Here is a 72,089-nt window from a genome sequence, read left to right as displayed (position 1 = left end):
AATATATCCTATACACATGCATAGCTATCACATATTACAGCCTAGGCAGAAATTATCTGTTGTTATAGAGGGTAAATAAATTCTGCATAAAAACGTAAATTCATTGAATGCGACCAGTCACGTGGTGGCTTATAGGCCATGCAACGACGGGAGGCGCTAGAAACACTGCGCGAAATGTTAAAGTAGATGGGGTGAGGGGCGTTGAGTGATAGTTACCTTACATATACGATAATATAATGTTCTATATAAGTGCTGAACTCCAAGGGAAAGTCTTACAAACTTGATTTGTTTCCTTAATTATTCATTTATTTAGTTCATTGTTTGTTTTTTTACGTCATTTCCTTTGAGGTAAACTCCATATTTTATTTCACTGGGTCAGTCGATTCCTAAGCAGTTTTACTCTTGGCTAACAACCATCCAGGCAGATTGATATCCAGACAAGCAGTTTCGGCTGCGGTTTAAAGTCGGTCGGTTTATTAGGTACTGGTAAGATGCGGTCGTTTCTCCGGGACGTATAAAACTGACGGCCATCACATAACATGATAATTTTTTAAAGTACCTAAAACACCGTTGATATAAATATGTAAATAAATAAATACTGATCAGAATTACAAAATAGTGTTCCTCTCCGGCCGTACGTGGGGAGGTCTGGAAGCTAGCTGCGGATGTTCGTGGGTTTTCCCGTGGCTCTGCCTGGTTTTCTTCCACCATAATGCTGGCTGCCGTCGTATAAGTGCAATATTCTTGAGTACGGCGTAAAACCCCAATCAAGTAAATAAATAAGTAAATACAAAATAGTGGTGAAAGTGCACGTCCCTAAATCTGTTAATTTTGTCAGAAAGTCTGTTGTCTGAGTGGTGCTGGAATATATTCTGTTGTTATCATATATGGTACTTTGCTATATTCAAAACATTAATATGATAGTGTCATGCAATCTTTGAGTTGCAATAATAGAATGTGTGTACTATATTTAACAGAATAATCTGCCACAATAAAAGGATGCGTTTTAACATCACTCAGATAACTTTCTCTTGAATTTAACAGAATTTTTTTTGTTGAGCGTACTTCTTCTGTGTTTCTGCGAGATGTCGTCATGTGTACATATTCTGTTTCTATATTCAATACGTTCGTAAATATTTCGCGTTTTGTAAACACAAAACCCAGTTCCCAGTAAAGTTGGTTATTGTCCCTAGTTGTCATTGTCGTAATGGTTCAGACATAATTCGTATCACAAGGATGTAGCTAAAGTTACTTACATGTAGTTACTTCATCCCTATTCCCCTATTCCCGATCTTCTGATTTCATTCTGAGACAATAAATTAGCATGAAAATCCCTCTTAATCCAAATCTGAAAAACAACCCCACTAACCCAGTACATTGTGAATATCCATGGGGATTCAAGGGACATAACTCTGAGGACGCACCATCGTTTGTGCATAAACGAAGAGCATTTAATAGCAAGGGTACACAACAACATTTCAGCACGAGTTTTTGTTATCGTTCTTTTCATTCAAAACTTTACATTCTTTACATTCAAAACTGGAAATGATGATTTTCGACACTAAAGCTTTGAAACATATTTAGTAGCGAGCTGTGAGCTTCCATGGGCACGGTTTCCTTCCACCGTAATGGTGGACGTCGTCGTATAAGTGAATAATTATTTTATTTTATTTTTTTTTTGGATTGGTGTTTTACGCCGTACTCAAGAATATTTCACTTATACGACGGCGGCCAGCATTATGGTGGGCGGAAACCGGGCAGAGCCCGGGGATAACCCACGACCATCCGCAGGTTGCTGCCAGACCTTCTCACTTATGGCCGGAGAGGAAGCCAGCATGAGCTGGACTTGATCTCACAGCGACCGCATTGGTGAGAGACTCCTGGGTCATTACGCTGCGCTAGCGCGCTAACCAACTGAGCCAGAATAATTATTGAGTACGGTATAAAATACGAATCAAATAAATAAATAAATGAATAAATGAATAAATGTATAAATATATGAATATATAATTATTTATTATAGACTGAACAATCTAGATCACAAATTTAATGAAGAAAAGAAAAAAAGAAGCACAGGTTAACCTATATAAATAAATAAATAAATTGTAGCGACAAAGGTCCCGTTCCAGAGACCGATGGTGCGCTACACTGATCAGGGGCTGAACTGAGTGTAACTGTTATAGTATGTTTTTTAACCAGAGAGATAAAGAGACAGACCTACTGACAGAGTGAAAAAGAGAGTGGATAGGACCGTGAGACAAAGGAACATAAAAAGAGACAGTGAGACAAAGGATCATACAGACATTCAGAGAGATAAAGGAACAAAAAAAGAGATAAACTAACATACAGACATACAGAAAGACAAAGAAACATGCAGATAGACAGAAAGACAAAGGAAGATGCAGATAGACAGTGAGACAAAGGAACATGCAGATCGACAGTGAGACAAAGAAACATACAGATAGACAGTAAAACGAAGGAACATCTAGACATAGAATGAAACAAAGGAACATACAGACAGACAGACAAAGGAACGAGTAATGAGCCTTTTGGTACTGCTGAAGAGCCTAACAGCCACACAGTACCGAGCGGCAGTCGGGCAGTTTCCTGGTTACCACACAGTATCGTTCAGTAGCCGGACAGTGTCCTGGCTACCACACAGTATCGTTCAGCAGCCGGACAGTGTCCTGGCTACCACACAGTATCGTGCAGCAGCCGGACAGTGTCCTGGCTACCACACAGGGCTACCGAGCAGCAGCCGGGCAGTGTCCTGGTTACCACACAGAACCGTGCAGCAGGCGTACAGTGTCGTGGCTACCACAGAGTATCGTGCAACAGCCGGACAGTGTCCTGGTTACCACACAGAACCGTGCAGCAGCCGCACAGTGTCCTGGTTACCACACAGTACCGTGCAGCAGCAAGGACAGTGTCCTGTTTACAACACTGTACGTTGAAGCAGCCGGGTAGTGTCCCGTTTACAACACAGTACCGTACAGCAGCCTTACAGTGTCCTGGTTACCATACAGTACCGTGCAGCAGCCGTACCATGGAAATCCTGTTCGGAGCTTGTAGGAGCTATTTTTACAAAGCTAGTTTACAAATGTGCGTCATTGAGGGTGGACATTTCTTGCTGGAACCATTAAGTATCCACACAGTTTTGCTGTGAACAAATTGCCCCCTATAAGTGTCACAATGTCATAAAAGTGATACATTGTCAAAGGAGAAATCAAAAAGAAGCCATACCCGCATAACGGATCAGTTTAATATTTACCGACAATTTATCATTCGCTTGAGTTTCGGCCATGTTTTATTCATCTTTACTCAATAAATTTGTTATCAGGCCTTCAACTTTCACAGGTCAGAATTAAATAAATGCATCCGATAACGCCTTCATTTATATTTACAAGAGCGATGATCTCATTTTTTTGCTATCCACAAAATATTTTACCCTTTTCTAAAATGAATTCACGCAGCACCTAAGACGCCAAAGTTATTGGCTTCAGTTTTTTTATCATTTGTCTGTCAATACCCGATGCGAACACCAGCTCTTCAGATAATGAATGCGGTAGCGACGATGTTATATACGATATTACCTGGGGAATAAAATGGAGAGTAGTTAAATATATTTAGTTGACAATAACTTGATCTATTACCCATAAAGTTTAAACATTTCATCATTTTTGGGAGCGGGTTTGGCAGACAGGAGCAGTGAATTTAGAGGTTCCCTCGTTCCCACAGATCCTGTGGCCATGCAGTTATCGTGTGGGTAAGCGATCGACCATACTCTTGTAGATGTTTACTCACTTCATTTATCTTCCACCGATACTGCACGTGCAGAACGCACGTAGGAAAGTCCGTCAGTTACTTGCCAAAGGTCGGTCCTATACCCTGAATACTCCGGTTTCTACATCTACAAAATCCACCGCTGTCAAATATAAAATGAAAACTTTACGGCGTTAAGTAACAATAATATTGATTGATATTTGAAAGTCATTGATGTCAGAGGTGTACCAGCCCACACACGAAGTCACATGCTTTTTGCCTTTTTTCAGTGTGGACATTACACCTGTGGAAGTATAAAAGTAATGACTATTTTCCCATGCTCTCAGAGGGATAAATGTTGGGCAAAAAAATGCATAAATCTTACATCCACATGAAACCATACAATCACTAATTTTATCACAATATTGCGAAAAAGCCTTTTTGTTTTCAAATGTCTGAGTGCCACAGTTTTTGGTAAATGCTTTCTGGTATTTTTTTAATGCACCAAAGAATGATGTATTTACTTTTTTTATACAGTTTTGCAAAATTATTGATTTGTACATATAAACCTCAAAATATTTAAACTTTCTTTTGTCTTGAATGACGATAGGATGAAATATGATGGTTTAAGTTATGAATTCAGCCAACGGTGCATTTTTTTTGTAAACCAATAATGCCATAACCAGTATAAATAAATGCCCCCAGCACCATACTGCATTGTACGGAAAACGTTTCCCGCCTAAAAAAGTCCAAGCTATGTAGTCTATTGGTAATTCCTACCGTAATTTATTTTCTTATTTATTTGATTGGTGTTTTAGGCGCTACTCAAGAATCTTTCACTTATACGACGGCGGCCAGCATTATGGTGGGAGGAAACCGGGCAGAGCAAAGGGAAAACCCACGATCATCCGCAGGTTGCTGGTGACCTTCCCACATACGGCCGGAGAGGAAGCCAGCATGAGCTTGACGCAGAATTGGACTTATTGCTCCTGATGGCCAGAGTTCTGTGATAAGTTTTAAACATAAGATTCGCTTTTGTTTCGTGGCATTGTTTTCACCTCTATATAAGTCTGTTGCAGACCGTGTAATTTTTTGGCAACTTTTAGGGAGCTATTTCCCAGTAGATCGATAATCGCTGTTTTAGCCATTCCGCTTGTGATTTTGACGTAGGGACTATGTTTCTCTGCTTCATAATGATATCCTGCGCTCGTAGTTATATTCCTGGATAGAGTCACCACATTATACATGTAGTTAACCCAGGGAAATGACCCAATCAGTATGAGATTTTAGAGAAGACAATAATCGTGCCAGTGGCAAGCTATTAAATGGAAACTATCACAACCGTTTTATAAGCCAACTTCACATTTTCGCACATTTTAAACGCATAAACGTATAACTCGTAGTATAATGCTTGAAAAAGGTTTCGGGACGAAGTAGAAGCCGTGGATGTTTTTCAATTATAGACCTACATTCACTTTATTTCTTAATTTATTTATTTGATTGGTGTTTCACTCTGTACTCAAGAATATTTCACTTCTACAACGGCGGGCAGCATTTTGGTGGGAGGAAACCCAGGACCATCCGCAGGTTGCTGCCAGACCTCCCCACGTACGGCAGAGAAAACATGATTAGAGAATTTGTAGATGTGTCAAGGTGAAATAAGATTTGTCAAAGCGAGGCAGATTTGTCAAAGCGAGGCAGATTTCTCAAATGGAGGCAGATTTGTCAAAGTGAGCCATCTGGGTTTTGAACAATTTCTTGTAATAATCGTGTTGGCGATCAAGGAAAAGTAATGGCGTAATGAATCTCTATAAATACTGCGCTGCTGACGGAATTCTATTATGCATCAGGATGTATCTTAGGCTGTTTTACCACGCCTACATCTGCATGAAGGCCACGTTACATGTACATGTCACATGTTTTCAAGTGCGGCGTAAAATTCAGTTCAAATGACAAACTATTCCTGTTTTAAATGTTGATTTGAAATAACAATCTACTACTTACTAGGATTTGGAAGCCGATATAGGATCTATAACCACCTCGCTACGTAGACGTTTGTAATACAAGGGCGATGTAGTGAGTTGGGGTTAGGTCCTCTGTCGGCTTCCATGTATGTATATGACACACACAAAAACAAAAGATAACACGGGCCCCCAGAACCCAATGCGCTACTTATTCAAACCCTAAAGGCATATTTCATCTAAAACAGGCAACCTCAAAAACCAGTCATGAGCTAAAATATAGTACGAAAAAATACAGGTTATCAGACAGAAGAATGACAGTATTTCGATTTTTTCTCCAACTCTCTCAGATAGTGATGTTTCCGCGTAGAGCATGATCGTAAAATTTCTCCCTTAAGATGCAATTTTTGCCGTTTTACCGATCTGCAGTGTTGATGGGAGTCTCCCTAGAGACTTTACACCCATCTCCCACTGCCTCGATGTCAAAGCTATGTGATCTTTTTGGCGCGTCGTTCTTTTCTCCTATCTGACATCAGATATGGATGACAGTGAGTAATACGATTATTGGTCACAATGCCCCTAGGTTCATTTCCTTAGGGGACTGTTTAAAACGACGGCCATCGATTTCTGAGGCTCATTGTCATGGAAGAGTTAAAACAGTGTCGTCATCCAGACTGGGCTGTATTCCTGTGTTTGTTGATGGGTACTCTAACAATAACGCTTTCTTCTTGGTTTAATTCCCAATATGGACTATTTTTGAAGCAGGGTAAAAGACAAGCGAGACCATCTTCGAATGTAAACGTCAAATTAAGTATCGAGCTTCACAGATTTTTTTTTTCGTGCACTAATAACGAATCTCTTCTTATATTCAAATTAAGCATCGTTTTGATTACAGGGATGTGATTAAAGAATTCAGTGAATCAGCATATAATCTATTCATCAATAAATGTATAGTTTAATCCCATCCAACCACAGCCAACATCAATCTCCAACAGCAGCTCCAGAATGAAGGAAAAATAAACGTTAAATATTATCATCCATGTAAAAAGTTCGGCGTGATATCCTGCAGTTTATCATTTGATTGAACATTTGTCATGTTTTATTCATCGGTTATCTGCAAATTTGTTATCCGTCGTCTTACTTTTACAAATGGCCGATAAATTAGTGCCTCCACTAACGCCTGGCGCACTTCAGCAAAGATGTAGTGAGATAATTTCTTAAAAGTCAATCACGGATTTGTCTGATATTTCAAGTGGGTGTTGAATTTAAGAGCAGGATGCTGTCCACTTGAGTGTTAAAACAAAACGTCCATTAATCATGGTATCACCTGATAACAACAAGCCATCTCTCTGACGAGACAGACATTTTGACCAAGTCGCCGTCTGATGAGACGAACACTCTGATCACACCACTTGCTGACGACACGGACACTCTAACCATGCCGCCCACTGACGAGGCGGACATCCTGACCACGCTGACGTCTGACGAGACAAACACTCTTACCACAGCGCTGACGAGACAAACGTTTCGACCAAGTCGGCCGCTGATGAGACGAACGTTTTGAGCAAGCCTCCAGCTGACAAGACAAACGGTCCAACAACACTGCCCGCTGACGAGCGAACGTTTTGACCAAGTCGGCTGCTGACAAGACAGGCGCTCTAACCACGCTGCCTGCTGATGAGACGAACGTTTTGAGCAAGCCTCTAGCTGACAAGACATACGCTCTAACAACGCAGCCCACTGACGAGCGAACGTGTTGACCAAGTCGGCCGCTGACAAGACAGACGCTCTAACCACGCTGCCCGCTGACGAGACGGGCAATATGACCACGGCGCCTGCTGACGAGACATACGCTTTTATGTTCCAGAAAAGCTGATATCTCAGTACGCAGTTTTAAATCTTGACCTGACACGACACAGGAATACAAAAAAGAGGTATTTATGATAACACTGGGTAACAGCGTAGTCTTGGGTAAGGCATATTATGATTGTTGGGAGAATATCACGTTGTCGCCGTATGTAGGAAGGTCTGGCTGCAACCTGCAGATGGGTTTCCACCGGGCTCCACCGGGTGTCGGTTTCATCCCACCATAATGCTACCAACGTCGTATAAGCGAATATTCTTGACTACGGCGTAAAACATCAATGGCATAAATAAAAAAAATTACGTTGCTGTTTACATTTGCAATTGGGGAGTTTTGAGTTTGCACTCTTTTATCGCTAAAGGTAAAATAACGCTATACTATACCAGTGACCTGCCAGAAATGTTAGGAAACTATATTTGGATTAGATACCATATAAAATAGGCACTTGCAAACGGCTTCCGAAAATGTTATTTAGAATAAACGAAAAATGTAGAGAATTAAAGAATAGAGACTTTGTGAAATTAAAAAGTTCCTGGGGAAAAGCCGTGTCCGTGGTACATTTGCAGCTGTAATTGCTGGAGAAAATCAGCCTAGGACACATTTACAGTTCTAATTATCCTTGACGCTGCCAGAGTAAATCAGCCTAGAACACATTTACAGTTGTAAAAGTCCTTGACGCTGCCAGAGTAAATCATCCTAGAACACATTTGCAGTTGTTATTGTCCTTGACGCTGCCGGAGTACATTAGCATAGAACACATTTACAGTCGTAAATATCCTTGTCGCTGCAACAGTAAATCAGTCTAGAACACATTTACAGTTGTAATTGTCCTTGAAGGTGCTAGAGCAAATCAGCCTAGAACACATTTACAGTTGTAGTTGTCCTTGAAGTTGCCAGAGTAAATCGGTCTTGGACACATTTACAGTTTGTAATTATCCTTAACACTGTCAGAGTAAATCATACTAAGACACATTTACAGTTGTAATTGTCTTTCTTGCTGCTTCAGTAAATCAGCCTAAGACACATTTGCAGTCGTAAATATCCTTGTCGCTGCTACAGTAAATCAACCTTGAACACATTTACAGTTGTAATTATCCTTGACGATGCCAGAGCAAGTCAGCCTAGAACACATTTACAGTTGTAATTGTCTTTAACGCTGCTAGAGTAAATCAGCCTAGAACACATTTATAGTTGTAATTGTCCTTGCCGCTGCCAGAGTAAATCAGCCTAAAACACATTAACAGTTATAAATATCCTTGTCACTGCTACTGTAACTCAGCCTAGGACACATTTACAGTTGTAATTGTCCTTGACACTGCCAGAGTAAATCAGCCTAGAACACATTAACAGTTATAAATATCCTTGTCACAGCTACAGTAACTCAGCCTAGGGCACATTTACAGTTGTAATTGTCCTTGACGCTGCCAGAGTAAATCAATCTAGGACACATTTACAGTTGTAATTGTCCTTGCCGCTGCCAGAGTAAATCAGCCTAAAACACATTAACAGTTATAAATATTCTTGTCACAGCTACAGTAACTCAGCCTAGGGCACATTTACAGTTGTAATTGTCCTTGACGCTGCCAGAGTAAATCAGTCTAGGACACATTTACAGTTGTAGTTGTCCCTGATCCTTGATCCTTGTCCTTGATCATAATTGCTTTACGATCCTGGAGGTAGACTGACATTCACTCTGATTAGCGGATCAAACGCGCATATCTGATTTTCTGGACAAAATGGACCGGGTATAAAGTAGCTTTCAACACCATTTCACTCATAACAGGCTAACCTACACTCTTTCAATGGGTGACCGAAGGCCAACATCAAGATATTGCTCATGTTGAATGCTGTATGTCATTTTTGGGTTTAGTTAGGTAAAAGTTTTTTATGCAAGTTTCTTAAAAACATTTTAGATCATGCGTATGTTTCTTGGTCAAGCATAAACAAGAAATTAAATGTGAAGATGTAAACTTTATTCAGTAAAAGAAAATACTTCTCAGCCTTCATGCCAAAATAATATATTGACATGCTTTCGACTGAAATCATGATTTCCCCAGGTTCATCGTCGAGCTGCATACAAAACGCATTACAGGCAAAAGAGTCTGATTGCACCAGGCTTCCATAGATTTGAGCGTCCTCGTGCTATAGATTGCGGAATGATAGGCTGGCGGAGGGGGATAATACGGCGGATTGCTAGGACATAAAATTACCGTCACCATAGGCCTCGGGTACCCATATCACTGCCATCTCCATTTGGCCTTCAAAACGTTGCTATATAATCAGGTATTAGATTCGATCCCATAGATATGCAGTCAACATTGGCACACACAACATAATGCGATGAGGGCTGGAAGGTTATATCCTGGATTATACATGCTAGAGTGATGGAACCCAGCCATTTGTGGAAATCCTACAAGTTTATAGATTTACCTCAGTTGTCGCTCATTACAGTCTAAGCTTTGACATTCTGCACCATTTCCTTTGTATATACAAGTAAAACACCTATCTGGTCTGCCAGCAACCTTCGGAAGGCTAAGGGTTTTACCCCGGGTTCTGCGCAATTTCTGACAACAATAATGGTGACCACAGACGTATTAGTGAAATATTCTTGAATAAATAAATTAAATACGAAAAGTCGAAAATTTACATTTTGTGAAGCTTGTGAGATCTCTGTGTCAAAAAAGGAATAAATAATTATCTAACTGAAAACGACGGCGTAATGACCCAGGAGTCTCTCACCAATGCGGTCGCTGTGAGTTCAAGTCCATCTCATGCTGGCTTCCTCTCCGGCCGTAAGTGGGAAGGTCCCTCAGCAACCTGCGGATGGTCGTGGGTTTCCCCCGGGCTCTCTTACCACCATAATGCTGGCCGCCGTTGTATAAGTGCTGGCCGCCGTTGTATAAGTGAAATATTCTTGAGTACGGCGTAAAACATCAATCAAATAAATGAATAAATAAGAAAACGACGGGTTTAGGTTGAATCTTTGCTTGATTTTTCAGTAGATCGTCTTTCGAAAAAGATAATTCTTCTCTTGTTTTAAAGTCCACGTTTTAAAACCCTCAAGTGGAAATGTTTCTGTAAACAGCTCTCAGTGCCACATCCAATGATGACGTATTCGGGATTTGTTTTTATCTCTCTATCCACCTTAATAACAATGTGAAACCTCAGGATAAATATTTATTTATTTATTTATTTGATTGGTGTTTTAGGCCGCACTCAAGAATATTTCACTTATACGACTGCGGCCAGCATTATGGTGGGTGGAAACCGGGCAGAGCCCGGGGGAAACCCACGACTATCCTCACGTTGCTGGCAGACCTTCCCACTTACGGTCGTAATCTTTATTGATACCGTTCTGTTTATTTATTTATCGATTGGTGTTTTACGCCGCACTCAAGAATATTTCACTTATACGACGGCGGCCAGCATTATGGTGGAAGGAAACCGGGCAGAGCACGGGGAAACCCACGACCATCCGCAGGTTGCTGAAAGACCGATATTTTGGCTGAACATTGCAAAGAGATTTATTTGTTTATTTATTTGATTGGTGTTTTAAGGCTGTACTCAAGTATATTTCACTTATACGATGGCAGGCAGCATTATGGTGGGAGGAAACCGGGCCAGGATAAATAAGAATAATAGTTGTTACACTGTGATCAAACTGTAGCGTCTTCTTTAACCTGATTAATGAGTGAATAATGCATTGATGGACATAGTTTCATTGATTGATGGCGTTAGTATGGACATTGCTAATCCTCTAGAGGCTTTTATTTAAGTTTAAGCTGTAATGTTATACTGGTTACTTTTGAATTTCGAACGAATTAACTGTGGTCTTGGCAATATGAGATAAGCTCGGGCTCCTCATTCATGTTTGGATGGACTCCAAATCTGACCCACAGACAGCTTGGATTCCACGGGTAGATGTTATACACGGACTTTCTGTAGGACAGCAACTAGTCCAAACGTAATTCGATTTTTTTTTTGCAACCTGCCGTCGGCTGATAGAATTATTACATGCTTCATAACCGGACGTTGAAGCCGAGCTGACAAGACCACTATCTCTTCTTTCCTCTGTTCGCTTTACTGAACTTTGACTCGAATCAGCAGCGTGTAAAATGAGGAATACGTCGTTTTGGACAACGACGTCCCCAGCGAGCCCAAGGGCTGTGAAGCTATCTGACAGTGATCGCTTTAGAATAGCCCTGTCAATAACCCGTGGATATTTCTTGCTTAGAGATTGCTATATAGGAGAGTGAAGCGAGAAGAGGGTCGGCGCTCGGGTCCTCGGGGATTTAACGAGTTTATCCCAGGCATAACAGCACGAGGAGAAAGGCTCGTATTGTCTCTATTTCATACACACAGAGCCGCGGGACATTGTAACCAGCAGTAACTGGACACTCAAGTCATTAGCCAATATTCACCAGGTCGTCATTAAGGATTCATTGCCGCGATATGACTGTAATACTGCCGATTTGACCGCACGCCTTAATCATTCACTCATCACGGATTGATGTGGTTACTGCTCAGTTGTATTCACACAGGCCGGTATACCAACCAACGTTATTAATGTTGATGAAGGCATCCAATCGGAACATAACTATGAAGTGAAACACAGGCAATGTTACAGACACTAATATGGGGTATCTCTTTAAGAGTTTCTCTTATGATGTATTCAACGGCCAGGAGTTATCCGCTAACAGTACAAAAATCTGAGGATATATTTACTGGCCAACAAATTTGATCAATTTTGATCACTGTGACCAACGTTAGCTTGTGTTACTTAAAGTGTTCCCCATCCAGTTCAACAAAAAAACAATGACCAGCAAACAAAACGTTGTGTCTCATGGAAATGTGGATTGGCCAGCGGTATTAGTAGTGGTAGTGGTCAACATTTCCCAACGCAATTATTTCGTGCCTACATTGTGCTAGGGGTGGCAGGATGCTACCCAAACAGCATGTATCGAACAGGTATATATACATGGATGAACGCCACCATCTGCAGTAATTTATTTCTGTACCGAGTAAGTGTTTTCATCGCCATCAGTACTTCAAGACCGCTGTAAGTTTCCCCTTCCAGCTTTTTGTCTAGTAATTGCTTTAGTAATCCTACTTTCTGGGTAAGCCCTTTGATAGGCTTGTTGTCTGGCGACCTCTTTGAAAAGGATGTTGGCTGATAGCTTTTTGGTTATCTTATTGTCCAGTAACCGGGTTGCTAAGCCTGGTAACTCCTTCGACAAATCTGGTAACCCCTTTAGTAAGCCTGTTTTCTGGTATCTCCTTCGTCAAGCCCTTTGTCTGGTAACTCCTCTGGTGAGCTTGTTGTCTGTCAACTCCTTCGGCAAGCCAGTTGTTCGGTAACTCTTTTTCGGGTATTAACCTCTTTAATAAGCTTGATGTCTGATAATCGCTTTGGTAAGCCTGCTATATGGTGATCTCTTTATAAGCTGTTCCAGTAGCCCAGTTTGAAATTTGTTGTCCGAAAATCGTTGTGTAAACTTCTTGTCTGATAATCCCTTTGCTAGCGTTTTGTCTAGTTATTGCTTCAATAACCTTGCTATCTGGGTAACGCATCTGATCGGCTTGTTGTCTGTTAGATCTTTGACAAGAATACTGGCTTGTAGCTTTATGGATGCCTATTGTCTGGTAGCCGCGTTGCTAAGCCTGCTGCCCGGTTACTCCTTTGGTAAATTTGTTGTCTGGTAAGCCTGTTGTTTCGGTAACCTCTGTGGTAAAGCTTGTTATCTGTTAACTTCTTTTGTAAGCCTGTTTTGTGGAAACGCGTTTGGAAAGCTTGCTCTCTGGCATGCCCATTGGCAAGCCTATTGTCGGATAATCCTTTTGGTAAGTGTGTTTTTTCAGGTAACTTCTATGGTAAGAATGTTGTCTGGTCCATTGGGGATTAATTCTGCACGAAAAATGGATGCAACAATTTTGGAAACCGTCAATATTTATCTTAACACAGCTATGTGCTTGTCAACATTTTGAAATAGCATAAATAATAATTTATAGGAAAACAATCCACGTTTTGCTTTAACTAGTGTATGAACTGGTAAGATCATAATTAAGATGTACAGCATAGAGAGTAAGACCAAAACAGCGACGACAGTGTCTTAGCTGGCAAATGGTCACACGTAACCGGTGAAATACGGTCTCTTGTCAATTTACCTCAGCGAGTATTTTAAGATTTCTTACATTTGATGACAACACAGCTTTGTGAGTTCGGTAACTGTAGATCAGTGACGCCTGACAAGTCGCTATTGCCATCACTGTACTTTTTGACCTAATTTTGCTAAGTATTAGCGGGCATGTAAGTTGCTACCATCTACACAATTACACGAACAGCTAGAATACTAACCCTAACTGAGGTAGAAGAGGTACAAGAAGGTGACAAGAGGACGGATGAAACCATGTGACCATTCGCCAATTATCACACTGTTGCTATGGTTTTGCTGTCTATGTTGTAATCTTTTACATTGATTGAATAGCTTGTAGTAAAACTCTTCATGACATGGGACAATCGTATCGATGTTAACCTAATACTGAAACCATCCTGTCCTTGGAGAATGGATATTGCTTCGACTTAAATAGTGTGTTTTGTCTCCGCGCAAAAAAGGGTTTTACTTCTTCTTTGCTCCATTATTGATCCAAGTGCCAGTGATTGTGCACCTTTTGCAGTCGCTCGTCTAACGATGCCACAAATTCTGTCCGACTACAGGATATCCTTGGCAACGCACTCGTATATTTTCCTAGCTCGGGAACAGTAGCCATTCCCTGGCGGTACCGTCAATGCGGCACATCTATCTTTCTACAGTGAATGTTTTTGGTAACATTGTCTGGCACACAGACGTGACATCCGATATAGCAAGTAAAGCATGGATTTACGATGTCGTGGATTCAGCGATGTGAACGTAACACCGGCTGGGGAAGCAAAGCTTATGTGATTTATCATAATTTCACTTTTTCGCTTACTAGTTCGATTCACGGAAAGCGAAAAGATAGTTTGGGATGGTTTCATTTTATTTTTTTTTAAATGGAAGTAAGACACCGTTATTCTTTAGGCTGCATTTTGTCTTGGCGTCCAGCGTCAGTGTTGCTTCAGAAGTATATGTGTAGTACTGGTGGTAACTGAGATGTCTCAAGTACACGACGCGTGATTCCTTCGGTTCGTTGTCGTTATCGGATTGATAGCTTATTCAAAGGCTTGCTTCATTTAGTCAGACACCTGTCGAAATCCGTCATTTTGCAATATGAAGGGCAATTTGACAGAAACAGTTTTGTGTTTTTTGTTGACGCTTGCAAAGTGAGCGGCTGTGGTGATATTCACGAAGAATTTATTTCTTTTGTGACAGGCTGTTGTGAATCTATATATGCATTCAGTACAATTTTTAGAGATGGAAAAGGCACTTTACTGTTCTACAATCTAAATTGTTGTTCAAAGTGATTTTTCAAAGAAACCTTATACAAAATGTTCAAGAAAAAGATTTGGAAAATATTTCACAGTCTAGGTTTCGGTACATTGCAATATTTCCACAAATGCATGACGGGAACTGATATTTTATGAAACAAAGTAGGAAAGATATCCTGTAGGTGGGTAGACTTACAGACGGAACTTTTCAACTTATCGTTTGTTTTTATTAGTGTTTCAAACGATACACAAAGAATTGTCCTGTCTATATAGGACGATGGTCAAGGTTATGCGTTCAGGGTTGTGCGGCGTTAGAAATAAATTAAATTGAATAAATTGAATTAAATTGAATAGAAAAAATAACTTTGCTGGGAAAGTGTGGGAAATTAAGCCAATATATTGGCCCTACGAATTAAGTACCGTCCAATCTGATCATTAATTATGTTCTGCGCAGACTAAAACAAGCAGAGAAAAACTTGCAAGGATTGCGCTGAAGGCTGACTATTTACGTTACGTCACATGTGACACACGTTAAAAAATTTGACAATAAGTACTTTAAATGCTGAACTTTCATTTGTTACAGAATCTGTGAACGTGACCTTTCTGGAATTGCCTAGAATTCACGGTCATCGACATAGAAGTATTCTGCAATAATTCTTCCTCGTGACAAGAACGATGGTGGTTTGTCGTGGGATTAAATAAATACTGGTTGAAAAACCGTAACGGAACACCATGGCGAGTAGCGTGGCGTATTATATTTACGTTACATCAACTGGAACTGGCTTACTTTTTTGGTCAGGATAGTAGAAAACTCTGAAAGGCACCTTCCAGACCAGTCCTTAGTATTCATTAAAATCTATGGTGGATTTCGACTATCATTGCTGAAGTTAGTATACCCCAGGTCACAGAAACCTGTTTTAGCACACGGTTATTCCGAGGTTCTGATTCGACGTGAATGTCAGTGGCGAGTGACGAGTACCGCAAAATCTATCTCAGCCGGACTGTCCTGATAAAGTGTCAACGGTGTAACTAATCCATCTCAATCGGCCTACAATATGGCCAACGGCAGAGACGAGACAAAAGCCCCGGTGTCAGAATCCAGCGCCTGGCAGGACGTATCCGGCACCCTGAGCCTGATCGTGGAAGCCGCCTTGGTCGTCGTCAACCTTTTCCCGATTCTCGTCGTGCTGAGGGGGAAGAAAGTCAAGGAACGGACGGTGACGGACGAACTGGTGTTGGCCTTGAGCATCACGGACATTCTGGGCGTGCTGGTTCCCACGCCCATCGCCTTGATGTCCTACTTCGACCAACACTGGCAAGGTGGCTACGAAACCTGCATCTTCTTCCAAGTGACCACTCAATGTTTCCAGACAGTGTCCATCTTACTCGTCACCTACATGTGTTTGGATCGATTCCTTGTCCTTCGAAAAGCTCTTTACTACAAAGCCACCGGCGTGTACTCCGCCGACAAGGTAAAATTCTTCGTTCTAATCCTGTACGGGGTTTCCCTGGTGGTGGGGTCCATGCCTGTGTCTGGTTTAGCCCCTGTCCCCGCCTCAAGGAACTCGTGCGAATCGTGGATCACAGCCATGCCCGCCACACGAATGCAGGCGACTTTTTACTTGACGGTTTTGTCGCTGGGTTATTTGAACATGTTTATCGTAATCCTGCTAAATATCTGTGTTATATCGATGGTGTGGAAATTAAAGCGAAAAATGCAGCCGTTGAGGGGAAGGTCGGTGGCTAACCACATACCGGAACTGCAGATAGAACGGAAAACTATCTTTGAATACAGCTGGATGACACTGACCGTCGCCGTTCTTTTCTACTTGACATGGTTTCCTGCCTTAGTAAGTATTCATAGTTTTACAAATTTCATTACATGATAATTCATGTGAAGCCAACGCTTCTATGTCATGGATATATTACGGCAGGTTTTATTTATGTTTTATATCTGATACGTATGACCTGTTACGTCAACTTTGGTGTATACAAGCGTATGTAGTGAAGCATCAAGTTTAATGTTTGTGTATCTAGTGGTGTCTCAAGTTTGATGCTGGTTTATGTAGCGGTACGTCAAGTTTTGGTGTCTGCGTGTCCAACCCGGTGTCTGTGTATATAGTAGTGCGTCACGACTGGTGACTGTGTATAGTAGTCCGTCAAGTTTCGTGTCTGTGTATATAGCCTAGTAGTGCACCAAGATTGGTGTTTGTGTATATATAGTGTATCAAGATTGGAGTCTGCGTATATAGTAGTGCATCAAGATTGGTGTCTGTGTATGTAGTAGTGCGTCAAGACTGTTGTGTGTGTATTTAATAGTGCGTCAAGATTTCTGTCTGTGTATATAGTACTACGCAACGATGGGTGTCTGTGTATATAGCAGTGCATCAAGATTGGTGTCTGTGTGCAAAGTAGTGCGTCGGTACTGGTGTTTGTGTATATGTCAGTGCGTCAAGATTGGTGTCGGTGTATATAGTAGTGCATCAAGACTGGTGTCTGTGTATATATTAGTGCATCAAGATTGGTGTCTGTGTATTTAATAGTGCGTCTAGACTGGTGTCTGCGTATATAGTAGTACGTCAAGGCTGGTGTCTGTGTATTTCATAGAGCGTCAGGATTGGTGTCTGCGTATATAGCAGTGCATGAAAATTGGTGTCTGCGTATATAGCAGTGCATCAAGATTGCTGTCTGTGTATAAAGTAGTGCATCAAGATTGGTGTTTGTGTATTTCATAGTGCGTCAAGGCTGGTGTTTGTGTATATAGTTGTGTGTCAAGATTGGTGTCTGTGTGTATAGTAGTGCGTTAAGGCTGGTGTCTGTGTATATAGCAGTGCATCAGGATTGGTGTTTGCGTATTTAGTAGTGCGTCAAGATTGGTGTCTGTGTGTATAGTAGTGCGTGAAGACTGGTGTCTGTGTATATAGTAGTGCATTAAGATTAGTGTCTGTGTATATAGCAGTGCGTCAAAACTGGTGCCTGTGTATTAAATAGTGCGCCAAGACTATAGGATAACGACAGACTATATTCCAGGATAACGGCACCGCATCCTAGGATAACGACACCGCATCCTAGGATAACGACACACATATTTAAGGATACATTATGACAATTCTAGGATGACAATGTATTCTAAACAAACTGCATTCTTGAATAACAAACACCGGGATAAACTCTCCATTTCCTCGGCTAAACACACGTTTCTCATATCCCACGGGGCACAGCAGCGTTTGCCCTGAAATCCCATTAAAGTGAACAGAATACCAGGGGATTGTTACAGTGCCTAGTTAACGCACAATCAGATCGGGTCGTGATCTGTTCTATTATTCACGGCGAATTGCTCCTAGGAGTTGAGCCAAATGCCAATTTCACGGCTGTATACCCTTAACGACGAAGCAGTTGAGCCGATGACTTTCTCAGATAGCCCGACCGAGATCTTGTCAGTGAGCAATGGCTATTACCCTAGACCCGGCTATTATTTCTGCCACATTGCTTCCCGGTTAAGGGGAAGGTTATCTCCCGTTAACTTCCCCACCTCCCATCCCCACCCCTCCACAAGAAACTTAAGCGCTGTGCTAAATTATAGAAATAGGAGGTTTTGTCGGAGAAACAATACAAGTTCACACCCTGAATGAGTTATTTTTCGTAACGAAGACAAATTCGCCATGATTGGTAGTTAGGCCTCCTGAACCGCCTATACCGACATTGTTCCCAGGCGATGCTGTATAGATTCTCAGTTCGGTGATTAAAGGGAATTTGGACGCCCAAGCTGTATCCTCTACTCCATGAACCCCCCTACGCCATAAAAACCGTATAGACACTAATCCAGCGTAGCGACAACGATCAGTGAGTGAGTCAGCACTTGGGGTTTAACGTAGTATTTAACAATTTTAAGTCATATGGCGACGAAGGAGTCCTTAGGGTACACCCGTCAACGACGATGTGAAAGCTGGCAAATGGCCACAAGTAACTGCTGGCCTTTTGTCAGTTTAACTCAATGTCAACTTAGGCTTTTCAAACAAGTGCAACTTATACACCCTCTAACATCATGGCTTAAGTAAAATTATTCAAAAAATCACAATCTATAAGACGTCACTGGTCTAGAATTACACAGTTACAAATTAGGCACCAAACTTGACGAATACATATGTACGTATACACCAGTCTTGGTATACCGCCACAAATGCAGACACTAAACTTAACGTACCGCTATATATGCAGACATCAAACTTGACGCAGTACTACATATATAGACACCAAATTGGACACACCGCTACAAACTGAGACACCAAACTTGACACACCGCTACATACAAAGACACCAAACTTGACGTACCGCTACATATACAGACATCAAACTTGACGTAGAACTAATCGAAATCTGTATTGCCATCACATATATGAATAAATAACATGAACACAACGCATAAGTACCCGACGTCGGTTAGCTGGATGAGGTGAATGTAGTCCTTAAGATAAACCCAAACTGAGGTACATTGACAAAGAGCTGTATTTCACCGGTTAGTTGTGACCATTTCCTAGCTATTACCCTGTCATCGATGTTCTGGTTTTACTCTCAATGCTGTACGTCTTTAATTATACCGTACTCTAATCTACTTTTGTCAAGACACGCATACTATCGATCTCAATGACTCTATTGCTTCCCCATATAGCACTGACCTCAGGGGTGACGTAAATATATCGATAGTTTCAAATTTGAATAGTACGATCTTCTCTGTTGATTGACTCATCAACTCATGGCTCATACAGACGAAATACCTGAACGTGTACTCTTTGATTAACACCGCTGTATTATGTAGTTGAGTCCTTGAAGCGCCCCAGTCCCATTGTTATACAGCTATACAATCACTAGTTAAAACCCATGCAGAAGACACCGAATATGACCTCAAACCAAATACACTCTTACCCGGCTAATCAACGCAGCAAATATAATGTACCAAACTTTCAGTCTGACAGACCTGCCGTGTTTTGAACCCGTGTTCTACGCAAATCTGCTCTTTAGGCAGTATAACCGGTTATGCTAGCAATTGGACTGAAAATGTTCATACCCTCGCAACCCTGGAAACAGCTACACGCTGAAATGGTATAAAACGCTGTCTTTTCCCCACAAGGCAAATTCACTCCCAAGATACTTTGTAACGAGATTTCTCTTTTAACGTTAAATAAAAACCAGCAAAGCACTGAAGCTTCAAATACACTAAGTTGATCCTTCCTGAGAAAGATTTCTTTCATAGGATATGGCCCGAAACCTTCTAGCTGGGTTTACTCTTTTATCGTTATAAATGTGATACGATATATAACAAAGAAATACATTGTCTCCTATATATGGCGTTGAATCTACTTCAAATAAATAAATCTGTGACATTATTAAGTCTAAAGATTAAAGGCCAATTATTTCTTATTGGTTCTGTCAATCGCCTTCTTTTGAGCGCGTAGATCCTAAGAGCATGTTAACTGAAGAAAAAATGTAGAAGTTATACATTGGTGTCCATTATAATGTCCGCTGTTGCATATATAATCCTAGTTTCCAGTGTAATATCTATTCTTCATATCATCGCACTGACTGTATATATATTACACTGTTGCTGAAACAAGAACAGCATTGGAATGAAAATCCAAGTGACACATTATTGGAGTTACTGAATATATATATATATATATATATATATATATATATATATATATATATATATATATATATATATGAAGAGTTCATACGCAAAAGCAGATAAATCCATTTTTTCCATTTTGATAGATTTCTTGTTTTCTGATCGTCATATTTTCACAAGTCTTGGTAAAACATTACCTATTGTAAGTTTAAGAGTGCAACCCATGTAGTAAACAGCCAAATTATCAAAAATCTAGCTTTGAGAAATAATAGGTAAACTTAACTTCTAGTGTCTGTTTCATGTCAGAAACAGACATATCCATGGTACGTTTTAATCAAATCCAGATAAATCCACATTTTCGTCGATTTTTAACAGTTTAAACAATGGCATTAATTAGTTTAATTATTAATGTTGAATTATTTTCTTTTTCGAGGGCGGTGCATGAGAGCTTAAGGTGCCCTCTTAGCAAAGTTTGTCGAGAGCTAGCTTCCTTTCCAGTGAGTGTGTGAGTGAATGAATGGTGTTTAACGTCGTGTTCAGAGAGAAGCTGCGACGCACACACTATGGTTGTTGTGGTTACAAGATATCACAGGCGTTTTCTCATCCCCACTATGACGAACCCTTTTCGCTATCGCTCGAGCAGATTTCCCTGGCAGCCGCTTTTGCTTCCGTCCTCCTGGGGACTGAATGACTTGCTCAAGGATATCATCGAAGTTTTCCATTATCCACGCAGTTTATGTTACTTTAGAAGCGACTTGTGTTGTCAAACGGTCACACGTCGGCCAAACATGTGCGCTGCCATTTTGTACAAAACTGCAACACACGTGACCTCAATTCAACCCGCTGAGTGGCTGAACGGATACATCGGGAGTTGTTAAAAATAAATCGCGGCGCTTATCGCTGTTTGAAAACAATCGTTATATTTTGCTGCTCGACAGAAGGGCTTAATCGGCTTTTGCAGGAAAACTGACTTCACAGACAAGAAGGGGACGGTACGAAATGTGTAGAGGCATGCTAACGTTAAATTTACCCAGAATGGCGTTTATCGGTTTTTGCGTATGAACTCTTCATATATATATATATATATATATCACTCTTCATATATATATATATATATATATATATATATATATATATATATATATATATATTTATATATATACATGACTGTACAACTAATTGCATTATTTTTTCCCTCACCAGATAATGCTGACGCTACAAAAAGCGGGGCTGAACGTCAGTGACGTCGCCGTGTTGTACGCCTTTCTGAGCACAACGTTGACAGGTCTGCTGAACCCTCTGATCTACAGCCTGTTCTCCAAGACATACAGGCGAGGCTACAAGCAAATCATCTCAGCCATTGCCAAATGTCTATGCAAATGTCCAAAGAGGGATTTCGAACCGGTCCCAGGTAATCATTACAATAGGCGGGGTGAAGGGGGGGGGGGGGGGGGGTTAGGAATAATAAATTCAAAATCCAGTTCTGTGAAACACTCTCAGAAAACGTTGTGTGTATTGTGGACAGATTTATAGGAATGATAATGTGTCTGATCTCGGAATCGTTCTTGCAGAATTTAAATGGTTATAAAGGAAACTAATGTACACGATGCAGACAAGTGTCTATTACAAAATTGAAAGTAATGCACCATGACGCAGATATGTGTCTATTACAAAAATGAAAATAATGCACCATGACGCACACAGGTGTCTATTACAAACAAGAACGCAATGCACCAAGACGTTGACAGATGCACAGTACAAAAACGAAAGCAATACACCAAGACATCGACAGACGTCTATTACAAAACAAAAGTACGTCTATTACAAAATATGAGGTATACAGGCGTCTATTACACACAGAGCTTTGAAAAAAAGTTCTCCCCATACTTTTGTCACATCAAAATGTAAAGGTGAAAACTTTTTCATATAGTCTATCGTACATCTCATTTATAAGAAGGCAGTCGCGCTTATAGGTGTACGGAGCCAGAGTACCCGAAGTAAACAATAAGGCTTAATTTGGCAAGTAACTATCCAAAGTATTCCAGATTTGAGAAAAATGAAGACTCCACCTCTGTGACACTATAAGAGTCAGCACACTAACTGGTACGAAGTTATCCACTATGCTTTGGCAAGAATCTGACAAACTGTCCTAGTGAAAGTAGAATGAAAAGTAGAAAATCATGTGACTATGTGAAGAGAAACAGCAGAATTATTCACGCGTTACGCAAATGAGTTTCTTCTTTCTTCTTTCAGCTATAGCATGTGAACATCACTTGTACGCCTCAGATGACCTTGACAACATACGAAGGTCACGAAATTATTTGAAGAAGTCCAAGTCCTTTCATGATAAGCCTATAAGGGGTGGATTCCAAAACCACGCCTTTGACACTTCCGTTCATTCAGAACTCAGTGGGTACGAAGAAACGGATAGATTTAGGCGAAAACACTCGGACGGTGGAAAATCGAAACGGCTCAAAAGACGGACGCGGAGTCTGACACTTGCCGATAACAATACAAATCCGCCGGCGGAAAACAGGGAATCATACATGTCTGAGAAACTTAGTTCATCAAACTCCAGTCTGTCGTCATCGGATGGCACAGACGGGCCGGAAAAATACACAGTGCCGACAGCGACGACGAACTGGACCAACAGGAACTGAGTGTCCACATCAAAACCAAACGGAATTCCACCGTGGAGACGGCTATTTAACGCTAAGCCGTGTTTTCTAGAAAGTACAGCTCCGTTGTGAATATATTTTAAATATTTGATATTTAATGATCGGGTGGCAAAATGACAGAACGGCTCTGACTGAATTTGAACGTCAGATGGTGCTCCTTTTTTTCCACCTACAAGTTCTATAACACAAGGAGAAAACTATGCTTCAAAATGAATGATTCCTACGGCAAAACAAAGAGGCCCAAGTCGCAGTAAAACACATCGTTTTCTGCTGTTACGTTGCAGTGCTTTTTTATGGCCACACATACAACGAAAACTTTGGTGAGCTACAGCAAAGAGAGCAAAAGATTCCGTTGCTTTGGGCACTTTGTTATAGGCCAGTTTTCACGAAATAATCCATTTTCCATGCAGCCTGTCCTGAGCCAATACACTGTATTTGGATGTCATTCGCCGTAATACGTTATTATGTTCAGTCAGCGTGCTTTCTCTGATAGACGTAACCGTCAGCTCGATAGGCCTTAACCGGCGAAATGAGAGGATTTTACGGTTTAAGGGCTTGTAATCTCATTGGCCCGTCTCTATAGTGTAAATGACGGTATTCCAACAGATTGGATTTACATGGAAAATAATATGATGTGTTCTGGGAAGTTTACAGACAATGGTTTTTATTCCTGATTTATAGTGAATGGTGACCTCCAAAACTGAGTTACGACCAGCCAAAAAGCCTGTATACTTGTGCAAAAAATGGCTGCTAACACTGATTAAAACCTGCATTTGCTGCCGGAAGCTGTCCTGAAAGGATGCGTATGAGGACGTGTCCAGGATCAAATGGTCATCTTCAGGATAGTTACAGTGAAAAAAATATTTTGTCCACAAAAAGTATATTGGTTAATATCTGTGAAATACATTTTTAATATTCGGCTTGTAAAGAGAAGGGAAAACACACCCACACTGAGTCACGTGTTGATCATATGACAAAGTATTGTCAGGTTTCATATATAAAAAAACAAACGTCACAAATCCTTCATCAAACATCCAAATATTTTGACAATCCATCACGATGAAGTGCTATTGTGTTTATAAAGGATTTTTTTCAGAAATTTTAGAATCTGTGGAAATGTCTGATGGTTTTAAACAACGTGTCAAATAAAAACATGTCGGCTTAAGTTATTTCTTTGATTGTCTAATTTTTTTTCCATCAATAATGAGTGGAGAATTCAGTTTGGTTTTTCATGAAATTGCGAAATATCAAAAGTATCAAATTTGTTATTATGGTTTTACATTATTATAGAGCGTTGAATAATTTGTTTGATCTTTTTAGAATTTGATTGGTGTTTTACGTCGTACTCAAAAATATATCACTTATACGACGGGGGCCAGCATTATGGTGGGAGGAAACCGGGCGGAGTCCAGGGGAAACCAACGACCATCAGCAGGCTGCTGGAAGGACCTTTCCATGTACGATCGGAGAGGTAGCCAACATGAGCTGGACTTGAACTCACATTGGATAATATGTTTTCAGTATAAGAGTATACGTGTCAGTTCAGAATTAATATGGATGAGTCGTTATGGTTTCCTCTTTGATTTTGCCCGTATTGGTTTTTTCATCCTATTACATACATAGATATCGATAAATGGGTAGGCCACAAAATCAGTAAAACTTTGTTTTGTATAGATTCAAAAACGTGAGACATCCACGAAAGTGAAAAAGAAAGCTGAGCATCTAATAGGTTAAGCTGTCGTTACGTTAACAGCTGACCAACCAAATGCACGTAAGAGCAATTCAGACTTGTAATTTTTCTTCTTAAAGCGTATGTCGACGAAGACAACTGATATTAGAAAAGAGATGACCAGGCCTGTGTACAATATGCTCAGTGTAGCCACACCCCTTCGTCGATATATGGAAATAAATCAAATAAAATTCGACTCTCATCCGGCTCTTGATGTTATAATCCAGGTCGGCTGGTTCGAATGCCGTTTTACATTGTGAGATGTTATTTGTCCACCATCTGACATCTGACGTTACTCCGGGTTTTCCGGGTTCTCCGGTTTTCTCCACTTATTAACCTCACCGTCGTTCTATTAATCAAACCTTTCTAATTATGGCATTAATTATCAATTAAATAAATAAATACATCTGAGCATTCAAAGTTACCTAGGAGCCAGAAGTGTAAAGCGCCGGCTTGTAACTACTAACAGGTCTTAAACAATAAAGTCCCATGCCCAAATCTAGCCCTTGCGGTTTTGGCAGCGGCTTAACGTCAGGGAGTTTATCAGGTACTTGCCGAAGGTCAGTGGTTTAGCCCGGATACTCGGTTTCCTGCCGCAGTATGATATTGAGAGGAATACTCTTGTGCTTGGCTCTAAGTTCTAACCAGTAAGTCAATCAGTCGAAAATATGCACGGCCATGGAGATTCTCACGACCAAGCCTTACCACATCTGTGTCATATCCAGCCTTGAGTAGGTAGATCTGAATGGGACACAAACGCGCTGATTCTTCAAGAATAAAACAATTACCGCTGTGCCGGAGAGTTTCTAACCAGAGCAGCCCAATTATGCCACTGTCCAAGACTCGGTTATTTCCGTTTGTAGACGTTGTAACTTCGTTTACGTCCGTCGTTTGATCCAGGCCCGTCCAATAACTCGGTTACAGTAGCAAGAGTTCCACTGTCGGTAAGCATAAAATTGCAGACGTATTCGATTATGTTGTCATGGTAACCGCGGCAAATCTGTAGGTTGTTTTCTTTGACAAGAACAATCGTGTGTTTCTCAGTCATCCTGTTCGCCTGTTTTATTCCCATCACGTTTGGCTTCGTCACCGACTGTCTCATCTAATCATCCTTAATATTCACATCTTTTTCGCATTCGCCGCCCGTCCAAATTATCCAATCAACAGCTGCTTTGTAAATTTCATTAACGCCAATGCGAACAGCCTCTTTTGTTGTCGCACTGTCACGATCATTAAATTACCAACACTAAGGTGGTCAAACCCAAAGGTATGCCTGGAGAGAGGTATGTATCTCTACAAAACAGTGGAAAAATACTTCCTGTCTCAAGCCGTGTTTAATACATAGCAATCCATAATGCAATATTCTGACGTTATGGTGTAATATTTTAGGACGCTATCCCTGTATTTCACTTTTTGCTGATCAAAGGGTCATTTTGGACATTTGTCCATGGCACGAAATCCAGATCACAGAATATCCGTTCACAGTGGATTTCTCTTGGAGGATATCCAAATTACAATACAGCGTTATCCGAGATACGACATCCAAATTACAAAATAGCGTTATCCCTGAAACGATATCCAAATTACAATACAGCGTTATTCCTAATACGACATCCAAATTACAATACAGCATTATCCCTAATACGACATCCAAATTACAATACAGCGTTATCTCAGACAGGACATCCAACTTACAATACAGCGCTATCCCAGATACGACATTCAAATTACAATACAGCGTTATCACCGATACGACATCTAAATTTCAATGTAGCATTATCCCTGAAACGATATCCAAATTACAATACAGAGTTATCCCGGATACGAATATCCAAATTACAACACAGCGTTATTCCTGATACGACATCCAAATTTACAATACAGCGTTACCCCTGATAAAATATCCAAATTACAGTACAGCGTTATCCCTGAAACGATACCCAAATTATAATACAGCGTTAACCCTTATACGACATCCAAATTACAATAAAAAAATAGCGTATTCCTGATACGACATCCAAAATACAATGCAACGTTATCCCTGATATGACATCCACATTACAACACAGCGTTATCCCTGATATTACATCCAAATTACATTTCACTCAAAGGCAATAATTACTACTATTCCGAGACACAAAATAGCAACTGGAGCTACAGAATAATATGTGCTGTTTAAAAATAATACTTATTTGTTATTTGTCAAAAACCCAGTCTTCACACGACTCGCACTGACCCGGATAGCGCAGTTGGTACAAATAAGACTTTAAAAGAGGAAGTTGTAACTTCCTCGCTTGGCGTTCAGCATAAAGGGGATAGTGCAACGATTGGTTGACCCGTACCAGTGTAATGGCTCGGGCGGGGCGTCTTACTTGCCTTCTGTAAGTCGTCTCAGTGAAGCAGCACTAGATTATAGAGCGGTGGGAATCCGTCCTACAACAAGGAGGCCCATTACATGCACTCTAAGAATTCCTTCGTCGTCATATGACTGACAAATTGTTGAGTACGACGTTAAAGCCCAAGCAGCACTCACTCACTCACACGACTCTCAATAAGTTGGATTGATTTAAATATTTACTTGATTGTTATTTTGCGCCGGACTATTACGTCGTAAGATTTCACATACGACGACAGCCAACCCATGGTGGCCAGAAACCGGCCAGAGCCGGGGGAAACACACGACCATTCGCAGGTTGTTGGAAGACCTTCCAAAGTACGACCGAAGAGTAATAAATCTGAAAATAACCGCTCTATGTACATGGGGTAGCGGGCAACTGCCGAATGGTTATGGGGCTTCCCGTTTCAATGGCTAGGATGCACAAGGTTCTGGTGTAAACATACTCCTTGGTCAGAGAATTTGCACATTAACCCGTTCTTACGAATCATGGGGGCTGGGTTATGACAGGTGGTAGATGACCCTTATGTGACCATTTGTGCAGTCTAGCCCGTGGCTACATAACTTGCATAGGCCTGGTCCTAAGACGATTGTTCAATAAGGGGGTGGCGAAAAGTCATATGACAAAGAGTCATTAGGTGTGAGTATATACACTGTGTCTCTTTGTCGCGGGGCAAGTTCCTGCTGCCAAGACCCTGCCGTCAGTGAAGTATCATGCCGAAGACACCTGACATGACACCCTACCCAATCACATTATACTTATACCGGGCCAACCAGTCCAGTGTCTTCTAACCTAGCAGTGCTGAGCGCCAATCGTCCATAACATAATGTTATGATGTTGTCACACAATCCATTCTGTCACCAGTCATAAGTCATACTATTATACTATATTTAAAAAATTAGTTTTCAGAGATTATTTTAATTATTATAAGATTTTTATGTTTTCACTGTCTTGGAGAGTATACTACATGTATATACATTATTTCTTGTCTTTGGATTTTATAACATGTATATATATTTATTTATTTGATTGGTGTTTTATGCCGAACTCAAGAATATTTCACTTAAACGACGGTGGCCAGCATTATGGTGGGTGGAAACCGGACAGAGCCCGGGCGAAACCCACGACCATCCGCAGGTTACTGCAGAACTTACGGCCGGAGGAGGAAGAAAGCATGAGCTGGACTTGAACTCACAGCGATCGCAATGGTGAGAGAATCCTGGGTCATTACGCTGCGCTAGCGCGCTAACCAACATGGGAGGCCCCATTACATGTATATCACATGTTTACTAAGTATTTTCTGTCTTTGGGAACATGTTAAATATACATCATTATTTGTTGTTTTAGGGTATACTACGCCTATATCCATCATTTCTCTCTTTGATTATATTCTACATTTATGTCCATTACCTGTTACATTTGGGGTATACTGCATGCATATCCCTTCTCTATAGCCTTTGGGGTATACTACGTGTATATCCATTATTTGCTGTCTATTGTTACACATAGCGTTTACATCCATTATCTGCTGTCTTTGGGGTATGTTACACGTCTATCCATTATCTGCTGTTTTGGGGGTATGTTAAATGTTTATCCGTTATCTGTTGTCTTTGGTTACACACAACATCCATTACATCCTTCATCTGCTGTCTTTGGGGTACGTTAAATGTCTGCTGTCTATCCATTATCTATTGTCTTTGGTTACAAACAACATGTATATCCATTATCTGTTGTCTTTGGGGTATGTCACAGGTCTATCCATTATCTATTGTCTTTGGTTACACACAACACGTCCATCCATTATCCACTGTCTTTGAGGTATGTTACATGTCTATCCATTATCTGCTGTTTTGGGGGTTTGTTAAATGTTTATCCGTTATCTGTTGTCTTTGGTTACACACAACATCCATTACATCCTTCATCTGCTGTCTTTGGGGTACGTTAAATGTCTGCTGTCTATCCATTATCTATTGTCTTTGGTTACACACAACATGTATATCGATTATTTGTTATCTTTGGTTACACACGGCATGTATATCCATTATTTGTTGTCTCTGGTTACACGTAACCTGTATATCCATTATCTGTTGTCTTTGGGGTATGTCACAGGTCTATCCATTACCTATTGTCTTTGGTTACACACAACACGTATATCCATTACCTGTCGTCTATGGGATATGTTACATATACTGCATGTGTTTGCATTTTTTTTCTGTGGGGGCTCCGTATCCGAAGTGGCTTACGTGCCAGCGCGGCGCAGTGGCCCGGGAGCTTCTGACCAATGTGGTCGATGTGTGTTCAAGTCCAACCTGACTGATTTCCCCTTCGGCCGTACAAGAAAAGGTCTGTCAGCAACCTGCGTATAGTCATGGGCTTCTGTCCGGTTTCCTCCCACCATAATGCTGGCCGCCGTCGAATAAGTGAAATATTCTTGAGTACGGCGTAAAACACTAAATAAATAAATCAATAAATGATTTTTTGTGTTTGAGGTATACTACGTGTGTATTGTTTGCCGGCTTTTCCTTTAAAGAGAAAACCACTACATGACATATGCCACTGGTGCGACATAGCCATGGTAACCAACGCTGCAGAAATTAGCTTTGGGATATAGGCGTGCATAATCCTTCACCCATGTAAAACAGGACCAACGTTTCAGAAATTGTTCGAGAAATGCGAAGTCAGAAACCATTTCTCTTGCATGCCCGATGGCGATTTAATTTTGTCTTTGACCGACTTGATGAAAAGACTACGTTTGCTCATGACTTCATTGAAAGCAGATTTCAAAAGTGGTATTCGTTTTCCACTGGAACGTGTGGAAAGGGAGAGTTGAATGAGCCGTACCTGAATCTGAAAAAGCGGCGACGTTTATTGAACTGGGATTCGTCTGTTAGATCCATCTTCCTTCCGACGGGATGGTCTTCTACGTTACACAACGACTGATCGACCAAAAAATTCTCTGAACCAATTTTGTTTTAATTTCCAGAGAAAATTCTTCTTCCACAAAAGACCTGGTGGCATCGCTAAGTGGCAGAGGCGCATGAACAACCGACAGGGTACAGATAATAATCTCTCTTGTTTACAAAGTCTGAGAGCATAGTGACTTTGTTAAAATATTTGCCTAGCATTAAAATGTCCCTGCCGTTTTCTCTCCATTCTACGTTTTTAATCGATAGTTGCAGCTTTCTTCACTGAGAGCAAGAAGGTCTCGATCCAACAGTCGGATCTTTTCCTTTGCAGCAATCAATCGTGGTTAAACATTGAACCTGTACTACACGAGGTTCTGTTCACTCACGAAATTTTATCGGTCGATAGACAAATCTCCAAATCTGTGCTCACTTGTGTAAAATTATATAATATTTAACCACTGAGAGACAGAGAGACCGGAACGCTCAGTGACGTCATTTAGCGTCATCTGGAAGTCCTAAAGTCAACCACCTATTAATTGATTATCGATATACAGCCATCACTTTTAAGAACTCAGTTCTTATGTTTGCAGAACTGTTTTACTTGACAGTAGATCAAATCTTTAGCTTGGGTTCACAAGCCGATGGCCATTACGACGGAACGCCGGTTGGGCGAAAACTTGACGTCACAGCTGCATACCATCTATGTGGTCTCATTCAAGAAATACTAGTAGTCCCGAGTCGCTATTCTTGCACCATTTCATTGAGGCCATAAAATATTTTACTTATTTGATGTCGGCCAGTATTATGGTGGGAGGAAACCGGGCAGAGCCTGGTAGGAAACCCACGACCATCCGCAAATTGCAGGCAAACCTTCCCAAGTATAGCCGGAAGACAGCATGAGCTGGGCTTGGGCTCACATCGATCGAGAGGCTATCTGATAGAAGATTGAAACAAAATATTCAAATTTATTTTAAAAACAAAAAAAAAAAAAAACAAAAAAAAATTCTGAAAAAAGAAGCGGCCTTACGAAGGTGTCAGAAGCCCTCAGTGACAGTTTTAATCAGCTCCGTGTATTGAGGTGCACAGTTCCTTGCATTGTGGCCGTTTCCCGGCTTACCATACTAGATTTTATTCACTAAAACAAATCCGTTAAATGTCTAAGTTCGAAAGCGGGTGTTACCGGCAATATTAGTAGTGTTGTAGGTCCAAGCTAGTAAAATTAAATTGAATGTTGAGGTCTGTTTTCAAAAATTTCTGATATTTACCTGCCTAGGTCCAAGCATGCCACATTAACTTACAAATACAGTTTAATAATTTAGTTTAAATGGTTTTAATATCATTGCTGTTCAATTTGCTCTGTCCTCAGTTTAATGCCCCTGATAATCGCAGTCAGTCAGTACTTTATTATATATGCGCGCAAATTTTGGTTTAAACTCATATTTTGGTTTAAGTTTTTGGTTTAAACATAATTTGCTTTTGGCATGACAGTTAAAAACAATTTAAAAAAAACAAGAAAACAAAACAAAACAAAACAAAAACAAAAACAAACAAACACTGTGATTAAAATCCAGGGTAAACGTTCTATAAATAGAATTTTCATATGCTAGATATAGTTTTAAATACGTAAGAAAAACTGCACCTGTATTCAGGAGGCAACGGAATTCGTAGGTCATTCCCATTTTATTCCCACGGTAATCATTTAGAATGCATCTCGGGCCATCTGAGGGTCAATGGATATCGGGTCTTGGGTGACCCCTGGACTCCAGTGTCTTGGGCTGCAACCCCAAGTTGCTGTTTTCTTCTGCGACTTATATTGTCGTAGACGGTATGCATGATGCGAGATTTTAGCGAATGGTCTTAGCGAATGACATTAAATCCCAAGCACTCACTCACTCACTCTCTCTTAGCGAATGACATCAAAATCGTCCAGCAGTAAACATCCTGTAAGGTAGTCAAAGGGGCGTAACTCCTTTACTCTGAAATTTGCACTCTCTCAGTTGCGAAACTGGACTTTCTCTTCAAAGAGTCAATGTTATGAACATCTAACTAAAGCTCGCTGAACGCTCAAACAATTAAGCCACCAAAGAGGTCTAATTGCGTGTGAAGCTTACAAATATGACGATAAAAACATACTTTATTATGACTTATTACTTCAACCTCAAACTAACAAAATCCGATTCACTTCGCCAGTTGGTGAAATGCCAAATGAGTTTGACTGATTGATTTATTTATTTATTTGATTGGTGTTTTACACCGCAGTCAAGAATATTTCACTTATGCAACGCCGATCAGCATTATGATGGGAGGAAAACAGGCAAAGTCCGGGAGATACCTACCTCCATCCGGAGGTTGCTGACAGACCTTCTTAATTACGGCCAGAGCATGGCGAATAGCCTTAAGCTGGACTTGAACTTACAGCAACCGCATTGGTGAGCGACTCAAGGGTCATTACGTTGCGCTAGCGCGCTAACCAACTGAGCGCGCTAATGAAAAATATCAGTACGTCACACGTGAGAAAGTTCGTCAGTAACTGGCCAAACGCCATTGGTTTAACCGTGGGCACTCTAGTATCCTTCAACCTAATGCTGACCACCCTAGTGTAACAATGAATCGTGCATCGCTGAACAATAAACCAAAGAATTAAGTAATTTATTAATAAATCTAATCTGGGGGCCTCTCTGGTCGAGGTGGTTAACGCACCAGCGCGGCGGAGTGACACTGAAACCTCTCACCAAGGCAGTCGCTCTGAGTTCAAGTCCGGTTCAAGTAGTCTGCCAGCAATCTGCGGATGGTCCTGAGTTCCCTCCGGGCTTTGCCCGGTTTCCTCCAACCATAATGCTGGCCATCGTATGAGTGAAATATTGTTGAGTACGGTGTAATATTCCAATCGAATAAGTAAATGAATAATAAATAAATTACACAATTATGTCGTGTGCACAAGATCGTTAAGTCGACATAATTGTACATTTCTATAGTTCAGTTATCTCGGGCCCTCGAGGTCTTTATTAAGTCGTGCGCATGACATCTTCACTAACATAACTAAAACCATATTTTTTTCTATTTATAATTTTTTCTGCCCGTATCACTTTTACAGCTGCGTAGCTATTCGCCATGCTCGGTAGGATTGCGTCTTCCACAATACAAAACATAATTGTCGAAATACCCAGGTATGCAGTTGTCATGCGCGTATACCGATAATGGCTTGAATTTGTGATAGATTACTTGTTCATACATTACATTGATAAATTCACTCAACTTCATAGCTAATCGTTAAAGTATACGGAACGGTTTATGTTTGTCCGCAAACATTTGATCGTCCTTGTATACACTCTGACGCCCATTACCTCCTATTGTGAGTAAATAGAGTCCAGGGAACAAAGGCGGAGTCGCTCTTGGCGCGTGCGCTTTCGATCGACGCCTGTGTTTGCTTCGTCTTTTCTGTAACTCTTGCTAACTGCTTTCGCCTGAAACATTTCAGCAAATTGTTGAGACTATTTCAGACATAGGGTCGGTGGCCCAGCTGAGTCTCGATATACCACAGGGTATGTAGTCTTTTGTGACAACAACATCAATAACAACTAAAATGGTGTCCGGGGCTCTACCTGAGCGCGCAGTCTTGTCCGTCACTATCCTGATAGTCTCGTTTGCTGCTGCCTCCATGGCAGTTAACTCCCTTGTTCTCATTAATTCATATCTTGTTGAAGATGATGTACACTCGAAAATATTTACCGTTGTGAGTAATTTCAGGGCCATTTTCATGAGAGTCGTGAGAGACAGATAAGTGCTGTTCTCGTGTACATTTTAAATTTACTTTACACGAATATGGTATGGAACAGAAATACGTTCTATCCTGGATATTTTGGAGAAGAAATGGAAGTCCATTAAAATCAGCATGCTCCTAACTGGAGTTCTCCCATTTGTTTACGTGCAAGTGTGTTCTGTTATTTTCATCGACATTAGTTGACGGGAGACAACCGTGAATACCACCAGCCCATATGATGCAAGCGACTGGTCTGTTTTCCCGTCGTGGTTTGCATACGTAATCGTCTATGTATTGTATCTCACTGCATGCCTTATTGTATTGGCGCTGAATATTAATATTCTGCTCTTTGCTAGGCAAAAAGTGAGAAACACTGAAGCCCAGATAGAGTCGGTATCAGAAAAAGCCCCATACAGTGAAGAAGCCATTAAGAGATTGAGTATGCTGTCAAAACGACGATACGGGCTTCTGTTTCTAACATTTGGTTTATATACTGCCTGTTTCCTACAACTTTGTTGATGTTGCACTGCCCTGTCCAGGCTGTCATAAACAGTATTTGGATCGCGTCTTGTCTGATAGAGGCAGTTATCCAGGTATGTCATGTAATGCTTCTATCCGGTCAAATACGAATTGTTATATATTATATATTGTTATTTGCAGGTATGTTTCCAATATGGATGTACGTCAGTGTATAATTATCTGCAGGGATGTCTTAGGAAGTAAATGATACTTGGTTTAGTCAGAATGTCTAGCGAAAGTATATTTGTGTAACATTCAATGCATCCATAGCGACCCGTACTCAAAAATATTGCACTTATACGATAAAGATATTTTCTGACTGAATATTGTTATGTGAATTTTTTTTTATTCACGGGACCTGATATTGTGGAAAAAATAGTAGGGGTTTTGTCAAAATAGGTGTTTAGAATTTAAACATCATGGAACTTAGCTGGGTATTGTATTGATGTTTGGAAATTTGGACGTAAGTTAAAAATCCCATTGTAGAATCTGTCCACGGGGATTTGTGTGGTTCTTCTGTGGAAGCTACATATAGATCTAGATTGCACAAAACCACAGGGACAAGAATACTCAGTAATTTATTGTTAAAATATGTATTAAAACCGTCACATTCATAGTACTCTGAAAAACTTTTCCAGTTTTAGACACCTTTCTGTTAGAGTTTGAAAACATGTCCTGGTGTATTATGATAAAAAACTATGTTTAGTTACTACAGACATGTATTTTTATACTTGTCTAAATATGTGAAATGTTTATTTAGTAATGTGGTGTAGATTTCCATGTAGGCCTGGCATAAATAGTCCGGTTGGCATGGTCTTGTGTGAATATTTAGTGTAAAAATGCGCAAATCCGTAAGAGTGCGTACTTTTGTAAACATGTGATGTGTTTACATAGTAAACATGTAAAACACGACGGAATAGTTACTAAACATAGTTTTTATAATTATACACCAGGACACGTTTACAAACTGTAACAGAAACGTGCATACTTTTGTAAACATGTGATGTGTTTACATAGTAAACATGTAATACACGACTAAGTTGTCACTAAACATAGTTTTTATGATTATACAGCAGGACACGTTTACAAACTGTAACATAAACGTGTTTATAAACGCACCAAACCTGCAGACGGTCGTGGGTTTTCTCCGGGCTCCGCCCGGTTTCCTTCCACCATAATGCTGGCCGTCATCGTACAAGTGAAACATAAAACACCAATCAAATAAATAAATAAACGGAGCACTATTGTTTACAGAATAGGCTTAACAAGATTTGATGATTGCATATTCTACGATAATTTTTGTTGCTTTCGTATGCGAAAATTAAGAACAGTTTGTTGAAATCGAATCTGTAGAATTGAAATAAAGGTTGATTTCTACATTAATACACGTGCGACATTTGTCGGCGAAAACGGACGTACCAACAAGGGTATTTGGTTTTATTTGTATCCGCGAAGCTTTTGTTTGCGGAGCAATCCAACATTCGCCATGACGCCATCTATACCTTTAGCTGTGGCATTGTGGCTAAACACGACTGCTTACATGTTCGTGTAAGCTAATCATGTCCTATATATATGTTCCAGGTCCAAGAATGCCACCATGTTGCCTACTGATAGAGACGGAACATTTTACCTGACCAACCTCTCTTCCCTTAAGAGTACAGAAATTTCGAACGAAGCGTCTTGTCATAATTTGATATAACATATACATTTGGTTGGTCAGGTGTAACTCTGTACACAGTTCACCCAATGAGCTAGACTGTTTTTTTTTACCTAATTCTGCTTAAACCATGGTGCAAAGGGGCGTGTAAATTGCTACTGTTTATGCATTTACATGATGTGTATACATGAGCAGTTAGAATCAAACCCTTACTGTGTTAAATTGACAAGAGGCCGTATTTCTCTGGTTACGTGTGACCTATTGTCAGCTATCTTACTACCTCTATGCGGTACGTCTTTAATTATATTGTATTCTTGCACAAACCAGGATTCTGCTGGTGGACTAAACAACCTCTGCTGGTGAACTAAATAACTCTGATATGACTGCATTTTTCTTTAACTACTTAAGCCATGGTGCTATTGGTCGTGTAAATTGCTACTGTTTATGCATTTACACAAACTGTTAGAATAAAACCGAGTGACCATTTACCGGTTATCACACTGTTATGGCTGTTCTGGTTTTACTCTCTATGCTGTACGTTTTTAATCGTATTTATCTGCCGTTCTGTTTTCTATCACACTACAAAATGCTAAAACAAGTTTTTTTATAGATCTTAAAACCAACATCTTAAGGTATCTAATTGCTCTCATTTGGTTTCCGTACGGATCTGCATATGGTGTAATTGTTCCTTGTGTTTTTTACAGAATGTATTCAGTATATGAGATCGCCATACAAAAAACAAACAAACAAACATTTGCGACGACGTATGTATGCATATATGTATGCATGGTGTTTAACGTCCTACTTAATAATGTTTCTGTGACATGACGACGATGAGTTGTTAGGTATGTGTGCACATAGATTTGGTCTTTTTTTGACGGGGAATCCATGCCGCAAAAGTACTGCCGTCACTGAGGTATCATGCCGCAGACACCAGACATGACACTCCAACCTGTCACACTATATTGACACAGAACCAAGGAGTCCTGTTTCCTTGCTCTAGCGTCTCAGTGATTAGCGCCAAGCGAGGCAGCAATAATTACAATTTTCAAAGACATTTTGAGTCTCTCGACTTCGAGGCGGACGCTCTAACCATTATACCACCGAAGACGACGATCTTTACACCAACTAAAATTGTCATGAATACGAACAATTAATCTAAGTGTTCTTTCCTTACTCGTCGGCTGACCGGCTAGACATACTCGGATCCTACGTGACGAAGTGGTTAGCGTGCGACAGCAGCATAAAATAAAATAAATAAATGAATGAATAAATAAATAAGTCCAATGTATTCTTAATGGATTTGTAAGCGCGTGACGGGAATAGGTGAAGCGATCAAATCATAGGGATGGCACCTCTGGTATTTTCGATCTGCTACTTACAATCCAAGGTTGTGAGGTCCGGGTGGAGAGCGGAAGCCTTGGTGGCTTAGTGCTTCATGTCATTCATCTGTTGGACATCCGAGATGTTGGTTCAATCCCATGCCTCGTACAACGAATCCTCGAGCTTATCTAGCCATTGTTTTCGGTACCTCGGTAGCATCAACCTTTCGATTTATGATAATTAATCATTCAAGTGGTCCTAATCATTCGTTCTAACAGGTGATCTGACATGGTGCTCGATGGAGATGATATGCTGTTCCTACGACAACTTCCGGTTGCCCCCGCCCATAAAACAGCCTACCTTCTTACAAGTGAGAAATTCTTGAGTACGGTCTCGAAATTAGGGATGTATAGTTGCCCGAATTTCACATAGATGTTGTTGATGAGAAATTCAAGCTACTCTGCGTACAACGAAAAACAATGCACGTACGTATTCGTTGTATTAAATCTTGACAACCAAGTACAACAAGGCGTTTTGAATAATGTACTGGCTATCAACAGCGTTGTCACCTCTGTCATAAATTTTTTTCAATCGGTCGATATTCGTTTTGCGGGAAACGTTAAGGGGTGCAAATGTTAACCAGAGATACATATTTTCAGAATGAAAACTATTCACTTGTTGCTATATTTGTACTCCTAGCTTGTTTGTTTTTTTTTCTTTCAAAATGTGTTTTGTTTTTCTATTTATACATCTAATCTGCCATATTGTGTTTATCTGGCATCTCTTTTCAGTGCCATGGCAACAATGTAACATCCATCACATGGATCAGCTAATACTAGCTTAAATATCAATTTCGTCTCGGAGAAATCACAGTTAATGGTGATATATGAACTTTTTTTAAATAACTTAGGACGTCCATTTTCTTTGATGACTCTTGCTTTAAGTTTGTCATTCACGCACGCTATCAGTAATCGATGAAGGCATAATACCGACATAAAAGCAAGTCACATTCCCAGTAAATACATGTACGGCCTTCTTTGTTTCCATAACATCGATAAACTACTCCCCTTACGACGCTAGCGCTGTTTGTGTCGCAGTGATTCCGACAGAATTTCACGTGCGTCTATCAGGCGATGTACCTCGATCAGCTGGCTGTGCATATTTGTACAACTGCCCACAACATTTTTCGCCTGGTGTTTATGCAGAGACTTAGCGGACATTCAACACTATTTCTAAAGTGTGCGTTCGTTCGTTTTTTTTTTCCTCGCATACGATCAGACTCCATCCGGTTCATGATGAATTCGACACCAGTTATATTCATAAAATTTACCCAGTCCATGATGAATTCAACACCAGCTTTATCCAGCGAGTTGTCCCTTTCGGTCATTGCGCCACTCAGCGTTGTTGTTGTCGTCATCGCCTGCATCGCTCTCACATCTACAGTCTTGGTAATCGTCGGACATATCTTCAGCGACGACCTTTTACACAACAAGGAATTAATGGTGTTTTCTCATTTCGGTGGAGTGTTAGTGGCAGTCATAATGATGCCGTTGTCCTTGCTTTTTCTTCACTCGGCCTCTATTCTTCAACATACAACTAGTTGTTTCGTTGTTTGCAGTCTACAGATCGTTGTTGTTGTTGTAAGTATATCCATTACATCTTACTGTGCCGTTGTACTGAACATGGAAATATTACGTCCTGGAATGACGGCCAACAGGTCGGGCTTGGTTGGAATTGCTCTTTCCATCGTTTTACCAGTTGTTGCCATAGCGACACTTACGGCCATTTTTATCCACTCCCAAACCGGAGAGGTCAAGCTGGCCGTGGGGAGTAGGACAAAGTACCTCCCAAGTTGTGATTGGTCAGTTTATCCCAGGTGGTTTCTTTACCTCTTTACATACGGAATAGTCGTCCCAGCCGATCTAATCGTGGTCGTGTTGAGCCCCGTAATGATAGCAGTTGCCAACAAAAAGAGTCGAAGCATCCAAGTCCAAATCATGGCCGTTACAGACAATGCTGCTCAGAGTACAGATGCGTCTGAGAGAGTCCGAGAATTGTCCAGGAAAAGGAACAGAAACTGTATCTTGCTGGCTTTCAGTATGATGTTTTTCTACGGTCCGTTTGTGACCGTAACACTTGTTATGCTTCATTGCTACACGCACTGTTCCAACCCAGCTGTTCTGAACGCTGTGTGGTCGGTAATGTTAGGCCTCAGTGCAACACAGCATGCATGTGGTATGATTTTTATGACCAGCAAGATTAGAAAGGGCATAAAACTATTTTTTCGAAATGTTTGTAAGAAATAATATGTTAATGCAACATTATTTGGGTTTGGACCCAATGTTTTTTCCAATACACATTTATATACCAAGCAGATTGTCAGCAAGGGAGGTGTAAATTCTATAAAAAACACAAACGTTTGAGTCTGTTCCATTCCAAAAACCTTCGTTTTGTAATGGTGGTTTGGACATTTCAGTCCTCGTTTCTGTTACCATCCAAACTTTGAGATTAAATAATATGGTCGCCGGGACGTGACCAAATGTTAAAATATCGCATTTCCACCCGATGGCACAACCGATGGGGGTTAAATTCTGTCCTTGGACAGGGAATTTCAACATTCCGCTGGCAGAGGTCTTCCTCTCAATAAGTGATAACCACTTTTAATGATGGGGCCATTTTGTGGAGGCATGTGTCGATATCCGTTTGTCTTCCACCAATATGGCGTGACTATCTGTGCGTCACGGATGGGAAAGTGTGTCAATAACTTGTCACGTTTTAACTTTTCTGGTTTACTCCACCCAACATTCACACACCGGCCGTCAACCAAAATGGACGTTCCTGGTCAATGGTCGCAAGGCCAGTTTCAAAAACAACGTTCAACACAAACCAGTACAAAACTAAGGATGTATATAAAGTATGAGATTGAGACGGATCCATGCAAGGTGTCAACAGCTTTCAGTGATATTGGAAAAGCGCAAGGAATGTTCCAGACGTATGAATGAATAAATGAATGCATAGGATTTAACGTCGTTTTTTTATTTTTTAGTCAAATGACGATCAGGGATCATTAGGAGTGTGTACATATGCTGTGTCCTCTTGTCGCTGGGCGGGTCTGTGTTGCCAAAGTGCTGCCACCACTGAAGTATCATGCCGAAGACACCAGACATGACACTCCACCCATTGACGTTATACTGACACCGGGTCAATAAGTCCTTTCCTGTGCTTTAACTTCTTAGTGCTGAGTGTCAAGCAAGGTAGCAACTCGTACCACGTACTGTCTTTGTTGTGATCTAAGCCGGGTTTGATCCCAGGGAAGAAACGTAAGCATTAACCAAATGTGTACCATGCTAGTTTAATCGTGTCATTGCGTGGTTAAATGTTACGATTTTATTGAATAGTTTTAACGCAGAGTTTCACATTGTCAGAAGTCAGACTGACTGATGAATAGTGATACGAAACATGAGTGCGTGTTGTGTTCTCAGTTCATTATCTTCACTTTATATGTAAGTGTATGTAAACTTTTGGGAGAGGGGTGAGTTTTCATCGTAATTAATACATTTTCATTCGAGGCTTCATTAAATGTGGGTACATATACTGTGTCTGCTTGTGGCAGAGCGAGTCCATGCAGTCAAAGTGCTGCCGCCAGCACCCCCCCCCCCCCCCCTTCCCCCAACCCCATCCCCATCCCCCGGTGTTAAAGTGGCCAGTCCTCCTGACGCATTTCCCGGATACTGTAAACATGCACTTATATAGCCAGACGAGAGAATCGTACGGCGCGGCTACGAGGTTAATTTATGTCTGTTTGTTAACGATATGTAAATCTCTGAGCATTGTCAAGGACAGCTATGAGCAAGTTGTTTACTCTGATGTTGAGGCCGCCATCTTTTGTCAGGTGTCTAACACTTGTAAACTGCAGACTTCGTCTAGGCTCTTAAAAATGATCTGCTAAATTTAGCAGAACGTTTGCTGTTTGAATGACGCTGACGAATGTATTCCGTTGTTCTGTTAAATATGGCACATTTAGTCTTTTAATTCAGCATTAAAATTGTGTTAGACTAATAGGATAATATGTTGAATATAAAATATAATATAATAACAGAAAACATTCTAGTATAACTCAGACAACAGACTTTCTGTTAAAATTAACAGATTTTTGGAGTGTATATTCACTTGTTTGGGTGGTTTCACTGTGAAACTCAACACTTAAAACTTAACAAAGAATAAAGGTTTAGAAAGTCTATTTGTCATTTTATTAAGGGGATCAAAGATTTCACACAATGGCCGACAATAACACAGAAGTCTTCACCGGAAAAAAAGACTCAGGGGAACACGGCACAGCTGCTGCTGAAGTGCTGTTCCGCTGGTTCTAGACATTCTGCACGTTGCTTATCATTTTAGCTTGTAACAAGAGAAATGAAGATGTCCTGTGGATTTGTGGTACTGGTAGCCATGCTGGTGTGTCACCAAATGACATGTATTCATGCGTCTTACAGCGGACATTTATATCAGTATGATGTCAAACCTTTGGAGGGCACGTTCAGGGTGAAAGGTCAGTGTTGTAGTAACATGTTCAAGTGTATTTCACTTCGGGGAGAGTGTCGTAGTGGGTTGGGGTTTGCTGAGGTTCACATGTGCAACAGTGAACAGCTAGTGGATACAATCTGCACTAACGGAGAAGGATGTATATTTTAAGCTCTGGACATGATACTGAGCATTTACTACGTCTTTGATCACAATTTTACATAGCCTTAAAATATCCACGTGGTCCGGGGCACAGGGTGGTGCAGTGAGTATTGTGTCTTTTGGAACAAACTAACATCAAGTGCCAATAATGCTAATGAAACTGAGATATAGGACACACGAAGAGTTCTGGTTTTAGCAACTACAAGTGCTCTACATGTGAGAAATGCACATACGAAGGCTTTTACATGTCAAAAATGTACAACTCAAAAAATGATTTCCGTTTATATGAAACACGCATACATACAACAAATTAACAATCCATAAGGAACAATTAGGAGAGACACAGTACAACAGGCACTCTGTGTTAATAATGGCAGCTCTACAACCAGCATTCAGTGGAAAAGGATAAAAAGTTTTCAGAAACTCTTTAATCGCACAAGCGTAATGTTAGCCAGAAAACATAATCAGGCTGAATCAGGTCTAAACGGATATGTTTATTAACACAAAGCAAATGATAGAAAACTATATTTGAAAGCATTATTATTATTAATATGCGACTGTCCTATAACTGCAGTCAATCTAAATAACTTATGCTACTGTCGGTCAAGTTCACTGGACAAACAGGACAAGCTCTATTACACACAGCGCGCTCACGGGATAAGATGAAATGTGTCGTATCGATTGTCGCTCCGTTACATACGGCGACTTTCACTCTGTTACAAACAGCGCGCTCACAGGATGGGGTGTGTCGTAATGATTGTCACTCTGTTACGTACGGCGCCCGCACAGGATAGGGTGTGTGGTATCGATTGTCGCTTTATTACTTAAGCCATGTTCACATGATAGCATGTGTGGTATCGATTGTCGAACTCTTACATACCCCGCGTGCACAGAATTGGATGTGTCGAGTCGATTGTCGCTCTATTACGTACACCTCGTTTACGGGATGGGATGTGAGGTACCGATTGTCGCTCTATTACATACGGCGCCCACAGGATGGGATGTGTCGGATCGATGATCGAATTTGACCAGTCGATAAGAAAATAGGATAAGCTCTATAACATAAGCCGAGTTCACAGGATGAGATGTGTCGAATTCTCTATAACCCATTGCCATATTAGTCGCACTGAAATGACCTTTGTCCTAGTCAATGTAATTGCGGCTGTATTTATAAATTGATTTTTTTTTTATTTATTTATTTATTTATTTGATTGTTCTTTAACATCATACTCAAGACTTTTTTAACTTACAGAATTGCTGTCAGTGTCGTAGGTGGAGGGAACCACCGACCTTCGCCAAATGTACAGACATGCAAATCGTACTGGTGAAAGACAAGTGGAGTCACCCATCAGAGGAAAGTTTCTGCCTAATGTCAGCCGATCAGTTAGCGTGGAAACGATTACAAAAAATATTTTTCTGACATAATGTGCTTTCATTACCTGTTCTCATTTGTAGGGGGCAGTATTATCAGTGACTGTCTCTTTCCCTCTGACTGCAAAGTCGTTCAGAATTGTGGCAAAACATTGAGCGGTGTGTACCGAGTGTTTCCCTTCGGAGTGGAAAAGGGTTCCTTGTGTACTGTGACATGGTGACAGACGGCGGTGGATGGCTGGTGAGTTTTAGCGTGATTTTATCTGGAAATTTACATTTACGTGTCCATTCGTGGTTACTATATTTTATCCGCTATCCTTGTGAAAATGAATAAGCGAGTGTTGCTACGTACGATCTAAAGTACGTTTCCACAGGACACTTCAGGGCCTTGTCTAATGTTATGTATACGAATCCCGATTCAGCCATTTTGATTGTGCTTTCTAACTCTCCAAACCCATTTATTTTAAAGCAAGCTCATAGCTAAAAGCCGTGAACAAATGTTTTATCTTGACCGAAAGCCAGTTCTGTGATATCATTTTTATTTGCAAGCTACCATGAGCTGAATTTGTAATAAACTATGAGTTAATGTTGATATTCATTTACACATATAGGTATTTGTCCGGAATAATTCTTTCACACTGACTACCCTCCTGAGTACAGCGCATTAGACTTTAATGATAATCTAATGGAATTCTCAGCTTTATTCTCATCGAAAACGTTATTTTCTTGATGTCCTTAGGTGTTTCAACGACGACAAGATGGTACTGTGGACTTTTACAGGAATTGGCAAAGTTATAAAAACGGTTTCGGCAATCTGTACGGAGAATTCTGGTTGGGTTCGTAAAAGTTAAATTCCAATAGATATTCTGTGAAAATCTGTGTCATTTTAATGGTATTGTATCCTAAATATGACGGCAACGCAGCAGTTTGAGTGAGTGAGTGCTTAGGGTTTAACGTCGTATTCAACAATTTTTTAGTCATATGACGACGAAGGAATCATTAGGGTGTATGTACGTGTAATGTGGATTTCCACCGCTCTTTTATTTAGTGCTGCTTCACTGAGACGACTTACCGAAGGCAAGTAAGCCGCCCCGCCCGAGCCATTATACTGATACGGGTCAACCAGTCGTTGCACTATGCCCTTCATGCTGAACGCCAAGCTTTTAAAGTCTTAGGTGTGACTCGATCAAGGATTGATCCTGGATCTACCGGTCCCGAAGCGGACGCTCTACCAACTGTGCTATCCGGGCCGGTCACAGCATTTTGAGTAATTATTGTATCCTAAATGTGACAGCAACACAGTATTTTGAGTAATTATTGTGTCCTAAATGTGACAGGAACACAGCATTTTGAGTAATTATTGTATCCTATATGTGACGGCAAACACAGCATTTTGAGTAATTATTGTATCCTAAATGTGACAGCAACACAGCATTTTGAGTAATTATTGTGTCCTAAATGTGACAGCAACACAGCATTTTGAGTGATTATTGTATTCAAAATGTAACGGCAAACACAGCATTTTGAGTAACTGTAGACCAGTGACGTCTAATAAATTACAGTTAACACCACCGCATTGGTTTTACCAATAATTCTACTTATGTGATGGTGCTAGTTGCTTGGAATTTGCTACTGTTTAAGCATTCATATGAACAGTCATAATCAAAGCCTAACCGGGTTGAGAAGAGGCTGTATTCCACTGGTTAGATATGCCCATTTGCCAGCTATCACACTGTCGTCGCTGCCCTGGTATTACTATCTTGGCTGAACGTTTTTAGTTGTATTTAATCTTTCTTACTCTGTTGGTAATGCTGTTTCCCGAGAAACGTCGTTTCATAGTTGATTATTTACCACATCAAAGAAGTAATTTAACGAGAAGCTATGTTAAATCTCGCAAAATGACATATTTGATTGGTGTTGTCTGATGATGTCTTAATTCAGCTCAACTCGGGGTTAGGGGATTGGAATTCATCGTGTTGAATTAAATCTCCACTTTGAGTATATGAACAATTACAATCAAAGAGCATGTGAGTGAGTGCGAGTGCTTGGGGTTTAACGTCGTACTCAGCAATGTTTCAGTCATATGACGACGAAGGAATCATTAGGGTGCATGTACGTGTAATATGCCTCCTTGTTGCAGGACGGATTTCCACCGCTCTTTTATTTAGTGCTGCTTCACTGAGACGACTTACCGAAGGCAAGTAAGCCGCCCCGCCCGAGCCATTATACTGATACGGGTCAACCAGTCGTCGCACTATCCCCTTCATGCTGAACGCCAAGCGAGGAAGTTACAACTTCCTCTTTTAAAGTCTTAGGTGTGACTCGATCAAGGATTGATCCTGGATCTACCGGTCCCGAAGCGGGCGCTCTACCAACTGTGCTATCCGGGCCGGACAAAGAGCATGTCAAATGCATTTTATGTTTATGACGTATTATATTCGCATGGCACACGATTAAAATACTGCTTTCACCCATTCGCCAACAACATTTCTTGCGTCTTTCCAACATCTTTGAAAACTTTTGTCTGCTCGTCTTTGTAAAATTCCGTCCTAATTACATATTTAAGTATATTATATTCTTTGGTGGTTCGTGTTACACGTCGTTTAGGGAAGTGACCTTGCCATAATATTGACCTTGAACTTCTATATTGTTTGACGACTGGTATACAAATGTCAGTTTCGACGCATAGATTACTAAGATTACACTTGTGTGATGGGTCGCTAGGCTATCAACTTTTGCTGTGCAACGTATAGAGAGAGCCCGGATTCACGAAGCAATCTAAGACTTGGTAAAAACTTTAACCATTAAATTAGGTATGTTTTTTCCTGTTATATTAGCTCGAATTTGTCATATATTACCTTATTACGTTGCCAAGAAATATTTTGACCTCGTTACATAAGAAGTAATAATTTTAAAGGGGCTTGAAAAGTTGACTTTAGTCTGAGATCTCGGGGACCGGCCGTACCGGTGTCACTAATCCATTATTGCATCGATGAAGTGTCACGTCTGGTGTCTGCAAGAAGATAGATAACTAGGTGGCACTCGTTACCGTTTTGTTGCTTTTAATTAGTTTCCTGCGAACGGAAGATGTTTTAGGAATTAATCAATTCTTAAATTTATTATCTATTTATATTTATTTATCTTCATTGTCAAAATGGAGAAAAGCGCTTGACTACATATTAAGCTATCAAGACATGCACAAATTTGCTTTGGTTGGTTTTATTTTCATCAAAAGTTTACTAAATTATAGGAGGATTTTTGTCTGATTAAGTCTGTTTACACAGATTAAATGTTAATTTAGATCGTAAAAGAAGTCAAGGAGGAGACTCTGGAAAGGACTTATAACAGAGGCAGAATATGTTGGATGAGATATAAGTGAGTGAGTGCTTGGGGTCTAACGTCGTGCTCAACAATTTTTCAGTCATGTGACGACGAAGGAATCCCTAAGTGTATGTAATTTCCCCGTAATGGTGCAGGACGGATTTCCTAGAGCTGTTTCACTGAGACATGCCCAAGATATAATACTGATACGGGTCAACCAGTCGTTACACTATCCCCTTCATGCTGAACGCCAAGCGAGGAAGTTACAACTTGAGTGTGACCCGACCCAGGATTGATCCTGGATCTGCCGCTCCCGAAGCGGACGCTCTACCAACTGTGCTATCCCGGCCGGTTATTTAGCATATTGAAGGCTGAGTTTTATATGCAGGTTGTATAATGAAGGCACAAAGACTGGTTGTGTAATGGTTTATTTACTTATTTATTTATTTATTTATTTATTTGATGTTTTACGCCGTACTCAAGAATATTTCACTTATATGACGGCGGCCAGCATTATGGTGGGTTGAAACCGGGCTGAGCCCGAGGGAAACCTACGACCATCCGTAGGTTGCTGAAAGACCTTCCCACTTACGGCCGGAGAGGAAGCCAGCATAAGCTGGACTTGAACTCACAGTGACCGTATTGGTGAAAGGCTTCTGGGTCATTACGCTGCGCTAGCGGGTTGTGTAATGAAGGCTAAGTTTTATATGCAGGTTGTGTAACGAAGGCTACGTTTTATTCAGGTTGTGAAATGAAGGTTGAGTTTTATATACAGGTTGGAAAATGAAGGCTAACTCTCCACTGGTGAGGTTCTGAAAGTATCGAGACTTAGTTTAACCTCACCAAAGATAGATATAACTTCAATAAAACTGATAGGTCTTCTCCCTAAGCGGTACTAAATAACGATCTCAAAAATGTCGCGAGTCTTTGTACATGAAGCATTGTTAAGTTGGGGGCATAGAGATTATTTACCGCCAAAAAACCTCTCCCACCCCAAATTTATTTTCTCCAACAAGCCTTTCTGTTTCACTGGAAAACGTAACTTCAGGACCAAGGTGAAACTGCCTGTCTCAAAATCACAAACCAATTTTGTTGAAAGTCTAAAACCGATTTTGCTGAAAATCTAAAATCATTTTTCTTGAAAATCTCAAAGTTTGTTGGAAATCTAGAACTAATTTTGTTGACAATATTTCGGTTTTACTGATGCAAAGCTCAGGCTTTCAGTACATGGTATTCATATTTTTAAATCGGTACCATTTTAAAAAGTCAGAGAAAAATCACATAGAGCACAATCATTCCTTGCCTATAGTATGAGTGGTTTTAAAATATTATATTTCCATAACACCTTTGAAAGGCATTTAGAAGTTGAGCTGACGATTTGAAGTTGACGTTTTGTTCGGTGTGTGTAGGTTTCTAGTGAACGCATGTTTGACGTTTGCCATTGTCACCGTCTTTGGTAACTAGGAGGTCTAAGAAGGGCAACCTCTGGTTCTGTTCTTTCTCCATGGTTTTACAAGATCATTTCACAAACACTAAAATCATCCAGCACACAGCAACCACAATCGGAGACCCGGCCCCGATCTGAATTACTACCCCCCCTATATCGGCAAAACCAGCTACCAAGTCAAGCGCCTTTTAAAAATGGTTAACATTGACACAGCCTTTGCAAACGAACCATTAAGGATTTCCTAACAGCCTCGGGAAAAACACCCTCCCTTAATTCTTTGCCTCTATGTGCTGACATTAATTACTTTATGTGCTTATATAGTAGAGTTACTAGGGTTGTTCATTATGTTTGAGAACGGTATTAGTATCTGTTCCGAACTGTCGCTTCCAAATTAAACAGAAGTTTTTATCCATATATATCTCGTTATGTTACCATATTTCCATGTTTATCTGCACCAGGCTCTGTTTATTGATAACGCCAACTTGAATAAAAGTTTAAAATCGGAGAAGGTGATCCAAACTTACCGAGTATACCTTGACGAAAGGTCAGTTTCGTGATCCTTTAATGTGTCCACGTTCTTTCCTACCAATATCAGCATATGCTTGCTTTCGGAATGGCCCAAGGTTAATCAAGTTTTAATCAAAATCCACAGGGTAACAGTGGACAAAGGTAAATATGTTTAGCATAATGAAAATCTTGGAAGCCAGTGTTTTTAATCGTTTTTATTGACAGGAAAAAGCCGAAAACGAATAATGGACTCAAAAATATTTCTTCATTGACTTTGTCTTTTAGGACTGGAGAAAATGCATCTCTTGACATCACAGCGTCATTACAAATTGCTAATCAACCTTGAAGACTTTACTGGGAAAAGTGGAGAAGCTGCGTACAGCAGATTTCGTATATCGGGGGAGAAAGAAAAGTTTCGGCTGATGGTGGGAGCCTATTCAGGCACAGCAGGTAGGATAATTACACAACTACGTACATCGTATCATTTAGCCTGTTTCTTTCATCTTGTCTTTTATATTCGGCCATTAGTAACTCATACTGTGTACAAGAATTGTCTTCGTCAGTGACACGTTACACCATAATTTATGTTTTAGTATGACTGGTGTTTTACACCGCACACTAGAATATTTCACTTATACCGCGGTGGCCAGCATTATGTTTGAGAAACCAGAAAGAGCCCAAAGGAAACCTACAATGATCCGTAGGTTGCTGGAATACCTTCCCACGCGAGGAAGCGAGCAGGAGCTGAACGGCGTAACATCATAACCTCTATTCCTTGATATTCTGGAAGATAAAATCATTGGAAAGAAATGCAGCGAGAAAACGTCTTGTCTAGTTTGACGTCATAATAATTCAGAAAGAATTAAGTGACAGATCTGATTTAATGGAGAATGACAGATCTGATTAAAACTATAAGTGTCGTTTTCTGACACCGTCATGTTTGAAATTGTTTTCAAGTCATGGTATAATACATGTATAATCTGAATAAATGAAACAAATGTAGTTATTTGATGTCGAGAGAATATGGTTTAATTTGAGTGATTCAGATCTTATTGCGTTGAGTTTGGGTTGTTGTTGTAATAAAAGAGATTACTCTCCATGCCCCTTGTCTAATATGATAGCTCTGACTTAAATAATGATGATATCACTCGAAACAGAGGTTTGACTTTCCACCATGTTGTGTGTTTTATACTAAGTGTATCTTATATTAACACTCCAGGCGATGCAATGACCTACCATGATGGTTACCAATTCAGCACCTTTGACAGTGACAACGACGGCCGGGTGGAAGGTAACTGCACAGCCATAGATTACGGTGCTTGGTGGTACAACGACTGCCAGCAAAGTAACCTGAACGGGGAGTATGTCCACCCCGGCGGGACACCAAGGTCGACGTATTCCGGACTGGCGGGATATACGTGGCAAAAGGCTTATGGAAATGTGCAGTTCACCGAGATGAAGATTAGGCCAGTTGGAAGTGCTTGACGTCATCTACACAGTTCTGGGGACGCTATGCTTCACTTAAGCACGGAATCTCTTTTTATCTTTATGGTTTAAATGTATATACAAACAAAGACTTCACGCGTCGAGGAAGACATTCGGATAACAGCCGCTCGAGGTCATCATAATCATAAAGCCAATCTCCAAGACATATAACATGGGCATATTACAGTTAAAAATGTTTTACTGCTATTTTTTGTCTAAATAGTGAATATGGGGCCAAACCACTGCCACATTAGCAATTTAAAAGACTCACAGCATAGATGGGGGTCTCCGTGGCTGAGGTGGTTTGAATGCCAGCGCAGCTCAATGACCCAGGAGCCTCTGGCAAATGCGGTCGTTGTGAGTTCAAATCTTATGCTGGTCCTCCAGCAACCTGCGGATGATCAAGGCGTTTTCATCCTCCCATAATAATGCTGTCCGTCGTCGTATAAGTGAAATACTCTTGAATTCGGCGTATAACATCAGTAAAATCAATAAATAAATAAATGAACAACGGCCCTCAACAATGTCGTCAGGATACAGTGTAGTTCTGAGCTGTGCGACATTGCTCAGAGAGGTCCCAAAACTGTGTGAGAGTTGTCATATCTGTTCCTAGATCTGAGATCCGTTTCATTCTTTCCAAGTTTTTAGTTTCCAGAAATACGGATCGATACATACCTTCCATTCATTATGACCTTGAACTTAGTTTTTTTGACCGTGCTGTCCTCAACATGTCAAAGCCTTACGCTACAAAGACGTATTTCATCTTACAATAATTCTGACTCCATATTACGTATTTTTCTTTTCAACAATGAAAAAAAAAGCATAGCGTCACAGACAACACAAATGTATTTGTAGTGTACAAAGGAAATCAGTTTTTACTAACCGTCAATATAGCAAAACTCGTGGAACGTTTGGATTGGAACCAATAACATTACATCACTAACAAGTCAATTGAAATTTTGTTTAGGCGTTTTAACATTAAGGTTTTTTTATGAATGAACACAAGAAACTATAAGCAACCATTGCCCCAAACATGAAGATGGTCTTTATTTCGTGAAGAGCAACCAAATATTTGTTTTAATAGGGGACTCCTAGGTGACATCCTTTTGTACCGTGACATCGTCGGTTTGCGACACTTTGGGAGTAAACCACATCATTTTAACACGGGCGGGTATACACAATATTGGCAGCTGTACACAAAGCCTGATTTTAATTACCTACCTTACCTTGTACATCTCCTAAAACAAATATTTTAGGAAAGAAAATTCATCCAATATTGATAATATTAATTTATTTTGTACAGGTTAAGGTGCTCCGATTTCCCTAGCCGTGCCGTAAAGCGTCAACGTCACGCCCATTGTCCAGCATGTCATTGCAATGATATGAACTTTCAACATATCTGTGTGTAGAATTTGTGGTGTAACGTCCCACTTGCTGAGGGCAATTTTGGTAAATAGTGTGACTAAATTTACAGACGGCTAAATATAGGTGGCATGCTGACTAATGTGAAAGTGAAAGTGACTAATGTTTATGTCTACTGAAAGGCTACCATTCAAAGTATCTTGAAGCGGCATTAAATATCTTTTAGATTTTTTTCAACCCATAAAAGTTAATGAATGTTAAGTTTTGACACAGCTTCAGCGCTTCTCCATTATCGATAGCAAGGTGACGTCACGTTTGCGATAGCTCTCTAGCGTTGAAGTTATTTTCCGTATTATAGTCTAAGCAGTAGCCTATGACAGATACAAGTGGCAGATAGACATACTGAAAGGATATTTCTTCCACACAGGTGCAGTTGATACGGTAAGTTTAATGTGTCATTTACAGTTTTAAATAGCCTGCGGATGCACAGATGAGGTATTCCTGGTTAAGGTCGTAGCCTCCGGAGGCGTTGTGCTGGTGATTTTGCCCCACATGAAATGGTCCCTCGCCTATACGTGACTAAATCGTTGTAAACGATGTCAAAATGATGTCTTCACGGAGTGAATGCCACTTCATGGAGTGAAAGGATAAAAGCTGCGTTACAACTTAGGCCACACAATCTGAGAGCAACGTGTTGGATTGGAGAAAATTCTCAAGATGCCTCACGATTCACACCAGCCATTTGTGCAGTATTAACATTTTGTTCTACGTGTTATTCGGTGAAATCGCATTACAATAATAAAGTGTGATACTTTTTAGAACGCTTGAGAATCCTGCTTTCGATTGGAATATGTTTTAGCCAGGTGCTGTCTGGTCCTTTAAAATAAACAGCCCAAAGCCTGATATGCATAATCAATGGCCTGACACTACATTGCAGTCGTGAACTTCATGGTCTGAGCAGAGCTAATACATTTCTGTTGTCGGATTAGTCACCCAACTGTGACCCGACGTTTTATCAACGATAATAACATACTGCTACTCTGGAGCCAATGCCATTATGTTCCTAATTGATAAAGCCTGGTTATGACAGGACAGTTTACATGTGTGCTGACCATTCATCACTGCAGCAAGTCCCTTTATGCTTGTCTGAAAGCACTATGTAAATAATAGTGTGGAAATTGTATGGGGTACTTTCAGGACCTGCCTGCGGAATCAGTGTGGATTCACCTGGCGGGCGGAAAGTTGACGGGAAGAAGAACATTTGGTGAAATCGTGGCATAGAATCTGACAAGTATGTTATGACAAAAATTTTGTAGAGGAACTAGCTGGTTTACGCAGTAAGTCCGTTACACGTAAGTAACCACCAACTGCGCGGAGTGCAGCCCGCGGGTTTTCCTCTTCGAGCAGCACAGCTATAACAAATGGGTGTGTGGTGGATAACTTTCTCTGTGATATACTCTTTACAAACTCGAACCTAGCCCAGATGAGATACAAAGACGTTTAGTCAGAACTCAAATAGTGCAGCAAACTCTACTGTATTAGTTGCTTTATGACATGTGTAAAAAGTCTGGATTGAAAGTTCGTTTGACTCCTGATCGGATGCACTTTTGACTCTTGATTGGACGTCCTTTTGGATTTTGATTAGATGTCCTTAGACTCTAGAATGGAGGTGCTTTTGGCTCTTGATTGGAGGTACTTTGACGCCCACACGATGGTGGACATCACTAGATGTCGCTTCGCTTTATTTTACCGGTCGTTCTAGTTCCGGTTGCATAGCAGAATTATTCATACGAAGTGTGCCTTGTTCTGTTACTGCCAATATTGACAGTCTCACACAGACTGATACCGGGAATCACAACAGACCATATCTGCTTTAAATCGGAGTTTAGCTTAAACAAGGGCTATTTACACTGAGGGACTAAAACATGGATACCAATTACAGTGGACTGGTGGAGAACTCAAGTAATCCCGCTAATGCAGTAACAGTGGTAGGTTTAGTGACCATGGTTGTTTTCGGAGGTATACTGATTGTGCTTAATGTATTGTGTGTTATCGCTATCAGGTTTAGAAAATCAAACATCACAACGTTTGGCGCAATAGATTTCTGTCTCGGCGCAATATTTTTCGCCATGGCAGTGTTTCCAGCTTCAGCACTACTGCCACCTTTCTCTACTTCACCGCCTTCTACTGCTGATACCAAATGTTTAATCATTTTAGCAATCCGAACGTTTGGCTTATTGTGGTATTACTTGGCGTCACTTGGAATGAAATTCCTGGTGGGTAAATCTCTGGCTTTCCCGCTTCAGTCTTTAGGTCTGCGAACTAACAGGGCTGTGACAATCACCGTAGTTGTCTTGTTGGCTGGGCTGCTTCTCCACAGTGCCGTTCCCGCCGCCGTCTTTATAATGCGGATAGATCAGTGCAACAACAACATGACGGGAAAAACCACGAGCGGCGTCCACGCCTCAGGCAACACAACCACCTGTGACTGGCGGTCATATCCGAGGCAGTATCTGCTTTCAATCTACCTCCTGCTCCTCATCATGTTTGTTATCGGCCAGATTGCCACGATAAAAGTAACTTACTTCACTTTCATTAGATCGTCGTGGAGAAAGACTAGCGACAAACCCGGAGGTCAAAAGCACGGGTTGGAAAAACACCTGAGGGAGCAGCGCGTCAAACCGAGAAAGTTCGCTTCGATCGCAGCGATGTACGTTTTGTGGTCTCTAATTCCCTTCCCTGTGTTCATCGAGTTTCATTTTCCAAATTTACTAACGCCCTCTTGGAATAACGCACTCTTGTTGATCTTGCCTACGCTTCACGATATTGTGTGCAAACTGTTCCGCTTTCCACTGAGCGCAGTCACCAACAAGATCAGATATAAAATGTCAAAGTGTTGCAAAGAAACTTAAAAGAAAGATGGTAAAATCAAGTAAGGGTTCTTACTTTTCTAGGAGTGTGGTAATATTTTTCAGGAATATAAACATCTGGGATTTAGGTTTTCACTAATCAATGCTCCAGTCAAATATTATTAATTATTAATATTAACGCCCCAGTTCAATCTTATTTCTCTTGTACGATCGCGACCGAGTTCATGAATGGAACGGATGATTCTTTACTAAATTCTGCCCACCCGCTACAGAACAACGCTTTCTCCGTCCATGCCAGCCAGGGCCCTGTGTGATGAACCGATTCGTTGCCTGATTGAGCGATTCTTCCATATATCTGTGTTCAAAAACTTTCCGATGAAGTTTTCATTCACATAAGGGCGCTTTGGTTTACCATTGGAAGAAGTAAACCATCGCCCATCGCCAGGAATGAACTGACAGTATCTGTGAAACATACAGAATGTCAATCAAGCTAGGGTTGTAACTAACTTTATGACATATTTGTTATGCAGTAGGTGGAGATTATTATTATTATTACAAAGGGTTCCCGCCCATATTTTGGGCTACCTGTCTCTCAGGGATTTACCATTTTCCTGCTGTAGGCACGGAGGTGGAGTGTTTTAATTATACCAGTGTTGGGTTACGTTGTAACGATGAATCTGTCACGTACATGGCGGCGGTCAGATTTCGAACCCATGACCCCACTGGTTACAAGATATAGTATATACTTCAGACAGATACCGTAAGTCAGTTTTGCCACAAGCCACAGAACTGTTATTTTGTGTGATGAGTGATTTATGATATATATTACGTTGATGTCCCAATGCTGTCTGCGTGTTAATTTGTCACCACCTGTGTTTATTAGACACAGTCCATGAATTCTTGAGACCATCAGGGATTATTTGTCACCACCAGGGATTACTTTAAACCATCAATGATTATTTCATACTATTAACGGCTATGTGGTGTCAGTATGCATACAGTACAGTGTTTCCCGTCTCCGTTTCAAGACTAAAAACAGTTTTGTTTGTGTCAGTTTACGCAAAGTCTGTACTGTTTGGCTCGATAAGAAAGTGTCACTCACGTTTGTAGTTCTGCATGGCAAATTATGCCTCATGGGTTTGAGATCTGATTTGTATATGTGTGCATATGGTATGACGCACCAGACCATGGTTAAGGGATTTGTAAATTCTCTTGCCTTTTGTGTCTCTGCTGCCTTGGTAACAGTCAGTAGTGGAGGCATCTTTAATTAATCAAGCTAGCGATGTCCAACATATACTCTTCAAAACCTTAAACTTTCCTTCATCGAGATGCATGATTGACGGCTCGATCAGGATGTACCCTACCTTATAGTTACTATTACTGACTGACAGGAGTTGAAACCAACATGGCACTGGAATGTGTCTGTAGTGGCAACTCTCTGTGCATCCACCTGTTAACGGCGATCGGGGCAACGGTCATTTTCAGGCTAGAAATTAGTGGCAAAACACCACCATACACATGTAGGCTACACTGGCTGTTCGTCTCCTTACGCTATATTATTGTCTGATAGAACATTGACTTTTCGCTGCCTGTTCGTGTCAATTAAAGCAGACCTCCGTTCAAAGCACTGCTTACTGCTGTTGTCAATTTGACCCGAACATACATGCATTTGCTTTTAAAACTAGGAAATACACACTCATAAGAGATGATCAATGGTTGAGGACGCTAGTATGGTGGTGGACGCCAGTGTGGTGGAGGGCCCATGTATGGTGGTGGGCGCTAATGTGGTGCAGGACGCTAGTGTGGTGGGGGACGCTAATGTGATGGTGGACGCTAGTGTGGTGGAAGACGCTAGTGTGGTGGAGGATGCTAGTGTGGTGGCTTCCGCAGTCTGGCCTTCGTCTTCGACCAATACGGAGTGTAAATCTGTGTGAAGACTGCTGTTGTGACTAAAATAAAATAAACAAAAAGTGGGGAAAGAGAACTGGACAATAATAAATAAGCATGATGCTTGCTTAGTGAGCAGATCCACATAGAATATACATACAGCGATACCTATAAAGGTGTGCACAGAGCCCTAAAATACACATAGGAAATAGCAAATTGGAACTACATAAACCGTTACAAGGTAAATAAACCAAAACGTGACATGAACTGCTGCTTTCCGAATGCATATAAATTACTTCAAGGATTCTCTTTCTCATTTTTGGATAATTATTCTCCCTTTTGGAAATTTGACAGTTTAAGCATTGTGTTTCACAGTACTTGAACAGAAGTACTCATGAATATTTCACTTATAGGCCGGCGACCAGGATTATGGTGGGAGGAAACCAGGCAAAACCGGGGAAACCGACGACCATTTGCATGTTGCTGCCAAAGCTTCCCACTTTCGGCTGGAGAATGTAGACGACTCGCTAAAAGAAATATTTATTTATTTATTTGATTGCTGTTTTACGTCGTACTCAAGAATATTTCAATTATACGCCGGCGGCCAGTATTATAGTGAGAGGAAACCGGAGAGAGCCCGGAGGAAACCCAGGACCATCGGCAGGTTGCTGTCAAACCTTCTTACGGACGGCCAAAGAGGAAGGCAGCATGAACTGGAATCGGGCTTACATCGACCGCATTGATGAGATGCTCGTGGGTCACAAAATATTCAGATTTATTTTTAAAACAAAGTTGAAAAAAGGGGTGGCCTGACGAAAGTGTCAGCAGCCCTCAGTGACAGTTTTAATCAGCTTCGTTTCTTGAGGGGCACAGTTTCTTGCATTGGGGCCGATTACCCGCCTTACCATACCAGATATTTATTTTTAAATATTTTAAACTAAAATAAACCCATTAAATGTTAAAGTTTGAAGGCGGGTGTTATCAACAATATTGGTAGTGTTTTAGGTCCAACCTAGTACAATTAAATTGAATGTTGAGGTCTGGTTTCAACAATTTCCGATATTTACCTGCCTAGGTCCAAGCAAGCCACTTCAACCCACAAATAGAGTTTAATGATTTAGTTTAAAATGGTTTTAATTTCATGCAGACTTGCTGTTCATTTTGTTCCGTCATCAGTGTAATGCCCCTGATAATTGCAGTCAGTCAGACAGTATTCATTTTGGTTTAAACACACCATAATTTGCTTTTGGCATGACAGTTAAGAACAATTAAAAAAACAACAACAACAAAAAACCACTGCCATTAAAATCCAGGGTAAACGTTCTATACATAAAACTTCCTAATACAATATATAGTTTTAAATACGTACGAAAAACTGCACCTTCGGAATTCGTAGGTCATTCCCATTTTCATTTTATTCCCACGGTTATCGTTTAGAATGCATCTCGGGGCATCTGAGAATCAATGGATTTCGGGGCTTGGGTGACCCCTGAACTCAAATCTCTTGGGCTGCAACCCCCTTTGCCTACTCAAGACCACCACCCACCCAAACCTTCCGTCCCAGATCAATGTTGAAGATGTTCGGTCGTGCCTGTTTCTGAAAGTTAGAGCTAATTGGAAATGACTTGAAATGGCAAAAATCACGGTCACATAGTGGAGAAACGAGGAGGAACAGTTGAATCTTTACAAAGAATCACAATTATAGCCAATGATTGCTCTTTTGTGCCGGCTGAGCAGCATTATTTGCATAGATGAAAGCAAGACGTGGCATGGTTGATCTATCGTGATAGTATTACGTGAAGTTTTAGTGTAACAACATTAGAGCTTTTTGCCAGTGAGATGTACACTATGTAGGTTACAATACTACAGGAGCATAGACTGGGTGTGTAAGATTATGAACAGGGACTCGGATGGGGAATCATCATTCTTAAAGGATTAGTGTTCATATTTACCTGCTGACATCTCTGGCCACACTTGAGATTCAGGCTTTGAAGTTGATCTTTGTCCAAACATTTCCAACAGCACTGCCTGGAATATCCACTGTCTGCCCGGCATCATTGAAAACTGATGACCGCTACTCTCTTGTGTGTTACTGGCTTTATTTCCTATTTGTATAATTTCTTACATACCTTTGTCTTTGGGAGCTAGTGTTAAATGTTGTTTTGGAAATGGATCTTGCGAATATCGACTTGGAACGCCCTTTACAGACTATGAATGGAAATAGTGCTAGAAAGCTCCTTCGACTCATATTGTCGTAAACAGTATGCATGGTGCCAGATCTTAGCGAACGACATGAAAATCGGCTAGCGGTAAACGTCCTGTAAGCTCCTGGTAGTCAAAAGGGCGTAACTCCTTTACTCTGTTCTCTGCACACATTTAGTGGGTGAAATTGGGTGTTTCTTAAAAAAGTCAATGTTATGAACATGGAACTAAAGCTCGTTAACTATTTCATTGGACCCCCAAACACAAATGCGTTTGAATGAATGAATGAATGAATAAATGTTTGGGTTTAACGCCGTATTCAATCGCTGTTCATGCTGCCGCAACTGAAGTAGAAGCAGAAGACACCAGACATGACACCCCACCCAGTCATATTATACGAATACCAGGCCAAGCAGATTACTACTGGCGATCCTAGATTACTACTGGCGATCCTAGATTACTACTGGTCATCGTAAATCACTACTTGCCATCAAAGATTACCACTCGTCATCGACGATTACTATTTCCTATCGTAAAATTACTACTTCCCATCGTAGATTTCTACTTCTAGTCGTAGATTACTAGTTGTCGTTTTGGAACACTTCATTTTTTCTGAGCCTAACAACACGACAGACGACCGTGAGCTTGTGGCAGTCTACAGTGCTTAATGCTGCTTGTTTCTCATTTGCTAAGACTCACGCGGTTCAGGTTTAATCCATGCGTGGAAACAAACATCCGTATACCAGCCGTCAATAAATAAGGACGTCCTATGTCCAGAATCGCAAGGACCCTTTCCCAAAAGAATGTAGAACACAAACCACCTAAGAACTAAGAAAACGTATAAAGTAAAAAACATTCGGCCTGAATCACGTAAAGAAAAGTAGTCAACAGTTTTCAGTGATGTTGGAAAGACGATAGGTCTGGTGTAGGCGAATGAGTGAAGCCAGCATTCGGGGAGCGTGTAAGTTGTTACTATTTATGCATTTACATGAACAGTCAGAATAAAACTACGACTGAGGTAAATTGACAAGAGGACATATTTCACCGGTTACGTGTCACCAATTGCCAATTGACCAATTGCTGCTCTGGTTGTACTCTTTATGCTGTACGTCTTTATTATATAGTATTCCTGCATAAACCAGGATTCTGCTGGTGGACTAAGCAGCCCCGAGGCCCAGTCCCTTTGCATTGTTTTAATGTGATTGCATGTTAAGTGTCATGGCAATACAACATTTTGAGTCATTCTAAACCAGTTATGTCTGATCAATTGCAATAAACATCACTGCAAGTTTTTTTACCTAATTCTGCTTAAGCCATGGAGCTATGGGGCTGTGTAAGTTGCTGCGATTTATGCATTATAAGAACAGTTAGAATAAAACCCTGGCTAAGCTAAACTGACATGAGCACGTATTTCATCGGTTACATGTAACCATTTGCCAGCTATCACACTGTCGTCGCTGATCCGGTTTTCTCTCTCAGTGCTGTACGTCTTGATTATATTATAATTATTTTATATACTTTCATAGTTCTTTGGTGGTTTGTGATAAACGTTGTTTTGGGAATTAGCCTTGCGATTATTGACCTGGAACATCGAGTTTAGTAGACGGCTGGTTTGAAGGACGGGTTTGAAAAATATCAGTACGTCACACGTAAGAAGGTTCGTCAGTAATTTGCCAAACATCGTTGGTTTATCGCGGGCACTCCAGTATCCTTCAACCTAATACTGACCACAATGGTGTAAGTGAAAGATTGTATCGTGTATTGTTGAACATTACACCAAAGAAATAAGTAATATATTATTAATTCTAATCTGGGGGCCTCCATGGTCGAGGTGGTTAACACGCCAGCTCGGGCAGTGACACAGAAGCCTCACATTAGCGCTGTCGCTGTGAGTTCAAGTCCAACTCACGCTGGCTTCCTCTCCGGGAAGGTCTGCCAGCAACCTGAATTCCCTCGAGCTCTGCCCGGTTTCCTCCCATCGTATATGTGAAATATTCTTGTGTACGGTGTAAAACTCCAATGAAATAAATAAAAAACTAAATAAATAAATGTAATATTCCTTGACTGCATTCGGTGGTAAGTCCACGGTTTCAGTTTATGTTGCGGCACATGAAGGTCGTCTGTGGTCAGTAGTATGACCTCCATCAAGATTGTATACAGTTTGAGCTGGTGTCAATAGGAATGTAGGTGACAAATTGTCTGTAAAATATCTGGGAAATGTTTTCTGTTTCCTGCAAAATCATATTAATGTCTTCCTAACTCAGAGCTAGTCATGGAGCCGTAAAAGTGACATGGTTATGAAAAAAAAATTGAAATAGAAGAAAACACATACAAGTCTTGCTCGTAAGTGGGAAGGTCTGGCAGTAACCTGTCCCTGAAATTATTCACAACGTGGATGGTCGTGGGTTCTCCCCGGGCTCTGCCTGGTTTCCTCACACCATATTGCTGGCCGCTGTCGTATAAGTGGAATATTCTTGTGTACGGCGTAAAGCAGCAATCAAATATATCAAATAAATAAATACATGCCATACACACGAGACAATTGACCAACAGAAATGCACAATTAAATCGTGCGCACGAGATTTTTGTTAAGTCGTGCGCACAAGATCTTTACTAACATAACTAAAACTTTAAAAGTTCTGTTCTTATTTATTTCTATTTATAATTTTTTCTAACAATGTCACTCTTACAGCTGCGTAGTTATTCGCCATGCTCAGTAGGATTCCGTTTTCCTCAATACAAAACATAACTGTCGAAATACCCAGGTATGCAGTTGTCATGTGCGTATACCGATAATGGCTTGAATTTGTGATAGATTACTTGTTCATACATTACATTGATAAATTCACTCAACTTCATAGCTAATCGTTAAAGTATAGAGAACGTTTTATGTTTCTCCGCAAACATTTGATCGTCCTTGTATACAATCTGACGCCCATTACCTCCTATTATGAGTAAATAGAGTCCAGGGAACAAAGGCGGAGTCGCTCTTGGCGCGTGCGCTTTCGATCGACGCCTGTGTTTACTTCATCTTTTCTGTAACTCTGGCTAACTGCTTTTGCCTGAAACATTTCAGCAAATCGTTGAGACTACTTCAGACATAGGGCCGGTGGCAAAGCTGAGTCTCGATATAACACAGGGTATGTAGTCTTTTGTGACAACAACATCAATAACAACAAAATGGTGTCCGGGGCTCGCGGTCTTATCCCTCACTATCCTGATAGTCTCGTTTGCTGCTGCCTCCATGGCAGATAACTCCCTTGTTCTCATTGGGTCATATCTTGTTGAAGATGATGTACACTCGAAAATATTTATTGCTGTGAATAATTTCGGGGCCATTTTCATGACAGTTGTAAGAGAGAGATAAGTGCTGTTCTCGTGTACATTTTAAATTTACTTAACACGAATATGTTATGGAACAGAAATACGTTCTATCCTGGATATTTTGGAGAAGAAATAGAAGTCCATTAAAATCGGCATGCTCCTTACTGGAGTATTCCCATTTGTTTACGTGCAAGTGTGTTCTGTTAGTTTCATCGACATTAGTTGAAGGGAGATAACCGTGAATTCCACCAGCCCATATGATGCAAGCGACTGGTCTGTTTTCCCGTCGTGGTTTGCATACGTAATCGCCTATGTATTGTATCTCACTGCATGCCTTATTGTATTGGCGCTGAATAATAACATTCTGCTCTTTGCCAGACAAAAAGCGAGAAGCATTCAAGCCCAGATAGAGCCGGTATCAGAATACGCCCCCAAAAGTGGAGAAGCCTTTAAGAGAAGAGTATGCTGTCAAAACGACGATACAGGCTTCTGTGTCTAACACTTGTTCACAATTGGTTTATAAACTGCCTCTTTCCTGCAACAACTTTGTTGATGTTACACTGCCCTGCCCAGTGTTCCGACCCGGCTGTCATAAATAGTATTTGGAGTACGTCCTGTCTGATAGCTGCAGTAATCCAAGGATGTGACGTAGTGCTTATATCCGGTCAAATACGAAATGGTGTAAAGGATTGTTATATGAAGTTGTTTAAGGCGCCATAGGGTCTACAGAAGAGCGGCGCATGATCAGACTTAACTTTTTGGTCACCTATTTGACGAAAAGATGGTTAGCGTTGTCACGGCCATGGACGCTGCCAATATCTGCTAACAAATTAGTTGACAACTAACGTCGTTCAATACAGATTTGATTCTTGCGTCTTGCAACCAGGACAAGGCGCATGCGAGTGGACGCTGGACTTCGGAACAAAAGCTTAACTCTCCAGGAACTCGGCACAGCTGTCAAAACGTGTTATAAGCGAAGTGTTTACCTTCCTCCTGATGGGAACTTCAGCTTCGCCAATCGCTGCTGTCTCGGGGATATTTGTCCGTCCAGTATCTGTGGAGATCAACGTGTAGGCCTACATATAACGACATGTACTGGACACACACACTCCACTATTTTTTTTTTTGCATGGGCGGTTGTTTGCGGGGGGGGGGGGGGGCATGAATGTTGGATTGTTATCTTCTCAACTTAAAACAATTTTTCATTATATTGTTATGTTTTGCCTGGTTCCGATCATAAACTCAATTATGCTACAGTCAGCGTAATTCCAGACTTGAGACTCGCTTTGAATTATACAGTGAGAGCAATTGTTGCGTGTTTTGTTGTACATGGCTCTCGATGACTTATTTGCAGGTATGCTTCCAATATGGATGTACGTCAATGTATAATTATCTGCAGGGATGCCTTAGGAAGTAAATGATACTTGGTTTAGTCAGAATGTCTAGGGAAAGTATATTTGTGTAATATTCAATGCATCAAAGATTTGGTAGTGTTGTCATAGCGACCTGTCAGCCATTCCCCTGAAGTTACAAGATATAAGTAAGCGAAGGTAGTATTTATTTGGTGTTTTACGCAGACCCGGTTTCCTCCATAGGCATACCCATGTATGCCATAGGCTTACAGATGGTGAACGTCCTACCACAGAAATTATTTATTTAACTGGTGTTATAGTTCGTACTCAAGAATATTGCACTTATACGACGGCGGCCAGAATTATAATGGGAGGAAACCCGGCACAGCCTGGGGGAAACCCACGACCATTCGCAGGCTGCTACTGACCTTCCCACGTACGGCCGGAGAGGAAGCCAGCATGAGCTGGACTTGAACACACAGCCACCGTTGGGTGAGAGACTCCCAGGTCATTACGCTGCGGTAATGCGCTAATCACCCGAGCCACAGAGGCCCCTGGGAAACATTAGACGAATGCAGTTTGACCCGCATCGAGTAAACATGATACCATGCGAACGCATGACAGAAAGATATTTTCTGACTAAATATTGAATCGTGTAATTACTGTTTTTCTTTTTCACGGCACCTGATATTGTGAAAAAATTAGTAGACATTTCGTTAAGCTACCTGTTTAGAATTTAAACATGATGGATCTTAGCTTGGCATTATATTGATGTTTGGAAATTTGGACGTAAGTTAAAAATCCCACTGCAGATTCTGTCCATGAGGCTTTGGGTGGATATTCTGTCGAATATCAGTTACATACTGATCTACATTACACAAAACTGTAGGTACAAAAATACTCAGTGATTGATTGTGAAAATATGTATAAAACCATTCCATTTATAATACTAAACACTAGTGTTCTGTTTATAAACATCTTTCTGTTACAGTGTGAAAACATGTCCTGGTGTATTATCATATAAAAGCTATGTATAGTTACTACAGAGATGTATTTTTATACTTGTATATACATGTGAAATGTTTATTAAGTAATATGGTGGATATTTTCATGTAGGCCTGACACAAGTAGTCCGGTAAGCATTGTTTTGTGTTAATATTTAGTGTGAAAATCCGTTAAACGTGTAGGAGTGTATTCTTTTGTAAACATGTGAAACACACATTTGTGTAGTTATTAACCATGGTTTTTTATGATTGTACAACAGGACACAAACTCAAACTGAAAGGTGTTTATAAGCGGAGCAAACCTGCAGATGGTCGTGGGTTTTCTCCGGGCTCTGCCCGGTTTCCTTTCACCATAATGCTGGCCGTCGTCCTTTAGTGAAATATTCTTGAGTACGGCGTAAAACACCAATCAAATAAATAAATAAATGGGGCACTAGTGTTTACAGAGCAGGCTAAACAAGATTTGATGATTGCATTTTCTAGCACACTTTTTTTTGGTTTCGCATGCGCAAATTAGTAACTTTTTGGTGAAAGAGAAATAAAGGTTGATGTCTACATTATTACAAGTGAAATATTTGTATGCAAAAACGGACGTACCAACAATTTAAAACATTCGACCGAAGGGTATATGTTTTATACTTATGGTATTATAGTATAGATTTACTTATTTATTTATTTATTTATTTATTTATTTATTTATTTATTTCATTGGTGTTTTACGCCGTAATCAAGAATATTCCACCTATACGACAGAAGGAAACCGGGCAGGCCAGGGAAAACCCACGACTTTCTGCACGTTTGCTGGAAGACCTTCCCACGTACGGCCGGAGAGGAAGCTAGCATGAGCTGGACTTGATCTCACAGAGACCGCATTAGTCAGAGACTCTTTTAGCGCGCTAACCAAAGGGGCTAGGGAGGCCCCCATTTATAGTATGGAACACTCTGATATGTATGACATGTAGAAATTCCAAGGGATTCAGCGGTATCAGACAGGTCACAATCAGCACGAGGCTAAATGGTTTAAGTTGAACGTGCAGCGTTTAATGAAGAATTGATAAAGATATGTTTTCGACTTCAGCAATATGGAACGTCAGACAGTATTCCTTTTTCAACTCTAAAGGTTATGCCTATATCCAGAATTTATTTATTCTCCGTTAGATTTCAGTATCTGTCTACTACTGTTGTTGATTCAGGGCAAGATTGATTTCGTTTTTTATTTGTATCCGCGAGGTTTTTGTTTATGGAGCAATCCAACATTCGCCATGACACCATCTGTAGCCGCAGCATAGTTGCTAAACGCGACTGCTTACTTGTTCGTGTAAGCTAATCATGTCCTATATACATGTTCCAGGTCCAAGAATGCAAGCCAGTCATGTTCTATATACCCAGGTCCAAGAATGCCAACATAATGATAGAAACGGAAACATTTTACCTGGCTAACTACTCTTTCCTAATGAGCAAAGGGAATTCGAATGAAGCGTCCCGTCATAATTTGCACTTATATACATTTGGATTCCCAATGAACAGGACACTGTTTTTTTAACTTAATTTTACTTAAGCTATGGTGCTAGGGGGCGTGCACATTACTACTGTTTAAGCATTTACATGAACAGTTAAAATCAAACCCTGACTGAGGTAAAAGAGGCCGAATTTCACCGGTTACGTGTGACCACTTGCCAACTAACACACTGTCGTCGCTGCTCTGGTTTTACTCTCTATACTGTACGTCTTTAATTATATTGTATTTGCGCATAAACCAGGATTCTGCAGCTGGACTAAGCAGTCCCCATGCCTGGTCCATTTGCATTGTTTTAATGTGATTTTAAGTTAAATGTGATGACAACATGTTATTTTGAGTTATCTAGACCAATGAATTCTAATAAATTGCGTTTAATTTCACTGATTTTTTTACCTAATTCTGTTTAAGGCATAATGCTATGGGGCGTGTAAATTGCTGCTATATATACATTTACATGAACAGTTAGAATAAAACTCTAATTGAGGTACGCTGAGAAGAGGTCGTATTTTACGTGTCACCGCTTGCCAACTATCACACTGTTGTCGCAGCTCTGGTTTTACTTTCTATGCTGTACGTTTTTAATTCTTTTTATCTGCCGTTTTACTTCCGGTCACCCTACAGAATGCCAGAACAATTTTTTTTTAAATATATAGATCTTAAAACCAACATTTTCAAGGTCTGTAATTGGTCTCAGTTGGTCTCTCTATGATCTGCATATGGTGTGATTGTTCCTCTGTTTAAGTACAAGGTACTCTTAATGGATTTGTTAACGCGTGACGAGAACAGGTGAGGCGATTAAACCATAGGGATGGCACCTCTGGCATTTTCGATCTGTTACTTACAATCCAAGGTTGAGAGGTCCGGGTGGAGAGCAGAGATCTTTTTGGCTTAGTGCTTCATGTCATTCATCTGTCGGACATCCGAGATGTTGGTTCAATCCCAGGCCTCGTACAAGGAATCTTAGAGCTTATCTAGCGTTCATTGTTTTCGGTACCTCACTAGCACCAACCTCGATGGAAATGATATTCTGGTCCTTCGACAAAATGCGGTTTCCACCACCCATAAACCTTCTTACAAGTGAGAAATTGTTTTTGTACGGCCTCGACATAATTGATGTATAGTTCCCCAAATTTACATACATTTTATTGATAAGAAATTCAAACAGTCCACGTACGTATTCGTTGACTAAAAAAATAAACATAATCAAGGTGAGGTCCTTATCATTTTTTTCTTTGAGGGGACGCCCTTTTTACAGAATGGCTATGACATCAGTAATTGTCGAAGCTGGATTTCGTTGGCTAGATTAACTCCATCACTGGAGATTAGTAAGGTAGGTTGAATTTCACCATAGCAGGCAAGGAAAATGTGATAATGATATTAACTCATATCCACTAGCGGTTACATAATGACTGTACTTCCTCTTTATCTTCCGGTGTTCGTGAGCTTGTGTTAAACCCTGCTAACCAAATATAACTACTGGCCATCGACAGGGTTGTCTCCGGTGTCATTTTATAAACCGGTCGATATCCGTTTTGGGTGAAACGTTAGGGAGTGAAAATGTTCAAAGGAGATACATATTTTCAGAACGAAAACTATTCAGTTGTTGCTATATTTGTACTCATACGCTTCCCTGTTTGTTGGTTTTCAAAATGTGTTCTGTTTAGTATTTATACGTCTAATCTGCCAGATAGTGTTGATCTCTTTTCAGCGCCATGGCAACAATGACAATATCTAAAGAAACATCAAAGGAAATGTCAAGATGAATTACAATGTCTTCCACAAGTATTTTAAGTAAAAGACGTTTCGTTTCTATGTTATTGATTCCAACAGAAACATTTCACAGGATACCGAAAACAATTCAAGCCGTTGTCAATCACGGCTACAATGTGGCACCCATTACATGGATGAGCTAATATTAGCTTATTTCTTCTTGGAGAAATCACAGTTAATGGTGACATCTGAAATTGATTTTTAACAGTTTAGAATGTCCATTATCTTCGATGGCTCTTGCTTTGCGATTGTCATTCACGAACGCACAAACTGCTTTAGTTTAAACAAAGTATTCATCGACAAACAACGGATCACATGCACATTCTGAGAGTTAAATTTTTCATAATGGAGATGTTGTTGTTGTTGTTGTTTTACTTTAAACAAAGTATGCACGGAGAAACAATCGACCTTATACACATTCGCACATATGTTATTTTCCGATGGGCGTGTTGTGTAGCTATAAATCTTATAAAAAAATATACAGAGCCTCCGTGGCTGAGGGCACAATGACCCTGGAAACTCGCTCCAGTGCGATCGCTGTGAGTTGAACTCTATAGTCTGTTTCGTTTAGAGAGTCGCCTATATTCAGCTGTCTGTAAAATCGGTCATACTGGCTACCAAAATTGCCTTTTGCCAGAGGCAGGTAACGACCCAAGCTCTACACATTGACACGCTGAGCGTCCATATTATTACAGAGAAAATGCAGTTAGAATACCTAATAATGTAATTCATAATGTTAAACATCAAAAGCTTAGTTTCGACACCAAGAGCGCATTGTCTTGGGTGATGTCATAATTTCTCAAAAGCAACTTGCATGCTTGGCAATGGGCGTGGGAAGTAATTTGTCTTACAATGGCTGCTCCAGCAAGCGGTTAGAAAAAACTCCACGCTGTAACACAGCCTACTCTACTGTCTGCGAATAGACTAATTTCTTAACATCCATCCCTAAATCCATACCGCTGTGATATCATAGAGACAAGAGATAAAATAAAATTCATTTATTAAGTTTTTATTATACCAAAACGTGTAAACAATTTCAAACATGGCAGTGTCAGCAACAGAGTTTTACAGTTAAGTCGATAGTAGTTTAGGTAACTGGCGTCGCCCTCTGTCCCAAAACACGTTAAACTCCGCCCAATATCCAGCATGCCAATTGCTTTTGAATAATTATGACGTCACCCGAGGAAATGGGTTCTTGCCTTCGAAACCGAGCTTATAGACCTTAACATTATGAATCAGAAAAAGTTTTATAACTTCATTTTCCTTGCAACAATATATACTTCCAACATATCCATGTGTAGAGCTTGTGTTATTACGTGTCACAGACTAAAGGCCGATCGATAAAGTAAAATCAAGGCATAGTACTGATATTAAAAGCAAGTCACATGTCCAGTAAATACATGTACGACCTTCTTTGTTGCCATAACTACGCCCCTTGTGACGCTAGCGTTTTCTGTGTCACAGTGTTTATGACAGAAGTACACGTGCGAGCATCACGCCATGTACCTCGCTCATCTGTGCCGTGCAGATCCGTGTAATTGCCCACAACATTTTTCGTCGTGTGTTTATATAGAGGCTTAGCGGATATTCAACACTATTTCTAAAGTGTGCGTTCGTTCGGTGTTTTTTTCCTCAGATAAGTTTAGACTTCATCCGGTTCATGATGAATTCGACACCAGTTATATTCACAAACTTCACCCAGTCAATGATGAATTCAACACCAGCTTTATCACGCGAGCTGTCCCTTTCGGTCATCGCGTCACTCAGCGTTGTTGTTGTCGTCATCGCCTGCATCGCTCTCACATCTACAGTATTGGTAATAGTCGGACATATCTTCAGCGACGACCTTTTACACAACAAGGAATTAATGGTGTTTTTTCATCTCGGTGGAGTGTTAGTGGCAGTCATAATGATGCCGTTGTCCTTGCTTTTTTTTCATTCGGCTTCTATTCTTCAACATACAACAAGTTGTTTAGTTGTTTGCAGTTTACAGATCCTTGTTGTTGTTGTAAGTATAACAATGACATCTTACTGTGCCGTTGTACTGGCCATGGAAATTTTACGTCCTGGGACCATGACCAACAAGTGGGGCTTGGTAAAAGTCGGAATTGCTCTTTCCATCGTTTTACCAGTTGTTGCCATAGCGACATTGACGGCGATTTTTATCCACTCCAAAACCGTAGAGGTCAACCTGGCCATGGGGAGTAGGACAAAGGTCCTCCGAGGTTGTGATTGGTCAGTATATCCCATGTGGTTTCTTTACCTCTTTACATACGGAATAGTCGTCCCAGCTGATCTACTCTTGGCAGTGCTCAGCTCTGTAATGATGGCATTTGCCAACAAAAAAAGTCGAAGCATCCAAGTCCAAATCATGACCGTTACAGACAATGTTGCTCAGAGTACAGATGCCGCTGAGCGAGTCCGAGAATTGATCAGGAAAAGGAACAGAAACTGTTTCTTGTTGGTTTTCAATATGGTGTTTTTCTACGGTCCGTTTGTGGCCGTAACACTTGCTATGCTTCACTGTTCCACGCACTTGTTCCAACCCAGCTGTTCTAAACGCTGTGTGGACGGTAATGTTAGGCCTGAATGTAACGCTGAATGCTTGTAATTTGATCGTTATGACCAGCAGGATTAGAAAGGGCATAAAACTATTTTTTTCGAAATATTTATAAGAAATAATATGTTATTGCAACATTATTTTGTTTCGGACCCAATAGCTTTGCCGATACACATTTATATACCAAGCAGATTGTCAGCAAGGGAGGTATAAATGCGAAAAATAAACATTTTGTAATGGTGGGTTGAACATTTCAATCCTCGGTTTGTAATGGTGGGTTGAACAGTTCAATCCTCGTTTTGTAATGGTAGGTAGAATATTTCAGTGTTCGTTTTGTATTGGTGGGTGGAACAGTTCAATCCTCGTTTTGTAATGGTGGGTTAAACATTTCAATCCTCTTTTTGTATTGGTGGTTTGAACAGTTCAATCCTCGTTTTGTAATAGTGGTTGAACATTTCAATCCTCGTTTTGTAATGGTCGGTTGAACAGTTCAATCCTCGTCTTGTATTGGTGGGTTGAACACTTCAATGCTCGTTTTGTAATGGTGGTTGAACACTTCAATCGTCGTTTTGTAATAATGATTTGAACACTTCAATCCTCTTTTTGTAATGGTGGGTTGAACAGTTCAATCCTCGTTTTGTAATGGTGGGTCGAACAGTCCAATCCTCGTTTTGTAATGGTGGGTTGAACAGTTCAATCCTCGTTTTGTAATGGTGGGTTGAACAGTTCAATCCTCGTTTTGTAATGGTGGGTTGAACAGTTCAATCCTCGTTTTGTAATGGTGGGTGGAACATTTCAGTGTTCGTTTTGTAATGGTGGGTTGAACAGTTCAATCCTCGTTTTGTATTGGTGGGTTGAACAGTTCAATCCTCGTTTTGTAATGGTAGGTTAAACATTTCAGTCTTCGTTTTTATTGGTGGGTTGAACATTTCAGTCCTCGTTTTGTAATATTGGGCTAAACATTTTAATCTTTGTTTTGTAAAGGTGGGTTGAACATTTCAGTCCTCGCGTCTGTTACCAGCCAAAGTTTGGGATTAAATAAAATGGGAGCCGGGATGTGACCAAGTAATAAAATATCACATTTCCTCCCGATGGCACAGCCGGTTCAGTTCTGTCCTTGGACAGGGAATTTCAACGTTCCGCTGGTAGAGGTCTTCCTCACAATAAGTGATAACCACTTTCAATGATGGGGCCATTTTGTGGAGGCATGTGTCGATATCCGTTTGTCTTCCACCAATATGGCGTGACTATCTGTGCGTCACGGATGGGAAAGTGTGTCAGTAACTTGTCACGTTTTACATTTTCTCGTTTACTCCATCCAAATTACTGACCGCCATGGTGTATACAGATGATAAAAACATGATATACAGATGATGCGTTGGTCATATATTTAAATGACATGAAAAATGTTTCCATAATCAGGCTTTTTCTGGGGATATGGATTTCATTCGTATGGTTATGTTTTAATGTCGTCATTTCAGTTTGCATGTTCGTTTAAAAAAGCGGAAAGTGGTACATAACTAGTTGAACATAACTAGTTGAATAAATGAAAAATTCTTGAGTATGGCGATATACCACAATCATTGAATAACAAAAAATGTTTCCGTCAAAAGTGTGTGTTTCGGATTGGCATTATTTTTGTTGGTTGTGTATTTAGGTGTCACAACAAACACTCATATACCAACCGTCAACGAAAATGGACGTTCCTGGGCAATAGTCCCGAAGCCACTTCCCAAAACAACGTTCAACACAAACATTTACAGAAATAGGAACGTATATAAAGTATGAGATTAAGACGGATTCATGCTGGGGGTCAACAGTTTTCAGTGATATTGGAAA

General features: G+C 40.5%; 2 protein-coding genes across 2 annotated transcripts; both read left to right on the top strand.

The window, feature by feature from the left end:
- The first annotated feature begins 16,047 nt into the window (after window positions 1-16,047).
- On the top strand, window positions 16,048-16,878 carry LOC135477814 (prostaglandin E2 receptor EP4 subtype-like). Its single transcript, XM_064758017.1, has one exon. It carries the CDS (start codon window positions 16,048-16,050, stop codon window positions 16,876-16,878), a length of 831 nt encoding a protein of 276 aa, XP_064614087.1.
- Window positions 16,879-41,985: 25,107 nt separating this feature from the next.
- Window positions 41,986-51,014, top strand: LOC135477890 (ficolin-1-like). Its single transcript, XM_064758099.1, has 5 exons — window positions 41,986-42,135; window positions 43,725-43,881; window positions 44,380-44,476; window positions 49,201-49,365; window positions 50,135-51,014. Exons 2-5 carry the CDS (start codon window positions 43,855-43,857, stop codon window positions 50,398-50,400), a joined length of 555 nt encoding a protein of 184 aa, XP_064614169.1. The 5' UTR covers window positions 41,986-42,135; window positions 43,725-43,854; the 3' UTR covers window positions 50,401-51,014.
- Window positions 51,015-72,089: the final 21,075 nt, after the last annotated feature.

This window comes from Liolophura sinensis, chromosome 11 (genome assembly GCF_032854445.1).
Source record: "Liolophura sinensis isolate JHLJ2023 chromosome 11, CUHK_Ljap_v2, whole genome shotgun sequence".
In the NCBI taxonomy this organism is placed as follows: Eukaryota; Metazoa; Mollusca; class Polyplacophora; order Chitonida; family Chitonidae; genus Liolophura; species Liolophura sinensis.
This window is presented reverse-complemented; position numbering and strand designations above follow the sequence as displayed.

Bases quoted from the DNA above. Each gene is read 5' to 3' on its own strand.
- LOC135477814 (XM_064758017.1), top strand. From the start codon at position 16,048: ATGGCCAACGGCAGAGACGAGACAAAAGCCCCGGTGTCAGAATCCAGC.
- LOC135477890 (XM_064758099.1), top strand. From the start codon at position 43,855: ATGGTGACAGACGGCGGTGGATGGCTG. The intron at 43,882-44,379 runs GTGAGTTTTAGC...TGATGTCCTTAG, and splicing joins CAGACGGCGGTGGATGGCTG to GTGTTTCAACGACGACAAGA. The intron at 44,477-49,200 runs GTTCGTAAAAGT...TTTGTCTTTTAG, and splicing joins GTACGGAGAATTCTGGTTGG to GACTGGAGAAAATGCATCTC.